The following is a 57,564-nucleotide window of genomic DNA, read 5'->3' on the forward strand; positions in this document are numbered from 1 at the left end:
TTGAGTGTATCTGCAAATACATATATTTGTTTAACTTTTTAAGGTATAGGGGGCAGCATTTTCAATTTGGATAAATACTCTGAAGTTTCTAAAACTGTTTGATTCATGTCTGTGAGTATAACAGATTTTATGTAGCAGGCAAAACCCTGAGGACTAACCGTTCAGTTTTTTTATGTCTCTGTCTGTTCACTGAGTTCTCATTGGCAAACGATATTTCTTATGAACTTGTTTTCAGTTCCTACCACTTCCACTGGATGTCATTCATTTGTGCAATGAAGTAGGGCCATCCTGGAACAGGGTAACGCTGTTGAGAGTTGACCAAGACTTGAAAAGTAGTGTTAGTTTCCTCTCATCCTCTATTGAAAACAGATAGACCCGTCTTCAATTTGATCGATTATTAACGTTTAAAAATACCTTAAGTTGTATTACAAAAGTAGTTTGAAATATTTTTGCCATAGTTTATAGGCAACTTTTGAAATATTTTGTAGTGACGTTGCGCCGAATTAATTGAACGAAAGGATCAATTGTGATGTTTATGGGACATATTGGAGTGCCAACAAAAGAAGCTCGTCAAAGGTACGGCATCTTTTATACTTTATTTCTGCTTTTTGTGTAGCACCTGCAGGGTTGAAATATGCTACCCTCTTTGTTTACTGTTGTGCTATCATCAGATAATATCTTCTTATGCTTTTGCCGAAAATATATTTTTTTAAATCTGACATATTGGCTGGATTCACAACGAGTGTAGCTTTAATTGAGTATCTTACATGTGTGATTTAATGAAAGTTTGATTTTGCGCTGCATTTTCCCTGTTTTTTGCCCAAGTGGAACGCAACCGTCCCCTATACCGTAAGAAGTTATACACACGCCACTAATAAATGGAACCCTCCGTTCAGGAGAAAAGTTATTAAAGTCATGAACCATGATCACACCGCGTATGACTGGTCTAATCCTTAGAGTATTTCAGTCGTGAGGTTAACTCCTCCGTGGATAACATAGCTATGAAGTAGACTTCTTCATACCTACCACCACTACAATAGTGGAAGACAGTGACTGGTAGTAAAACCAGTACAGACTCCCTCAACACCAATTCTGACTGACCTCCAGGCATTGAAAATTACGTGGCTACATCAGACTCATTCTGAACAAGTTGTAATCTGCCAGGATACTTGGTTTCCTTCCCTTGACACGTGTGCTTGCGTAATCATAAATGCACAATGGAACATCTAGGATTTATGCTAGGATCACTTAAGGGTTCGAGCAAAATACCAGCCTTAGTAAAGTTGAACATTTATTTTGAGGCCTTTGACTCTACAGCTACAGCACTCACCAGTTTTCAGAAAAAGCTATCAAATTAATAGTTTACCTTTGATGATCTTCGGATGTTTTCACTCACACAACAAATGTTCCGTTTGTTCCATAAAGATGATTTTTATATCCAAAATACCTCCGTTTGTTTGTCTCGTTATGTTCAGAAACATGTCAAACGTTTTTTCTAATCAATCCTCAGGTTGATTTTAAAATATATAATCCATAATATATCAACCGCAAATGTCTTTCACAGTAGGAGAGGGGAAAACAATGGCTGTCAAAATTCTGTTGCGCAAGCAAAACTCATGTGACCACTCTACGCAATGTTATCGTTCTGGCTCATTTTTCAAAATAAAAGCCTGTTGACACCTTGAGGAAGCAATAAGGAAAGGAATCTGGTTCATATCCCTTTAAATGGAGCAAAGGGAGGCTATGGAACATGGAGTTTTCAAAATAGAATTCACTTTCTGGTTTGATATTCCTCAGGGTTTCACCTGCAATATCAGTTCTGTTATACTCACAGACAATATTTTGACAGTTTTGGAAACTTTAGAGTGTTTTCTATCCAATACTAATAATAATATGCATATATTAGCAACTGAGACTGAGCAGCTGGTCGTTTACAATGGGCACCTTTTCATCCAAGCTACTCAATACTGCCCCTGCAGCCATATGAAGTTATTAGTTTGATTACCCTGACATAAAACGTGTAGTGTATTTGAGGTTGAAAAAGTCTTCTGAAGTTTGTAATTTCCACTTTGAAATTTCAGACTTGATTTTCCCTTACAAAAATGTATCAACACCTACGAAAATGTAAATTTATTACAATCCACATAATAATTCACATTTCCTGTTGCTGCAGGATTATTTTCCTGTCTCAAAGTAAGATCCCATACTGTAACTAACTGCAATGTTGTTTATCCATCCTCTGTTCTCAGTAGTCACAGTGTTAAATCCCAGCAACAAATAAATGTGTATTTGGGTTTATTTGGCTTTTCTATAACCAGCTAATTTTCTTGGGAACAGTCATATTTAGACAACATGATGCCAAGTGTGTTGTTTTTACATAAACAGCCACTCCTTTCCCTTTTTGCAATATATCACACCTGAAGATATTTTAACCACAAATCTTAATGTCCTTATTAGTCAGCTAAGTCTCTGTTCGAACCAGAATATCAGGGATTGTGTCCTGCACTCAGATATGAGGAAGGTCCAACTGAGATACAAACAAAGACACAGCCATGAGTACACTCAGACTAGCTTGGAACATTGAGTAGCTTTTTTTGTACCTCTTATCAGGGTGTTTGACAGTTTGTTGATAATTGTGAGACCTTTGTGAGAGGTTTTTCCTCCGCACACTGTTTCAGACTAGAAGGGCAGACAAAGGAACATAGACAGAAAGAAAAGAGAGAGAGACACACAAAGTAATAAACACACAGACATTCAGTGTTGGAAGACATGGGAGTTGAGGAGCAGAGGGCTGGGGAGTTTTACGTGGAGAGGGATGTTTTGAACGAGCTTTGCTTGGACGAGTTGGCCAGAAGACGGACTCACTCCACCAGACCTCTCCTGAAGGAGCGGGTGAAAGATTCCCTCAGGTAAGATAGTAACATCCCATTGGGCACAAACGGATTGAATCAATGTAGTTTCAATGTAATTTGTCAACGTATCGTGATGTGGAATTTAGTAAAATACATTGGATTTGCAAAAGTCATCAATGTAGACTGATTTAGAGGGTGAAATTTCAACAACGGGATTATGTCATGGTAACCAATTTTCAACATAGACAAACCTTGCATAAATGTCTCTCCAATTAAGAACTCAAGACATTCACTATAGCAATCAGTCATTTCAAAGGGTAGATTTAACAGAACAAATGAAAAGTAAATATACTTTATCAATCATATATCATCAATTATGCTTTTTAGGCCCATGTCTTCAAAAGCTATCATTTCATTTCAAACCAGGATTCAACAAGAAATTTGAAAATAGGCCTAGGGTTTAAAGCTTTGGTTGATTTCACATTAGTAATAGGTTGAATTCACATCTCTATTGCAACCAAACATCTAAGTTAAAGAATAAGCCTAAGTCATATCAAACTTTAAATAAAGTTTGATCTGATTTGGGGCTCGATTCAATCTGTATCGTGGAAGTTTATTATAATAGTGGGATTTGAATTAAAAACCAATGTTCGCAGAGACTGCATTCATGGTAAATGCTGCATATCTGGGCTCAATCAGAAATTACCTTTAAATTTCAATCGCGCTATAGCACTAAACTTCTGCAATATGGATTCAATCAAAATTGAATTGTATTGGTTGTATACACATATTTATCAGATGTTATTGCGGAAGTAACAAAATGCTAATGTTCCTAGCTCCAACAGAGAAGTAATATCAGACAATACACAACAATGCACACAAATCTTATTCCATGCCTTTACATTTGTGTGTATTAGGTAGTTGTTGTGGAATTGTTATATTACTGCACTGTCAGAACAGTGCAGTAAAAGAAAAAGTAAAATAATAGAATTAAGATATACATAAATATTAGGATTAGCAATGTTGGAGTCCGGAGTGTGTATATATATATACAGTGTATTCGGAAAGTTTAGAGACCCCTTGACTTTTTCCACATTATGTTACGTTACAGCCTTATTTTCCTCATCAATCTACACACAATACCCAATAATGACTAAATATATTTTGCAAATATTGCAAAATATATATCACATAAGTATTCTGACTCATTACTTAGTTGAAGCACCGTTGACAGCAATTACAGCCTTGGGTCTTCTCGGGTGTGACGCTACAAGCTTGGCACACCTGCATTTGTGGAGTTTCTCCCATTCTTCTCTGTAGATCCTCTAAATCTTGTCAGGTTGTATGGGGATCGTCGTTGCACAGCTATTGTTTGATCGGATTCAAATCCGGGCTCTGGCTGGGTCACTCAAGGACATTCAAGAGACTGGTCCAGAAGCCACTCCTGCATTGTCTTGTCTGTGTGCTTAGGGTTGTTGTCCTGTTGGACAGGACAGTCTGAGGTCCTGAGCGCTCTGGAGCAGATTTTCATCAAGGATCTCTCTGTACTTTCCTCAATTCATCTTTCCCTCGATACTGACTAGTCTCCCTGCCACTGAAAAACATCCCCACAGGCTGATGCTGCCACCACCATACTTAACTGTAGGGATGGTTGCAGGTTTCCTCCAGATGTGACACTTGGCATTCAGGCCAAAGATTTCAATCTTGGTTTCAGATAATCTTGTTTCTCATGGTCAGAGTACTTTAGGTGCCTTATGTCAAATAAATCAAGTGTTGTTGGTCCCGTACACATGGTTAGCAGATGTTAATGCGAGTGTAGTGAAATGCTTGTGCTTCTAGTTCCGACAGTGCAGTAATATCTAACAAGTAATCTAACAATTCCCCAAAAACTTTGAAATACTCACAAAGGGGTGAATGAGAATATGCATACACGTATATGGATGAGCGATGTCAGGAGAAGCATAGGCAAGGTGCAATAGATGGTATGAGGTAATGTAAGATATGTTAACATTTTTAAATTGGCGAGTGATCCATTTATTAAAGTGGCCAGTGATTTGAGTCTCTATCTAGGCAGCAGCCTCTGAGTTAATGATTGCTATTTAGCAGTCTGATGACCTTGAGATAGAAGCTGTTTTTCAATCTCTCGGTCCCAGTTTTCATGCACTTGTACTGTCCACACCTTCTGGATGGAAACAGGGTGAACAGGCAGTGGCTCATGGTGTTGTCCTTGATGATCTTTTTGGCCTTCCTGTGACATCGGGTGCTCTAGGTGTCCTGGAGGGCAGGTAGTTTGCCCCCGGTGATGCTTGTGCAGACCGCACCACCCTCTGGAGAGCCTTGCGGTTGAGGGAAGTGCAGTTGCCCTACCAGACGGTGATACAGCCTGACAGGATGCTCTCGATTGTGCATCTGTAAAAGTTTGTCAGGGTTTTAGGTGACAAGCCAAATTTCTTCAGCCTCCTGAAGAATGATGGAGGCTACTGTGTTCTTGGGGACCTTCAATACTGCAGACATTTTTTGGTACCCTTCCCTAGATCTGTGGCCTCGACACAATCCTATCTCGGAGTTCTACGGAAAATTGCTTCGACCTCATGGCTTGGTTTTTGCTCTGACATGCACTGTCAACTGTGGGACCTTATATAGACAGATGTATCCCTTTCCACATCATGTGCAATCTATTGAATTTACCACTCCAATAAAGTTGTACAAACATCTCAAGGATGATCAATGGAAACAGGATGTACCTGAGATGAATCTCATAGCAAAGGGTCTAAATACTTATGGAAGTAAATTAGAAACATTTCTAAAAACCCATTATCACTTTGTCATTATGCGGTATTGTGTGTAGATTGATGAGGAAAAATAAATATTTTAATACATTTTAGAAGAAGGCTGTGACACGTCAAGGGGTCTGAATACTTTTCCCGAATGCACTTCATATACTGAACAAAAATATAAATACAACATGCAAGAATTTCAAGATTTGAGTTACAGTTGAAATAAATAAATTAGGCCCTAATATATGGATTTCACATGATTGCGCTGGGGCGCAGCCATGGGTGTGCCTGGGAGGGCATAAGCCCACCCTCTTAGGAGCCAGACTCAGTCAATTAGATTGAGTTTTTCCCCTACAAAAGGTCTTTATTACATATAGAAAAACTCCTCAGTTTTATCAGCTGTCCTGGTGGCTGGTCTCAGACGATCCTTCAGGTAACAAAGCCGGATGTGGAGGTCCTGGGCTGGCATGGTTACATGTGGTCTGCGGTTTTTAGTCTGGTTGAGCGTCTTGCCAAATTCTCTAAAACGATGTTGGAGGCAGCTTATTGTCGAGAAATCAACATTAAATTATCTGGCAACAGCTCTGTTGGACATTCCTGCAGTCAACATGCCATTTACACGCTCCCTCATAACTTGAGACATCTGTGCAATTGTGATGTGTGACAAAACTGCACAATTTATAGTATCTTTGTATTGTCCCCAGCACAAGGTGCACCTGTGTAATGATCATGCTATTTATTCAGCCTCTTGAAATGCCACACCTGTCAGGTGGATAGGTTATCTTGGCAAAGGATACATTTCTCACTAACAGGGTTGTAAACAGATTCGTGCAAAACATTTGAGAGAAATAAGCTTTTATTGTTTATTTCAAATCATGAAACATGGGAACAACACTTTACATATTGAGTTAATATTTTTGTATGCAGTACCTGTCACGGCTTTCTTCCTGGGAAGGAGAAGCGGACCAAAACGCAGCGTGGTTGAAGTTCATGGTTCTTTAATAAGATACACTTAACATGAACAAACTACAAAACAATAAACGTGAAAACCGAAACAGTCCTATCTGGTGCATAAAACACAAAGACAGGAAACAATCACCCACAAAATACCCAAAGAATATGGCTGCCTAAATATGGTTCCCAATCAGAGACAACGATAAACACCTGCCTCTGATTGAAAACCACTCTAGGCAACCATAGACTTACCTAGACAACTAAACTGAACACAACCCCATTAATCTAATAAACCCCTAGACAAGACGAACACAAAAAATCACCCATGTCACACCCTGGCCTAACCAAAATAATAAAGAAAAAACAAAGATAACTAAGGCCAGGGCGTGACAGTACCAGTCAAAAGATTGAGTATGTTTATACAAAAATTCTTTATTTTTACATTGTAGAATAATAGTGAAGGCGTCAAAACTATGAAATAACACATATGGAATCATGTAGTAACCTAAAAAGTGATAAATATATTTAGGGTTAGGGATACTTGACAGCTTTTCACACTCATGGCATTCTCTCAACCAGATACCAACAACGCAGTTAAGAAAATATGAGGATCAGACCCTTTTTTTCAATTTTCGCATAAAACGACATACCCAAATTTAACTGCCTGTAGCTCAGGACCTGAAGGATATGCCTATTCTTGATACACTTTGCATTTTGTGGAAATGTGAAATTAATTTAGGAGAATGCAACACATTAGATAAGAAAGAAAAAACATAAAATTCCCCCCATCATCTTTGAGATGCAAGAGAAAGGTCAATATTTTATTCCAGGTTAGACGCAATTTTGAGTTTGGCCACTAGATGGCAGCAGTGCATGTGCAAAGTTTTAGACTGATCCAATGTTGTATCAAGTCTGCCCAAGTGTGCCTAATTGGTTTACTGACACATTTTCAAGTTCATAACTGTGCACTCTCCAAACAATAGCATGGTATTCTTTCACTGTAATAGCTACTTTAAAATTGGGCAGTGCAGTTAGATTAACAATAATTTAAGCTTTCTGCCCATATCAGATATCTATGTCCTGGGAAATGTTCTTGTTACTTACAACCTCATGCTAATCACATTAGCTCAACCGTCCCACGGGGGTGACGCCGATCCTGTAGAGGTTAAAACTTAGATTGACAACCAAATACAATCCAATAAAGCTTTTACAATACAGTTAAATAGCCTAAAGTGAATGTGATCTTATGTCACTCCCTGGCCATAGAGAGGCTTTTTATTCTCTATTTTGGTTAGGCCAGGGTGTGATTAGGGTGGGCATTCTATGTTATTCTTTCTTTGTTTTTAGCCGGGTATGGTTCTCAATCAGGGACAGCTGTCTGTCGTTGTCTCTGATTGAGAACCATACTTCGGTAGCCTTTTCCCACCTGTGTTTTGTGGGTAATTATTTTCTGTGTGTGTTTGTGTGCACCTCAGTTGCTTCACGGTCTTTGCTGTTTACCTGTTTGTTTTTTGGTTATTTCGGTTTCACTTTCATTAAAAGATGTGGAATACATGCACGCTGCGCCTTGGTCGATTTATGAAAGGGAGTTTGAGGATAGCGAGCGTGAAATCTTACTATTGTAACAGTATTTATTCAACCTTAAAATTAGAAAGACATCCATGGACACATTTGTCTTGAAGTTTACTGTAACTATAAATGTCCTCCTATGTCATCTTAGAAAGCGTGCATGTTCAAGAGAGCATGCAAAGGTTGCAGGTCTGTGGTGATCACATTTGCTTTAAAATGGTTAAAAGCGCAGTGACACATTGGGAATTTATCAAACTTTTGGCTGTCTTTTTGAGTGGGTATTGAGCAAATTATAAACGCAACATGTAAGGTGTTTCATGAGCTGAAATAAAAGATCTCAGAAATGTTCCATAAGCACAAAAAAAATCTATTTCTCAAATTGTTTATATTGCTGTTAGTGAGCATTTGTCCAAAATAATCCATCCACCACGTGTGGCATATCAAGAAGCTGATTAGACAGCATGATCATCACACAGGTGCACCTTATGCTGGGGACAAAAAGGCCACTAAAATGTCCAGTTTTGTACCACAACACAACGTTTTGATGGAGCATGCAATTGGCATGTTGACTGCTGGAATTTCCACCAAAGCTGTTGCCAGAGATTTTAATTTCTCTACTATAAGCCACCACTATTGTCGTTTTAGAAAATATGGCTGTACATTCAACAGGCCTCACAGCTGCAGACCACATGTAACCATGCCAGCCCAGCACCTCCTAAACCGTCTTCTTTACCTGAAGGATCGTCTGAGACCAACCACCCAGACAGCTGATGAAACTCTGGGTTTGCATAACCAAAGAATTTCTGTACAAACTGTCAGAAACTGACTTCAGGAATTTCCACCAATGCTGTTGCCAGAGAATGAAATGTTCATTTCTCTACTACTGCATAAGCCACCTCCAATGTCGTTTTAGAGAATTTGTACATTCAACAGGTCTCACAACCACATCCAGGAAGTGCTATTATTTTGAAATGCCTGTTTTTCCATTGAAAGCCTATCCACCATACAAAGACTTATTTATTTTACCTTTATTTAACTAGGCAAGTCAGTTAAAAACACATTCTTAATGACGGCCTAGGAACAGTGGGTTAACTGCCTGTTCAGGGGCAGAACGACAGATTTGTACCTTCAGTTCGGGGGTATGAACTTGCAACCTTTCAGTTACTAGTCCAACACTCTAACCACTAGGCTACCCTTATGACCCAGTTCACGATCTCTATGGCTTCCACTACATGTGGCCAGTCTTTAGGCATTGTTTCAGGCTTTTACTCTGAAAAATGAGGGAGAAATACACTTTCAATGAGAAGACAGTAGAAATTTCCAGACATGAGTCCTGTGACCGGGAGCGTGCCTTTCTTGTTTTTCCTTTTCTATTGACGAAGCTATTGTCCGGTTGAAATATATGATCAATTATTTATGACAAAAACAACCTAAGGATTAATTATAAACATTGTTTGACATGTTTCTACGAACGTTTATGGTACTTTTTTGATTTTTCGTCTGTCTGTGACCGCACTTTGTTCAAATGGATTACTGAACAAAACACACATTTTTGAATATAAAGAGGGCGTTTATAGAACAAAACAAACATTTACCGTACTTTGTTCAAATGGATTACTGAACAAAACACACATTTTTGAATATAAAGAGGGCCTTTATAGAACAAAACAAACATTTATTGTGTAACATGGAGTCTTGTGAGTGCATCCAAATGAAGATCATGAAAGGTAAGTGATTATTTTATCGCTCTTTCTGACTTGTGTAACCCCTCTACATGGCTGGTAACTGTTTGTAATGATTTGTCTGCTGGGCGCTGTTCTCAGATAATCGCATGGTTTGCTTTTGCTGTAAAGCCTTTTTGAAATCTGACACCGTGGTTGGAATAACAAGAAGTTAATCTTTAAACCAATGTATAACACTTGTATGTTTCATGAATTTTTATAATGAGTATTTCTGTTTTTGAATTTGGCCCTCTGCAATTTCACTGGATGTTGGCCAGGTTGGACGGTAGCATCCCACACCCCCTAGAGATGTTATATTTTATCATACCTGAGGTTGTATTAGGACTGTTGTTTGAAATGTTTGGACCAAGTTTACAGGTAACGTATTAGATACTTTCTAGGCATTTGGGCGAGTTGAAACCGGTGTATTTCTGAGTCAAACGCGCAGATGGTTTGCTTTCGCCGTACACCCTTTTGAAATCTGACACAGCGGCTGCATTAAGAAGAAGTTAAGCTTTATTTTGATATATAAACACATATTTTCGCGCTCTGCAATTTCACAGGATGTTGGCCAGGTGGGACGCATCCGTCCGACCTGGCCATAAGAAGTTCAACTTTAATGGGAATACAATTATTTCACATTAAAGGTTTAATGTTATATTACTTCATTTCATAAATAGTTTAATCTTTACTCATTCATTTTATATAAGAATTAGATGCAAACCCCATAATTGAGAAATTTACATATTCAGAGATATGGTTGTGTGTTTCCTGTCCTCTCTGAGGTCACCAAATGAAACATACCCGTCCCTTAAGTATCCACGAACCATTCCCACCTTCTCACAAGGGGACATTTTGTATCAAATCCCCATTTGGGGATTTAGGAGTTCGCCATGTGAAATCCTTTGTTCTCGTTATGTGTCTCTTTCTGTGTGGCCAGGGGGAGAGAGTCTCCTCCAGGAATTTACGACCTGAGATAACAGAACCTGTGTGTAGGAGAGAGAGAGAGGTGGAAACTGTCTCTGGGAAGCTAATCTGCTTGCTCATCGTCCTCACCAGGGTCTTGACCGACTGTATTTCGGCGTCGCTACTGACTTTAGTGGGCAAAAGCTCTACTTCGATGGCCACTGACACACTGGATAAGTGTACTCAGCATGGATGGATCCCGGTTTGAACTGTACCGGGTAGATGGCAGACAGCATGTATGGCGTTGTGTGGGCGAGCGGTTTGCTGATTGTGAACAGAGTGCCGGTGGGGTTATGGTATGGGCAGGCATAAACTATGGACAATGTTCACAATAGCATTTTATTCATGTCAATTTGAATGCACAGAGATACCATGACATGATCCCGAGGCCCACTGGGTGGGGTAGCGAAGCAAACTTTATTTATAATAATAATAAGACTAAGATAGAAATCTAAAGTTGTGCTTTTCCTTCAGCAAGCACACCTAATAACATGAGTATGTATGAAATCTCGAGTGTTCTTGCCTGCCTTCAGCAAGCACACTTATAAAAACAGTTACATTAGTTTAAGATAGCAGTAACTTTGGGCTATTTACTGTCTTAAAAAAGTAATAGTCTCGTCTACCAGCCGGCTCTTCCTGTATCAAGACGTCTGGTTTTACAATGCCTCGGAACGGGACTTGACCAGGAGTCTATGGCAGAAGCGGCAAAAACAGTTGCTGGTTTTAAATGTGTCACATTCTGACCTTAGTTCCTTTGTTTTGTCTTTTGTTTTAGTATGGTCAGGGCGTGAGTTGGGTGGGTTGTCTATGATTTTCTATTTCTGTGTTTGGCCTGGTATGGTTCTCAATCAGAGGCAGCTGTCAATCGTTGTCCCTGATTAAGAACCATATTTAGGTAGCCTGTTTTCCATTGTGTTTTGTGGGTTGTTGTTTTCAGTCTTTGTGTGTCTACACCAGACAGAAATGTTCAGGTTGTTTTGTTATTCAGTGTTCAGTTTACTTTATTAAAAAGATGAACATGTAGAACGCTGCGCATTGGTCCTCACCTTCTTCCCACAACAGCCGTTACAAAATGGCTGATCTCTAAGTTCATCACCATGTAGCTCAACCGATAGAACACGTATCAACTAGACGGATGGTCGGGGGGCCGGAACATAATTACAAGTCAATTTGACCGCAAGAATCGCTAACAGATATAATATAAAGCATAATAATTTCAAAACTTCCTTGCATTTTTATACGATCATGTCACTCTATTATGAGTGGGAATACTTGAACAGATTTCAAAAATGTAAATCACTGGAGCTGATTTCCTGGTGTTTTTATAGTCTATTGACAGAAGACAAATAAAACCACTCGTGGGCCAAATTCAGCCAGTAGGCCGCCAGTTGGGGAACCCTGCCTTACAACCTCCCCCGTACATTGTGGACTTCAAACCGCGAGCAGCGCAAGTGATTTATACAAAATATGAGCGTACACATCTTAATAGTTTGATATGCTCAAACTCAGAATCAATTGTGCTTCCCCAAAATAATATGGTCAATGTGATAGAACATTTATTTTAATTGTAGAATTTCATTTTTTTTCAAAATCCTATGTAGGCTTACTCCCTTTCCCGCCTCGATTGTATCTACAGCCCTATGGCACGGTGTTAACAGGATCTATGTGCCACCAAAGGAGATGAAACCTGGTCCTGAATTGCCATCATGTGTGCTGGCTAATGTTCCAGCCTAGCTCTAAGACTCCTGGTTTAGTTTAATTAGAAGTGTAAGAGATGGAATGGAACAAAACCCTGCACTCACTGTGGCACTCAAGGAGCTGAGTTGCCTGCATGCCCTATTCAACACACAGCAGAAACACATCCGTTGTCACAAATGGATAACAAAAATGTATTATTCTTTTCTCCACCTCTCCAACTCTTCCCCCTGGTCGCAGGTGTTCAGTGCCCAAGCTGAAGCGTTCTGTGCTGAGCTTTATACCTATCCTGTCATGGCTGCCTCGTTACTCAGTGAGACAAGACGCACTGGGAGACCTCATATCTGGCATAAGCATTGGCATCATGCACCTGCCTATGGGTCTGTACCACCTCTAATGTTTGAGCACACATACAGGGCCCAATCCTAACTTGAAATCAACAACACATGGTGGGAAAAGTACTAAATAGTCTTACCTGACCAAAATGTATAGAAAATGACTCAAGTGAAAGTTAACCAGTAAAATACTACTTGAGTAAAAGTTTAAAACTATTTATTTTAACATGTACTTACTATAAGTACAATGGGGGAAAAAGTACCAATTGCCATACTTGAGTATAAGTAAAGTTAAATGCTATGAATCAAACTCCTTTTATTAAGCCAACCAGACAGCAGCATAAAACAAACTCCAACAATCTGACATAATTTACAAATGAAGCATTTGTGTTTAGTGAGTTTGCCAGATCTGAGGCAGTAGGGATGACCAGGGATGTTCTCTTTATAAGTGAATATATTCGACAGTTTTCATGTCCTGCTAAGCATTCAAAATGTAACCAGTACTTTTGGGTGTGAATGAAAATGTTTAAAAAATACATTATTTTCTTTAGGAATGTAGTTGAGTAAAAGTAATTTACGACAAAAAGTAAGTTGTGACAAATATAAATATTAAAGCACAGATAGGCCTAACCATATAAATTACTTAAATAGTATTTTAAGCCACTGCATGTAACCACCTGTAAATCTTTCATTGATACCCATGCTTGAGGTACGTGAAAGCCTCATTTACACAAGTTGATCTCAAGTTAGTGTTGCATCTCTTTGAGCTGAGAATACTATATGATAACTATCTATTTTGTGAAGTCTATGAAGACTGACATTTCTGTAATGTTTCCCCAGGTTTGGCCTATGCTCTGCTGGCCTCTGTGCCCCCAGTGTTTGGCCTCTACACTTCCTTCTACCCTGTACTCATGTACTGCATCTTTGGCACCTCCAGACACATCTCCGTAGGCAAGACAGAGTGTGGAAGGGGGGAAGGAGAAAGAGAGAGAATTTGAATGTTTTAATATAATTTGGTCAAAGGAATATGCTCATGATCTTGTGTGTGTTTTCTCAGGCGCATTTGCTGTGACCAGCATCATGATAGGCACCACGACAGAGAGGCTGGCCCCAAACAGTAACTTCATGATTCTAAATGGAACCAATGGGACTGAAGTTATAGATGTAGTAGCCCGCGATGCCGTCAGAGTACAGATAGCAGCCAGCACCACCTTACTGAGTGGGATCTTTCTGTTTCTGCTGGGCATGATTCGGTTTGGTTTTGCGGTGACGTTCCTGTCGGATCCCATGGTACGTGCTTACATGACAGGAGCAGGTATACATGTGGTACTTTCCCAACTCCCAAGCCTCTTTGGGATCCGCGTTGGACGCTTCTCCGGACCGCTGTCTCAGGTCTATGTGAGTGCACACAACACATCCACATACAAAAGTTGTAAATGTTTTCCAACTGCTGCATGTATGCAGAAACTCACTCTCTGTCTCTCTTTCTCCCTCTCTCTAGCTCCTAATAGATATCTGTAGACATCTGCCAGAGACTAACATTGCGGCCGTGGTGGTAACTCTTGTGGCCTTGGCGGTCCTCATAGCAGTCAAAGAACTCAACATTTACTATGAGAAGAAAATGCCTGTGCCCGTTCCAATAGAGCTCATAACGGTAAGTCCTCTACACCAGGGTTAACCAAACTCGGTTATTTGAATCAGCTGTGTAGTGCTAGGGAAACACCTCTCTGTGTCTCTCACCTCTCTCTTTTGCTCCTCATTCATCTCTCTCTCTTTTGGTCTAGTGAAAACCACTAGTGGGCAACCTGTCACAATAGCTGATGTCACCAAACCATTCCGGTTTAATGTTCCAGTTTTATATTCCGGTTTAATGTTCCGGTCTAATTGTCCAGTTTTATATTCCGGTTTAATGTTCCGGAGGAGTGTATGTATCGCACTGTGTGCATGTGCCCAGTTAGTCACATTGATCCAATAAAATATGGTAAAATGATTAGTTGTGTTAAATAATCGGCCTGTATTTGTGCATGGATTCCGAACCCAGCAAAGCTTCCGAACACAACACAACTTATGTGTGTCTATGTGTATGTTACAGATCATAGTAGCAACACTTATCTCTTACTACTGCAAACTGCACAGCCTATACAAAGTGGCCGTCATCGGACAGATCCCCAAAGGGTGAGTGTTTATGAGTGTGTGTGTGTGTTTTTGCGTTATTGTTTGTGGGTGGGTAGGGGAGTTCTAAGGTCAGTTGAGTCCACAGGAGAAGAGGAGAAGAGGAGAGGAAGAGGGAAGATAGGGGAAGGTGATATGGTGTAGTTCATTGGGAAAGAGTCATCCTATTCCCTTGTTCTGGAATGTCACAGTGATCATGGCAAGTTAGTTGCAATTGTGTTTCTATTTCTGATGCTGGCGCATGCAAAAGTGGTACTTTTAGTTGAGAGCTTGATAGTTTTACACTGACAGAACCGTACAAAATCCTAAAATTGGTCAACATGACAAGCATTATATGTTCAGTACGAGGCTGTCTCAACAATTGGATGAAGAGAAGGCAGTTTTTACAACAGCCTCAACGTATCCGAATGTTCCTGAGGAGCCCCAAATGACCTGTATCCACCTTCTAAAGATGCTGAGTCTTTGTGGCTCTGGACCAAAGCGATGGACTTGACAGACCAACTCCTGATAACACTGATGAAGCTGAAGCTCAACTTGCTGCAACAGTAGCTAGCAGAAAGGTTTGGTGTTTCCCAGAGTATTGTCAGTCGAGTGATTAGTTATTGGATTGACATGATGGAAAAGAGTACATTCTATGGCTGCCAAGGGTAACCATTCATGCTACAATGCACAATGTTTGAACAATCACTACCCAGGAACAACCTGCATTATTGACTGCTCAGAAACTGGTTTTTAGAAGTTAAAGAATCTGGATTCAAGGGGAGAGTCATTCCAGCCATTACTACGCCCAGAACAATATCAAGTACCTGGTGGCAATTGAAGTTCATCTCCTCAGCATATGGAGGTAGATGTAGCAACAAATATATAACATCAGATTCTGGGTTCCTGGAGTACCTCTGTCCAGGTGATGATGTCATGGCTGACCAGGGCTTCACAATCTGTGATCTGCTACATGAGAGTAAGATCAAATGAACAATTCCAGCCTACCTTCACTACCTTCACAAAAAGAGGCACACAACTGTCAGAAGAGGACACCACATGTACAAGATGGATAGCTAACGTGAGGGTTCATGTGGAAAATGTAATTCAAAGGCTAAAACGGTTTAGATTAATCTCAGACAGTGTCAATCAACCTCTCATCTAATGTGGACAAAATACATTGCTGCCCTGTGTAACCTGCGTGGTGAGATCATTCATGAAGATGCTGAATGAACGGACCAGGACCAGTCAAATGGCATTCACAGGGTCGATATCTGAATATGAATTAAAGTGGTGTCAAAAGTTACGTTAAATACATATCAATTAATTCTATTACATACTCATTAATTTTACAAAAGAATAAAGCCATTAAATCTATTTCCACAATACTGTGACTGTTGATGCATTAAGCCAGGCTTTTTAATTGAAAAACTATTTGTTAATAGTAACTGCAAACAGTAGAGACATGACTACATACTTATACAGAGCTAAATATATTTGTCACTGACAATCTGCCTACCTGATGCTCCTCAACAATAAATAGCAGCATGTGTGAAAAGTAGAATGCCTTCAACCTCAGGAAAGCCTCTGTGTAACATAGGGGACAGGGATGACAACTTGCTGTGAGTCCAGATGAACACCTTACTTTCTCTCAGTCCTATGCAAAACATACCACTTTGCACCTGCATATAGTAGACAGGTGGCCCGTGTGGTTGCAGTTGGGGTGTGCCCTCCACCACCTTCACATCACAGGCTGTCCCATTGAAGACATCATCCAGAGAATCACTGCCATTCCCCTTGACTTCAACAGTTCCTTGGAGTTCAGCACTCTGTCACTTCTCATCAGTCCAGGCTATGCCAGTTAGCCCATTGGGCACCTGTGATAGAATGTTTGTTACAACAAAAGACATTCAGAGAAAATCCCATTATTAACAATCGTGTGACTGAGGACTATGTGATCAACTTAATCCAACCACATGTAAGTTTAATCATAAACTTACCTTGCGATTGTTCCCAATGAGATGACCACTTATACTTACCGTACTTTAGGCATTACCCCCAACCACAAGGATATGTTACAAACAATAACACTAAAGAAATACATGTGATGCTGACATGTCTAAATTAATGTTATACCCTACTCACCTGGATAAACCTCACCTCCATAATCCTACCTTGCTTCACCAACATGAGATTTGACAGGATACTTACAGATTCCCCACATTAATACAGCAGTTCTGTTGATCCACAAATACATGTTAACATTACCAATAAATCATGATATTTTCAATTCAGACATCTCTACTGATCTGTTGTTGGATACAAGTACCCAAGCAGAGTGGTAAGAGCTGCTTGATTGGCTGGGCTGAACATCGGCCTTCTGCAAATACCAATCCTTTTCCCTCCTCCTGGTGAAGAACAACTCGGCCCACCTTACCACTGTGGAGGTAGTGATAGGCCTCTGTACTCTTGTAATGTTTCATAGTGGAACCATCCACTCCCAAGGTGAGCATGAAGTAATGAAAAATGTCCCCATACGTCATCCACCCAATTATCACTCATGGACGGATGGGGTACGGTGATACCATCCAACCTCCGAAGAGCCATTTGTGTGTGTTCCCAAATGTGAGCCATGTTTTGTTTTTTTTACTTGTTTATCTTGGAACTACCCATCCCGGATCCGTGGGAATTGTCATAGCGCAACGGTCAAAAAATATTACAAAAAAATATTCATGAAATCACAAGTGAAATATAGTGAAACACAGCTTAGCCTTTTGTTAATCACCCTGTCATCTCAGATTTTTAAATTATGCTTTACAGCCAAAGCAAGACAAGCGTTTGTGTAAGTTTATCGATAACTTATCATAGCATTATGTCCAGCTAGCAGCAGGAAGCTTGGTCACGAAAATCAGAAAAGCAATCAAATTAACCGTTTACCCGTTATTTTTATACCCAAAATTCCTCCGTTTGCTTGTCACGATATGTTCAGAAATCCACCGGAAATAGCGGTCACGACAACGCCGAAAAAAAAATCTAATTATATCCATAATATCGACAAACATGGCAAATGTTTTTTTATAATCAATCCTCAAGATGTTTTTCAAATATCTATTCGATAATATATCAACCGGGACAGTTGGCTTTTCAGTAGGAGCGAGAGGAAAAATGACTACCTCTGAGAGCCCTCAGCTGGCCACTGACGCAATGTTGTCGTTTAAGCTCAATCTTCAAAATAAAGGCTGTAGACACCTTAGGGAAGCCACAGAAAAGGGATTCTGGTTGATATCCCCTTTCAATGGGAAAAAGGGATGCATAGAAAGACAGGGGTTTCAAAATAAGAGTCACTTCCTGATTGGATTTTTCTCAGGATTTTGCCTGCAATATCAGTTTTGTTATACTCACAGACAATATTGTTACAGTTTTGGAAAGTTTAGAATGTTTTCTATCCTAAGCAGTCAATTATATGCATATTCTAGCATCTGGTCCTAAGAAATAGGAAGTTTACTTTGGGAACATTATTTTTCCAAAATTAAAAATAGTGCCCCCTAGTTTCAAGAGGTTAATTAAGATGTTTTTTAATTATTAGCTGGCTACCACTCTGAGGTAATTCGCTAGCGTTGACAGAAGTTGTGAATGGAAACACAATCGCGTTCGAATGGAACTGGGTCGAGTGGGCCGGGCGAATAGATAAAAATGTCAAAGTCAAATAAGGAAACACAGATACAGTGAGCAGAGACGAATGTGTTGTCAGTGAAACAATTATCAACAGCCAGTAAATGTCAACCTGTTTCATCAAGATTTGCTGAGGCAGTTTTGGACATGTGTTTTAGCTGATTCTGCATGGTCTTCAAATTGCAGGACTGCCAAAGACAAAAGTTACAATATGAAGTGACTACTGCTACTGCTCAACATCAGCTGTTGCAGGCAGCTTATCTGAATGGAGGAGATAGTATTCATAGGCTTGATCATTGTCACTGGTGTAAATTGATCATTTCATTCTTTCAGGTATCAAATCATTTTCTTCATAACATGGCTTTACCTTAGGTAGCCTACAGGTCGTTTATCATTTAGGTTACTTTGAGCAATCATAACTTAGCCTGTGCATTGATACACAGTTAAACACCAACATCCTTATTTGTTTGTGTACATGTTTCAACACTTGTTACCAGCAGCAAGAGTCAAGGGGATGTGTTGGGGAAGGAGGAGGGGTCTGGATGAAGCAGTAATCAATGAGATACATATTGACAGTGTCTTTGAACCACATAATTCTCCTCTATCCCGTCCTCCCCATGTCCACTTTAATCTCTCCCTCTCTTCCTCTCCCTTTCTCTCCACTACTGTTGTCTCCCCATCTCCCTTTCCTCTTTATCCTTAGACTAAAGGCTCCCAGGTCACCTGATGTTAGTATGTGGGGTTCGGTAGTTGGTGATGCATTCGTAGTAGGCATAGTGGGATATGCCCTTAACATCTCCTTGGGAAAAATCTTTGGCCAAAAACACGGCTACAATGTGGACAGCAACCAGGTGGGACATGCACGTACAAACACACACAAACACACACACTGGCAGACCAACAGGGGCATGTGCTTGGGGTTGCTTTGCTCTGAAGGAGTGAGACAGGAAGGGAACACACAGTGTTTGATCCAGCTCTTTGATCCTGAATGTTTAATGGCCGACACATTCGAATAAGCACAAGGAGTTATTTACTGGGGGTGGCCACAAGTAAATAAACCCCAATTTAATTGAGCCTCTCCATTCTTCTAATCTCCCCCCACTCTTTCTCTCTCTTTCTAGGAGATGGTGGCTATTGGTCTCTGTAACATAGTGGGAGGATTCTTTCAATGCCACGCTATTGCTGCTTCTCCGTCGCGTACCCTCCTCCAGGATAGCACTGGGGGCAAGACACAGGTAACACACAAAGACCTACACTCATGCATGCACATACACGTATCTCCACTTGCTAATATTTACGCACACGTGCACACTAACTAATGTGTTTGTACATTTTGTCAGGTTGTGGGGCTGATTTCTTCAGTACTTGTGCTGATCTTCATTCTGCAACTGGGGTCACTATTTGAGGAGCTACCCAAGGTATCTATGTCTCCATCACCTCCACACCATACAAACACAGACAACACCATTGATCTGATGAGTGTTTGTGTGTCCCCTAGGCTGTCCTGGCCTGTATAGTGCTTGTGAACCTGAAAGGCCTTTTTATGCAGTTTAAAGACATTCCTGCACTCTGGAAGAGCAATAAGGTCGACCTGGTGAGAGCTTTTTTTATTTGACCTATATTTAACTAGACAAGTCAGTAACATCAAAATCTTATTTACAATGACGGCTTACCCTGGCGCCGTGTGTCGCCCTATGGACTCCCAATCCCAGCCAGATGTGATTCAGCCTGGATTCCTACCAGGGACTCTAGTGACGCCTTTTGCACTGAAATGCAGTGCCTTAGACCACTGCGCCACTCGGGAGTCCGAGGGGCGAGTTACACATTTATACACATAGTTATTTCCTAAAACATGCATCCTAACTTGAGATTGACGTATATGACTCAAATGGGGTTTGGGAAACCCTGATTCCTGGGTATTCCCCATACTGACTACCTGTGTCTCTGCTGTCCCCTAGCTCGTGTGGTTGGTAACGCTGGTGTGTACTATCTTACTGAACCTGGACATCGGCCTAGGTGCATCCATCGGCTTCTCTATGCTCACTGTCATCTTCAAAACACAACTGTGAGTCTGAGTGTATTTTATTTGTATTTATTATGGATCCCCAAGGCAGCAGGTACTCATTTTGGGGTCCAGCAAAAGGAAGGCAGATTATACAATTTTAAAAAGTGTGTTTGCATGAGTGTGTGTGCATGAGCACACGTGTTTGCTTGTTAGAGAGAGTAAGATAGATTAATCCTTCTAAAACAGTGGTATTCAAACTTTTTCAGAGGGGGCCCCATTTTTTTCACAATCATTTCTCACAACCCCACCCCAAATAAGATGATACAACCTTAAAATCGTTACATTTACATTTTTGCATCAACAAATAACCTTCATTACGTTTAAATTTCTTACAGAAATTAAAAGAAACCAGTAAATATCTTTCTCAAAAATGTTTGTATATTGTCCCATACAAAAATCTGTACACGTATTATTATAATTTTTTGGGCAATCCCACTGGTCGCGACTTTGAATACCATTGTTCTAAAGTGAATGTATTGTGTTTCTCTTCTTCTTAAAGAAGATAACATCTGTTCTCTCTCTCTCGCGTGCGTGCTCTCTCTCCCAGGCCGAGGTACTATATCCTGGGGCATGTTCCTGGGACTGAGCTCTACTTGGATACAGACACATATGAGGAGGTGAGACGGAGCTGTTTACAGTTTTTTTTGTATCGCTTTAGTGCAATTTTCATGTGGTACATTTTCACAACTTTTAGTCCAGATCATCAAAAAGGTAGTTCTTTCAAAACTCTAAGTACATTTAACTGACCAACTACAACAATTTCATACAGTCCTTTTTTCACCAAACTTAATCAGTGTTTCATCTAGAAATATATGTTTCACATTGCAACACATGTTCATATAAAGTATTTTCCTTTTACAATGCAGAGTTCACACTGCTTTACTAAAATTGCATTGGCCAATACAGTACTGTAATATATGCCATTTATGTAGCAGACACTTTCATCCAAAGTCACAACATTTTTTGGTATGTGACCACAGAACTCTGGTGTTGCTAGTGCCAGGCTCTTACAAACTGAGCCATGTACAGGACTACTACATTCATGTAAAATACAACACATCATTACAATACAGGTGGAAGATTTATGATTGCCATCCCCATGAGCACACCACCTAATGGATGAGTCATGCAACGATTTCAGTGGTTCTGTGGTGAACAAACAAAATTAATGCACAAGGAAAGGTTTTGAATGCAAGACTGTCCATGTTACAAGTGTTACCAGTTGACTTTTGGAAATTCATCACATACTTTTAAAAATAAGACCAAAGCAATAAAACAAAACTGTAATATGTAATTAGGGGGGTGTCAGTGGGTTATTCAACAGTGGGTTTTAAAACAGTTTTTAGATTACCATCTATTGAAGTCCCCTGTTTGTGTGTTGGTTTGTCCCACAGGCTAAAGAGATACCAGGTATCACCATCTTCCGTTCCTCCACCACAATGTACTATACCAACGCTCAGCTATACCTGGACGCACTGCAGGAGAAGGTAGTGTGATAATTTTATGACCGGTATATGCCCACACCATTCCAACACAGAAAATCTGCTTTTTAAAAAACAATTCTTAAGGAAAAGGATTTCACTCATATTGTAATTAATTATAGGTCATATCTCATTGTAATCTGTAAACACTGGGCAGTTGCTTTAAATACACACATGATTAGTACAATTGGCCAATTGGAAACTTGCTTGACGACAAGGGCAATATTGGTCACACCTTTTTTACAGTTGTTATTACTCATCGCCTATGCTATTTAATTAATAAACTGTAATTTCAATCCACAATGGACCCCTACAACTGAAGAACTATATCTCAGTTTTGGAACATTTTGGTGATATGGAAAAGTTGATAAAATCAAATCAAACTTTGTCACATGCGCCGCATGCAAGTGTAACCTTACCGTGAAATGCTTACTTTACAAGCCCTTAACCAACAGTGCAGTTCAAGAAGAGTTAATAAAATATTTACCAAATAAACTAAAGTAAAAAATAATAAAAAGTAACACAATAACATAACATTAACGAAGCTATATACAGGGGGTACCAGTACCAAGTCAGTGTGCAGAGGTACAGGTTAGAGGTCATTTATACATGTAGGTAGGGGCGAAGTGACGGCATAGATAATAAACAGCGAGTAGCAGCAGTGTACAAAACAAATGGAGGGGGGGAGTCAATGTAATTTTCCGGTGGCCATTTGATTAATTGTTCAGCAGTCTTATGGCTTGGGATAGAAGCTCTTTAATATCCCATTGGTAAGATAATCGTAAACGTAGGTCAGCAATTAGAATTGATGGCAGTGGGAGTTTACTCGCTCGCCTACAGATTCTCAAAAGTCAGCCCGATCTGCGTCCTCTTTTCCTCCGTCTTTTCTTCATGCAAATGACGGGGATCTGAGCCTGTTCCCGGGAGAGCAGTATATCTTTCTCATCGGACTCGTTAAAGGAGAAATCATTCTTCCAGTTCTGATGTTCAGAAGTGAATCATTCAGAGTCTTGATATTACATACAGACTATAAGCAAGTAGCCTAGCGCTTAGGAGCGTTAGACGAGTAATCAAAAGTTTGCTGGTTCGAATCCCCGATCAAACTTGGTAAAAAAAAATCTGACAATGTGCTCATGAGCAAGGCATGGAACCCTAATTGATCCTGTAAGTCACTCTGGATAAGAATGACTGCTAAATTAGTTAAATGCAATTTAAGACAAAGGAGATGATTGTGGACTACAGGAAAAAGAGGACCGAGCACACCCCCATTTTCATTGACGGGGCTGCAGTGGAGCAGGTTGAAAACTTCAAGTTCCTTGGTGTCCACATCACCAACAAACTAACATGGTGTGAAGCAGGCATGACAAATCCTATTCCCCCTCAAGAGACTCAAAAGAGCATCCTGACGTGTTGCATCACCACCTGGTATGGCAACTGCTCAGCCTCCGACCTCAAAGCATGACAGAGGGTAGTGCTAATGGCCCAGCCCATTCCTTCACTGAGGCCAATCTTCTTGCCATCCTAGACCTCTATACCAGGCGGTGTCAGAGGTAGGCCCTAAAAATTGTTAATGACTCCTGCCACCCTAGTCATAGACTGTTCTCCCTGCGACCACACGGCAAGCGCTGTCTAGGTCCAAGAGACTTCTGAATAGCTTCTACCCCCAAGCCATAAGACTCCTGAATATCTAGTCAAATAGCTACCCAGACGATTCGCATTCAGTATAATGGTAGAGAGAATTATTTATTTCAGCTTCTATTTCTTTCATCACATTCCCAGTGGGTCAGAAGTTTACATTCACTCAATTAGTATTTGGTAGCATTTCTTTTAAATTGTTTAACTTGCGTCAAACGTTTTTTGTAGCCTTCCACAAGCTTCCCACAATAAGTTGGGTGAATATTGGACCATTCCTCCTGACAGAGCTGGTGTAACTGAGTCAGGATTTTAGGCCTCCTTGCCCGCACACACTTTTTCAGTTCTGCTCACCAATTTTCAATAGGATTGAGTTTATAATTTTTGTATTTCACCTTTATTTAACCAGGTAGGCTAGTTGAGAACAAGTTCTCATTTACAACTGCGACCTGGCCAAGATAAAGCAAAGCAATGCGACACAAACAACAACATTGGAGATGTTTAATATGAGTCTGGAAGGAGAGTTTACAGTCTAACCAGACACCTTGTCCACATTTTCTAAGTCAGAACTGTCCAGAGTAGTGATCCTAGTCGGCCAGGTGGGTGCGGGCAGCGAACGGTTGAAAAGCATGCATTTAGTTTTACTAGCATTTAAGAGCAGTTGGAGATCACGGAAGGAGTGTTGTATGGCATTGAAGCTCGTTTGGAGGTTTGTCAACACAGTGTCCAGAGAAGGGCTAGATGTATACAGAATGGTGTCGTCTGAGTAGAAGTGGAGAATCACCCGCAGCGACATCGTTGATATATACCGAGAAAAGTTTGAGTCTAGAGTGTCACCCCCTTTGAAGAGGGGGGATGACCGCGGCAGCTTTCCAATTTTTAGGGATCTCGGACAATATGAAAGAGACGTTGAACAGACTGGTAATAGGGGTTGCAACAATGGCGGCGGATAATTTTAGAAAGAGAGGGTCCAAATTGACTAGCCTAGCTGACTTGTACTGGTCCAGGTTTTGCAGATCTTTCAGAACATCTGCTATCTGGATTTGGGTGAAGGAGAAGCTGTGTAGGCTTGGGCAAGTAACCCGGGGGGTGGGGGGGTGCCGAGCTGTTGGCAGGTGTTGGGGTAGCCAGGAGGAAAGCATTGCCAGCAGTGGAGAAATGTTATTCTAATTCTTGATTATTGTGGATTTATTGGTTTTGACAATGTTACCTAGCCTCAGTGCAGTGGGCAGCTGGGAGGAGGTGCTCTTGTTCTCCATGGACTTTACAGTGTCCCAGAACTTTTTGGAGTTAGAGCTAGAGGATGCAAATTTCTGCTTGAAAAAGCTAGCCTTTGCTTTCCTGACTGACTGCGTATATTGGTTCCCGACTTCACCGAACAGTTGCATATCCCAGGGACTATTCGATGCTATTGCAGTCCGCCACAGGATGTTTTTGTGCTGGTCGAGGGCAGTCAGGTCTGGAGTGAACCAAGGGGTATATCTGTTCTTAGTTCTACATTTTTTTAAAGGGGCATGCTTATTTAAGATAGTGAGGAAGTTACTTTTAAAGGACGACCAGGCATCCTCGACTGACGGGATGAGGTCAATGTCCTTCCAGGATCCCCAGGCCAGGTCAAATTGAAAGGCCTGCTCGGAGAAGTGTTTTATGGAGCGTTTGACAATGATGAAGGGTGGTCGTTTGACCGCGGACCCATAGCGGATGCAGGCAATGAGGCAGTGACCGCTGAGATCCTTTTTGAAGAAAGCAGAGGTGTATTTGGAGGGCAAGATGGTCAGGATAATATCTATGAGGGTGCCCATGTTTATGGATTTAGGGTTGTACCTGGTGGGTTCCATGATGATTTGTGTGAGATTGAGGACATCTAACTTAGATTGTAGGACTTCCGGGGTGTTAAGCATATCCCAGTTTAAGTCACCGAACAGAACGAACCTCCCCCTTTCTCCTCCAAACATAGCGATGGTCATTATGGCCAAACAGTTCTATTTTTTTTTCATCAGACCAGAGGACACTTCCCCAAAAAGGACTCGTTTTACTGTGGATATAGATACTTTTGTACCTGTTTCCTCCAGCATCTTCACAAGGTCCTTTGCTATTGTTTTGGGATTGATTTGAACTTTTCACAACCACAGTACGTTCATCTCTAGGAGACAGAACACGTCTCCTTCCTGAGCGGTATGACAGCTGCGTGGACCCATGGTGTTTATACTTGCATACGATTGTTTGTACAGATGAACATGGTACCTTCAGACTTTTGGAAATTTCTCCCAAGGATGAACCAGACTTGTGGAGGTCAACCATTTTTTTCTGAGGTTTTGGCTGATTTCTTTTGATTCTCCCATGATGTCAAGCAAAGGGGCACTGAGTTTGAAGGTAGGCATTGAAATACATCCACAGGTTCACCTCCAATTGACTCAAATGATGTCAATTAGTCTATCAGAAGCTTCTAAAGCCATGACATCATTTTCCGGAATTTCCAAGCTGTTTAACGAACTATAGTTTTGGCAAGTCAGTTAGGACATCTTCTTTGTGCATGGCAAGTAATATTTCCAACAATTGTTTACAGACAGATTCATTCACTAATAATTCACTGTATCACAATTCCAGTGGGTCAGAAGTTTACATAGACTAAGTTGACTGTGCCTTTAACAAGAAATTAGTGGAGTGGTTGAAAAACAAGATTTAATGACTCCAACCTAAGTGTATGTAAAATTCCGACTTCAACTGTATATTGTTATTTTTTTCTGCTGCTCTTTAATGACTTTTATATTTTATTCTGATCCGTATTTTTTTTAACCGCACTGTCGTTTAGGGGCTCATAAGTAAGCATGTCACTGTAAGTTCTGCGCATGTGACTAATAAAATGTTATTTGATTTGATTGAAATGAACAATATTAATGTCAGTTGAGAACTCTGAACATTCCAGTAATAATAAGATGCAAAATCAGTACTCATCAGAAAAAAACTGCGCATAGGGTTCTTTGGTTTAAGGGTATTCTAGGAATATTCAGAGTTGATGACAACTTGAGACAACGGCATGCCATATTAGGCTGGCTTCACTTGCTTGTGGGAAGTTGTCAGTCTGACGTGGATGTATTCATGTGCTTTAGAACTCTGAACAATTCTTCAACCAATAAGATTTTAGATAGCTTGATAAGCTTGCTAATAATGAAGTTAGCTATCTTGCTTAACATTGGCACTATGGTCAGACTAGCTTCATTATTCATATTGATAAGGAATTTGTCGTCATCTTTTGGTAAAAGGTCAGTGGTGAAATGTCACAACTCGGCAACTCGGGTAACAACATTTTCTCAGTTTCCCACTTGTCATTCTGACTTGGATTCGGGGTCATTCAATTTAAATTTCCAACTGGGAACTAGGAGCTTCTGATAACTCCAATAGGACGTGGACACGGCCTTAGGCCATGAAACACGTTGATTGGCCAGTGAGTGGCCATGCCCTCGTCACACCTACAATGTATTTATTAAAACAGTCGTTTTGTGCCACTTCCACCTATTGCGCTCATCATTTCCACTGTGAAAATAGCACATTTTTGTGCTATGACACACCCCTGTGGTTGAAAATGTGTTATTAGGAATTGTGGTTGGGTGCAGGTGAACAAACAGCTGACCCACGTATGACTAGTGTTTGTGTGTCATTCTCTCAATAGCCCTCTCTCAGAATTGCTTTCTGTCTCATTCACTCTCTTTATCTCAAGCCCTCCATTTCATTTTCTTACACAGAGTGGAATTGACATTGGAATGCTGCTGATGAAAAAGAAGAAAAGAGACACTGAAGAAAAGAGAAAAGACGAAAAAGAAAAAAAAAAAGCCAAAAAAGAGGCAAAAAAGGTGTAATACATGTCCAACACATATCAGCTGATGTACGAAGGGATATATAAATACATTTATCGTAACACCACCATTCAAAAGTTTGGGATCACTTACTTCTACACCTGCATTGCTTTCTGTTTGGGGTTTTAGGCTGGGTTTCTGTACAGCACTTTGACATATCAGCTGATTACGAAGGGCTATATAAATACATTTGATTTGACTTAGAAATGTCCTTGTTTTTGAAAGAAGAGGACAAGTGTCTAGTTTGAGAAACAGACACCTCACAAGTCCTCAACTGGCAGCTTCATTAAATAGTACACGCAAAACACAGGTCTCAACGTCAACAGTGAAGAGGCGACTCCGGGATGCTATGGTTGTTTATATAGACAGGGTTTTGATATCTAGGCAGAGTTGCAAAGAAAAATCCATATCTCAGACTGGCCAATAAAAATAAAAGATTAAGATGGGCAAAAGAACACTGACACTGGACAGAGGAACTCTACCTAGAAGGTCAGCATCCCGGAGTCGCCTCTTCACTGTTGACGTTGAGACCGGTGTTTTGAGGTACTATTTAATGAAGTTAGTTTCTAGGCTGTTTCTCGCATGGAATAGCCTTCATTTCTCAGAACAGGAATAGACTGACGAGTTTCATAAGATAAGTCTGTTTCTGGCCATTTTGAGCCTGTAATCAAACTCACAAATGCTGATGCTCCAGATACTCAACTAGTCTAAAGGCCAGTTTTATTGCTTCTTTAATCAGGACAAACAGTTTTCAGCTGTGTTAACATAATTATAAAAGGGTTTTCTAATAATCAATTATCCTTTTAAAATGATAAACTTGGATTAGCTAACACAACGTGCCATTGGAACACAGGAGTGATGGTTGCTGATACATGTAGATATTCAATAAAAAAATCTGTTGTTTACAGCTACAATAGTGATTTACAACGTTAACAATGCCTACACTGTATTTTTGATCATTTGATGTTATTTTTATGGTCCAAAAATGTGCTTTTCTAAGTGACCCCAAACTTTTGAACGGTAGTGGAGGACTAAGAACCACACACACAAAAATTGTTAGTGACCTTATTTCTCTTCCCTTCCCAGAATGGTGTGAATGGATGCCGACCCAACAATACAGTCCATCCAGATGACAAGAGGGATGAAGAGAAATGTTCCCCAGATCTGGAATTGAACCAGACAGCCATTGCCCTAGTTGACCGACCCGACAACGGACAGGTGTGTAGTGTGATGTACTACAGTATAGTGAGGCATTTAAGCAAAACAATTGTGTAGATGTATGGAGCCTCCCAAGATTTGGCCCGTGGGGCGTGGCAGCCATTTTTCAAAATGGCAGCATATGGCAACAATATTTTAAATGGATTGTTTTGAGATAATCACACCAAATCTGGCACAGAGGTAGATTTATGTAGCCTGAAAATATTTACATCTGGAGCCACCACACATTTGGCACCTGGGGTCCTAGATGGCCATCTTACAAAATGGCCACTGTCGGTAATAAAATGTTACAATTCTGAGGGCCTTTTTTAGATACACACACCACATTTGACACAGAGGTAGATGAATGTGTCCTGGAAAGAATTAGAGATTGAGACATCATATATAAAAAAACAGAGCTAGATTTATGAACCCTGAAAAGACTTTGATATGGATCCAACACAGTTGGCCCCTGGGGTCGTGGCATGTTACACAATGTTAAAGGGCTTTTTTTAGATAAACTTATAAAAGGGGGCATGCAGGTGGGGCAACCCAGCTATATTGTGTGCAAGTAATGAGAGCTCTACATTATTATTATGAGATTCATTCTATGGAGGCTGTGCTGTGTCTGTGTATACGTATGAATATTTGTGTATTTTGATGTTTCATCATTGTTTCTAAACCTTTCCCTTGGGAATTTATAAAAACAGATGGGAAAGAGTTAAATTATTGACAAACTGGCTGTGCAGTCTCGCTGTTCTACTGGTCACTCTTGTGGCAATGGATGGGATTGTCGGCCCGGGTGGCTTGGGCTGGTGGCATGTGTCTTTGACCCTCCTATTCCTGACCAGTGTCATATGGTTGGACCCATTCTGGTATGTGTGTGCATGGGGGTGTGTGTGGGCATGGGTACACATGTACGCACGCATAAACATGGATTGAGTATGCTCGAGGGTAATGCCTGCCATTGGTTGATATACAGCTGAATACAGGGATTTAGGTCAGGTCCAAGGCCAGGAGTTCATTTTGCTTAGAAGCCACTAGTAAATTAGCTGGGTAATGTCAGGGCTTTTGATGCTGTACTCATCTCTTTCTATTCGGTGTATGGCTCCACTGACCCAGTAAGTATTTTTTGAATGATGATTTTAGAGGTCCCTGAGGGTGCATGGAATGCTGTCTCAAATCAACGTCAGACTAAACTCTGTTATAGACTTTAATTTATAACAATATTTGTCCATTATAATCCGCTGGAATTAGAAAAACTGGTTGAAATTAAAATATTTAGCTTGACAGGCACATATCTGACAGAAACACAACCTGAGATAATAGTTCACAGCAATTGTGAACTATTCCACCAGAATGGCTGGGATATTTTCCAAAGTAGCTTTAGTGGCCATTTGTTAAATGCTCATGTGGTAGGACGTGAACTCCGGTCTCACGCTCCGGGACAGTCTGTGATTGATTCTGTGATTGGCTGTATTTATTCTACAATTTGGCCTACTGTAATATACTGTGTTACTGTTACAGTTTTTGGTTTTCAGGTGATCCAGAGCAAGAAGTATAGACCAAAAATATATCAATAAATCAAAGTAGTATAGGCAATAACTTTTTGTAGATTAAAGGTTTGTAAAGTAGTGGTACAGTGTGCAACCTTTTAGTAAAATGTATGTCACGATCCAGGGTCCAAATCTATGATAGGACTATTTCTAAATATTTTCAGGGTACATGCATCTTCCTCTGTGCCAAATTTGGTATGTTTATCTAACGTTGTTTTACTGACAGTGGCCTTTTTGTAAGATGGCCCCCACAGCCCCCAGGGTCCCATCAATCAAATGTATTTATAGAGCCCTTCTTACATCAGCTGATGTCACAAAGTGCTGTACAGAAACCCAGCCTAAAACCCCAAACAGCAAGCAATGCAGGTGTAGAAGCACGGTGGATAAGGAAAAACTCCCTAGAATGGCCTCAACCTAGGAAGAAACCTAGAGAGGAACCAGGCTATGAGGGGTGGCCAGTGGTCTTCTGTCTGTGCCGGGTGGAGATTATAACAGAACATGGCCAAGATGTTCAAATGTTCATAGATGACCAGCAGGGTCAAATAATAATAATCACAGAAGGTGCAACAGGTCAGCGCCTCAGGAGTAAATGTCAGTTGGATTTTCATAGCCGATCATTCAGAGCATCTCTACCGCTCTTGCTGTCTCTAGAGTTGAAAACAGCAGGTCTGGGACAAGGTAGCACGTCTGCTGAAGAGGCCAGGGTTCAATAGCCGCAGGCAGAACAGTTGAAACTGGAACAGCAGCACGACCAGGTGGACTGGTGACAGCAAGGAGTCATCAGGCCAGGTAGTCCTGAGGCATGGTCCTAGGGCTCAGGTCATCATCATCAGAAAGAAAGAAAGAAAGGATAGAGAATTAGAGAGAGCATAGTTAAATTCACACAGGACACCGGATAAGACAGGAGAAATACTCCAGATATAACAGACTGACCCTTGCCCCCCGACACAAACTTTTGCAGCATAAATACTGGAGGCTGAGACCGGAGGGGTCGGGAGACACTGTGGCCCCGTCTGATGATACCCCCGGACAGGGCCAAACAAACAGGATATAACCTCACCCACTTTGCCAAAGCACAGCCCCTACACCACTAGAGGGATATCTTCAACCACCAACTTACTATCCTGAGACAAGACTGAGTATAGCCCACGAAGATCTCCCCCTCGGCACGAACCCAAGAAGGGGGCGCCAACCTGGACAGGAAGGTCACGTCACTGACTCAACTCACTCAAGTGACGCACCCCTCCTAGGGATGGCATGGAAGAGCACCAGTATGCCAGTGACTCAGCCCCTGTAATAGGGTTTGAGACAGAGAATCCCAGTGGAGAGAGTGGAACCGGCCAAGCAGAGACAGCAAGGGCGGTTTTTGCTGTAGTGCCTTTCCGTTCACCTTCACACTCCTTTGACAAACTATACCCAATCATAAGACCTACTGAAGAAATTAGTCTTAAATAAAGACCAAAAGATCGAGATCGAGTCTGCTTCTCTCACATGGATGATAGGCAGACCCTTCCTTAAAAATGGAGCTCTATAGGAGAAAGCCCTGCCTCCAACTGTTTGCTTGGAAATTCTAGGGACAGTAAGGAGGCCTGCGTCTTGTGACCTTAGCGTACGTGTAGGTATGTACAGCAGGACCAAATCATAGAGATAGGTATGAGCAAGCCCAGGTATTGCTTTGTAGGTTAGCAGTAAAACCTTGAAATCAGCCCTAACCTTAACAGGAAGCCAGTCTAGAGAGGCTAGCACTGGGGTAATATATGATAAACATATTTTGGGTTCTAGTCTAGATTATTGCAGGCGTTTTAGCACTAACTGAAGTTTATTTAGTGCTTTATCCGGGTAGCCGGAAAGTAGAGCATTGCAGTAGTCTAACCTTGAAGTGACAAAAGCATGGATTCATTTTCCTGCAATGTCACGTAGTCTAAATCTGTGGTGGCTCCATATGTAAATATTTTCATGATAGATATGTGTGTTTTTCTCAAAATAGACCTTCTGAATGGTAAAATAGTGTTATCGTATACCGCTATAAAAAAATGCTGCCATGTTCCCCCAGGGGCCAAATCTCAGGCGGCTCCATATTGAAATCTTTTTAGTTTACATAAATCTATCGCTGTGCTAAATTTGGTGCTTCAGTAAAACCTCCAGGTGCACCTAGGCTAGCCCATAATGCTTTTGAAATGTGTATTTTATCAGAGGAGAGTAAAGATTGAAACTCTGTCTCTCTGTCAATCTAAGGTGAACTGGGGTTTTGAGCAGCAAGGTAACGGGTTCGACCAGGACTCTAAAACTGATATTCATGGCGATGATCACATAACCCAGATGTCCAGTACCGGAAGAGAAGGGGAGATGGGGAGGAGCTCCGTCAACGACACACACACCATCATCCTGGACCTATCCACAGCCAACTTTGCTGACACGGCCACTGTGAAGACACTGAAAAACGTATGAGTGTGTGGGGTTTGAGCGCAAAGGGGATAGAGAGGAGAAAAGGAAAGAGAGAAAGAGGTTAGGTTCACAGATGTTTTCAGAAATGTGTTATTGTTAGTTTCTTTGTATCCAGTCTTCTTATGTAACATTGTTTGCAGTCGCTCAAAACAAACAAAAGGTCTTGTTTTCTGTGAGTTGGCAGGCCTAAATTATATTTTTATATACCCTATGTACCCTATGTACATAAGAGGCACAGATAGAAAGAGGTGGAAATGAAGAGGGATGGAAGAGAAAAACAAGATAAATCCAAACTGGTGTAACAAAAACAGTCCGAGAGAAACATGGACTTCTTATTTGACCTTCTCTGTCTCTCACTTTCTCTTTTTTTGCAGATATTCCTAAACTACAGAAAGATTGACATTGACATTTATTTAACTGGATGCCAAGGTGAGTATGTGTCAGTGGAGGCACCTCAGAGGAGGAAGGGGAGGACCATACTCTTCATTGAAATTCTGAAAAAAAACAAGTCAAACATATATGTAACATAAACTATACTAAACATTTCCATAGACTTACACAGTAATTATAACTTCCGGAGGACATCCTCCAACCTATCAGAGTTCTTGCCGTATGAACTGACATGTTGTCCAGAGAATGAACGTAGTACTGAAAGCATAAGCTACAGCTAGCTAGCAGTGCATAAAATGTGGTGAGTAGTTGACTCAAAGAGCGAGAAAGACAATAGTTGTGCAGTTTTGAACAAATTAATTAACAAGTGAAGGAGAAGCAAGAAATAGAGAGAGATTTAGATTTTTTTTAATTATTTACTTTCACTTTCTTAGCTAGCTAGTTTAGCCTACTCAAACAGAGAGGGATGCTATGTTAGCTAGCTGGCTATCCAACACTGAAACTCTTCCAAGTCAAGGTAAGCTTCTGGTTTTATTAATTTATTCCTACCAGGGTCCACCGGTGTAACTGCTCAACTGCACACTATACTGCATAATTGTAGTGGGTTTACTAATGCGTTAGCTCTAGTAGCTATGTTGAATAGGACGTTAATATGGTGACAACAATGTAGGCTGTGTGTAGAGGTTAGCGGTTATTATATTAAGGTTTGGCTTGGAAAAGTTTTTTCGCCTGGTCAAAGACAGCTGATATGTTGTTACTGAAGTCCACAAGCGAAGGGAAAAGGTGAGGAGGAAAGCGCGTAGATGCTAGAAGGAATTATAGGTGGCTGATATGAAAGTTAAATGTGTTTGCTTTTGATCAGGGGTTGTATTCATTCCACCGATTCTATTGAAAAATGTTTATTTAACGCTAGCAAATGGAGTGAAACAGGGATAAACATGTAATTTATTTTACCAGCTAAGTTGACTGAGAACACATTCTCATTTACAGCAACGACCTGGGGAATAGTTAGAGACGAGGGGGGATGAATGAGACAATTGTAAACATACCTGAATTTGTCCAATAAAAACTATAATTTGCAACTGTTGGACTAATAATTACACTCTAGATCAGCTAGATGCTGGCAAGAGTGTGCAAGGCAGTATTGAATGTGTCAATATCTGTCACCTTAATTACTAAAATGTACCTTAACCTGTGTACCTACATGGTAAACCTTAATTCATATGCTAGGTTGTAGCAACCTCATGATGGATATTGGAAACATTTGAGTATCATGTAGTAGCCTAAACCTATCATTGTTACGTTGAGCTGGGTGAATGGAAATGGAATGACAGTCATCCAATATGCTGTAATAGAAACACAGTAAGGCCATGCTCATAAAAAAGTATTGTCATCCCTCATCTTAAAATGGCACCGACCGCCACCGGTATGTGTGGTAATTCAGGATCCAGCGCTCTGGCCGTAGCTTGTGTTGTCTGTGTGTGTGTGTTTGGGGTTCACGTGTGTATTGTCTAACCTGGTTTGTCTCTCCTCCAGTCTGTGTGGTGGAGCAGTTATCGAGTGCAGGCTTCTTCTCTGAGTCCGTCCCTAAAAGCTGTCTGTTCACTACGATCCACGACGCGGTGCTACACAGCCTTCGACTGCATGGGGCCTCAGACATGCCCATCATCTACGAGTATGCTCTGGTGAGTGGAGCAGACTTTGAGCTACTTTCATGTTATTATTTCTTAGGCTACCTAGAAATGCATTAGTTCATATAGTCACAGATTCATATATTATGTTCTGACCCTATCTCCTCTTCTGTTAGGACTTGACCTGCACTACCAAGATGTAACCAACAGGGGTCACTTTGGTCCTCTTCCACTCCACCTTCATCTGCCTGGCTTCCCATTGGTTCCCCTCACCTCTTTCCTCTCTGTGAAAGAGAATGCACCACCGTGTGTGTTTTGCCGGTTGGACCAAGGCAGTTCCCCCTTCATGTTAAATAACTGAACACAAAATACCTCCCCGAAATAAAACTCCCCAATATATTTGTCAGCCACCTAAGATGTGTCGTCTAGTCAGCAGTTCACTTCACCTCCCCATCCCCCTCCCTCTCCCTATTTAATCCATTCCTCCTAGGGCCAGTGTGTCCTGCACCTCAGGGGCCTTCTCCCATATATATATACACATATATACACATATATACACACACACACATAAATATACACACAGTACCAGTCAACAGTATGGACACACTCATTCAAGGCTTTTTCTTAATATCTACTATTTTCTACATTGTAGAATAATAGTTAAGACATAAAAACTATGGAATCGTGTAGTAACCAAAAACGTGTTAAATCAAAATATGTTTAACATTTGAATACTTCAAAGTAGCCACCCTTTGCCTTCATGGCACACTCTTGGCATTCTCTCAACCAGCTTCATGAGGCAGGCACCTAGAATGCATTTCAATTAACAGTTGTGCCTTGTTAAAAGTTAATTTATTTCATTCTTCATACATTTGAGCCAATCAGTTGTGTTTTAAAAAATAAAGAAAAACCCTTGAATGAGTAAGTGTCCAAACTTTAGACTGGTACTGTATATATATAAATATAACACCCTTGCCTTTCATGAACAAACACTCACACTTACCTTTTTTTCTCTTTTTGCACTGACTTTGCTGATAGCTACTTTGAGGAAAAATGTACTTACTCTCACTGAGATGTGGGTTGTCCCACCTAGCTATCTTAAGATGAATGCACTACCGGTCAGTTGCTCTGTATAACGTTGTCTGCTAAATTACTAAAATGTTCATGTAAATTATAATTGCTTTAATAACATTGGCTCTAGCTAACTCCTCTGTCTCTCATAAGCTAGGGTTATACGGTTTCAATGCCAAGGGGAAACATACAATGGGTAATTTCATAAGCCTCACTGCTGATGATGTAATCATAATTATGTTGTAAATCATCCTAAGACAGAATCATGGTAGTTCAATATCCAATGAATGAGTATGAATAGCAGCTATTCACTCTGTGTTTCTATCATATCAACTTTAGCATTTTAGCTAATTAGCAACTGCATGTTAGCTACTTTGCAACAACATAGCATCCTTCCCCTAACCCAGCTAACGTTTGCAACATATCATACAGTCCAGGTTGGCATCACGTAGCCTTGAGCCACATCTATACATTGTGTATTTCAGGGTCAAATCAATGCCAAAGGGAGTATAGTTCTTCCCTAGTTTGAACACTGTTATAGAGCTAATCTCTTTGTATCTTCCTAAAGAGGATGTGAATAATTCATGTTAATGTGCATTTTGAACATTTTACTAAATTGTTCATTTCCTGATCTAAGTTAATCTACGAGTTGTAATTTTCTAGCATTGATCGAACACACACTCCAATATCTTAAAGTAAAAATTATTGTTTGAGTACATGGCTAAATAAACGTCAGTAAAATGAGCAGATCTGTTGTGTAAGTTATTGTGTTTATCTGTTTCATATTCAGCACTTGTATGATTGAATACACTTCTGAAGCATAGCTGCACTCTTTATTCTCTCCAAAATAATATCCTACACATTTCATCATTAGTTACACATTGCAAACTATGTGAAACGTGTAGTGTCCTTGAGCGAGGCACTTTGCCCAAATTGCTCCTGCAGTTGCGTCTGCTAAATGACTCAAATGTACATGTAAATGTTTTAGCCTGGTCCCAGATCTTATCTGTATGTGCTTTAAACATATCTCCTGACTAATCATGACATGTAGTTGGTTCAAGACCAGGCTTTGTGTGACTCTCTGATAGTAACCTTCAGTGATTGAGATTTGAGTGTATCTGCAAATACATATATTTGTTTCACCTCTTAAGGTATAGGGGGCAGCATTTTCAATTTGGATAAATAGCGTGCCCAATTTCAACTTCCTGCTACTCATGCCAAGAATATAAGATATGCATATCATTAGTAGATTTGGATAGAAAATACTCTGAAGTTTCTAAAACTGTTTGAATCATGTCTGTGAGTATAACAGATTTTATGTAGCAGGCAAAACCCCGAGGACTAACTGTTCACAATTTTTTTTTTATGTCTCTGTCTGTTCACTGAGCTCTCATTGGCAAACAATATTTCTTAGGAACTTGTTTTCAGTTCCTACCACTTCCACTGGATGTCACCAGTCTTTGGAATTTGGTTGAGGTTATTCATTTGTGCAATGAAGAAGTAGGGCCATCCTGGAAAAGGGTAACGCTGTTGAGAGTTGGCCAAGACTTGAAAAGTAGTGTTAGTGGACTTGTCCACCTCCAAAACAAATGGCAACAATAATCATTCCTTACCATGTGTAGTAGCCACTACAAGACAATTAGTAAAACGCTCTAATCATGTATTCCTGTAGGATAACATTTCAGAATAAATCAGTAGGACAACTGGTCCCCTTGAGTAACAGTACCAATACCACAGTCAGTCCAGCAACACTCAGTAAGAGGATTAGTAACCTCACAAGTTAAAATGCTATTGATAATAGCGACATAGGAGTCACTCAGAGTGCAACACAGGGAAGGAAATCTCCATTGCACTCTTCCAATGGTTAACGCACGCCACTAATAAATAGAACCCTCCGTTCAGGAGAAAAGTTATTAGAAGTGATGAACCATGATCACACCGCGTATGACTGGTCTAATCCTTAGAGTATTTCAGTCGTGAGGTTAACTCCTCCGTGGATAACATAGCTATGAAGTAGACTTCTTCATACCTACCACCACTACAATAGTGGAAGACAATGACTGGTAGTAAAACCAGTACAGACTCCCTCGACACCAATTCTGACTGACCTCCAGGCATTGACCTGAAAATTATGTGACTACATCAGACTCATTCTGAACAAGTTGTAATCTGCCAGGATACTTGGTTTCCTTCCCTTGACATGTGTGCTTGCGTAAGCATAAACACACATGCACAACAGAACATCTAGGATTTATGCAAGGATCACGGGTTCGAGCAAAATACCAGCCTTAGTAAAGTTTAACATTTATTTTGAGGCCTTTAACTCTACAGCTACTGCACTCACTAGTTTTCTTCTCAGAAGTCCATAGGTCATCTCTGTAGACTGAGATCCCACTCCGGACATCCGCTGCCCAGCCTTGGGTCGGACTTCTTCATTTGGAGACACCCTAACTGGGTCGACAATGATGGTCCACAACCAGGACAACCACGGTCATTTTTATGTTGGTTTGCAACATGCAGGTTAAAACCTCTTGAAACTAGCAATCCCGGATCCGGGATCGTAGCCTCAAACGAGTTAGCATAACGCAGCGGACATAAATACCCCTAGAAAATCGCAAATGAAATGAATGAAATATATTCAAACACAAGCTTAGCCTTTTGTTAACAACACTGTCATCTCAGATTTTCAAAATATGCGTTACAGCCAACGCTAGACAAGCATTTGTGTAAGTTTATCATGGCATAATGCTATGCTATGCTCTGCTGGCACCAGGCAACATTTTCACGAAAATAAGAAAAGCAACCAAATTAAATAATTTACCTTTAAAGAACTTCAGATGCTTTCACTCAGGAGACTCCCAGTTAGATAGCAAATGTTCCTTTTTTCCAAAAATATTATTTTTGTCAGCGAAATAGCTCCCGTTTGTTCATCATGCTTGGCTGAGAAATCGACCGGAAAATGCTACCACTACAACGCCAAACTTTTTTCAAAATTAGCTCCATAATATCGACAGAAACACGGCAAACGTTGCTTAGGATCCATCCTCAAGGTGTTTTTAACATATATATTCGATAATATATCCGTCGAGGCAATTGGTTTCTCATAAGAAGCGATTGGAAAAATGGCTACCTCAGTATTTTACGCAAGATTTTCTGCGGGAGACACCATGTGACCACTTGCTATATATGGTCCCTTACGGCTATTCTTCAATGGAAATGCGTAAAAAGACGTCACAATGCTGTAGACACCTTGGGGAAAACGTAAGCTCATTCAAAGCCATATAAGGAATCATTGGCATGAGGCGGTTTCAAAAAATCCGGCACTTCCTGGTTGGATTTTTATATGGGTTTCGCCTGTATCATAAGTTCTGTTGCACTCACAGACAATATCTTTGCACTTTTGGAAACGTCAGAGTGTTTTCTATCCAACGCTGTCAATTATATGCGTAGTCGAGCATCTTTTCGTGACAAAATATCTTGTTTAAAACAGGAACGTTTTTCATCCAAATCTTTTTATAGCGCCCCCTAATGCTTAACTGGTTAATTAATCGCAAGACTGAACCCAACATGGGGGGACTGTCAAGACGTTGACCTGTGGGTAGGTTTTATGACCTCCCCTCCATAAATACCTTTCTCCCTTCCCTCTCTCTTGACTCTACAGAGGGACTCTTGAATAGCCTTATAGTAGAGTCTGGGAACATCAAACAAGTGGAGGGAAAGGAACTATAATTTGGTAATAGAACCAGTTGAAAATATGCGTTGGTACTTAACCGTTATTAGTTTGATGACATAAAATGTGTAATGTATTTGAGGTTGAAAAAGTCTTCTGAAGTTTGTAATTTTCCCTTACAAAAAATTTATCAATTTATTACAATCCACATAATAATTCACATTTCCTGTTGCTGCAGGATTATTTTCCTGTCTCAAAGATCCCATACTGTAACTAACTGCAATGTTGTTTATCCATCCTCTGTTCTCAGTAGTCACAGTGTTAAATCCCAGCAACAAATAAATGTGTATTTGGGTTTATTTGGCTTTTCTATAACCAGCTAATTTTCTTGGGAACAGTCATATTTAGACAACATGATGCCAAGTGTGTTGTTTTTACATAAACAGCCACTCCTTTCCCTTTTTGCAATATATCACACCTGAAGATATTTTAACCACAAATCTTAATGTCCTTATTAGTCAGCTAAGTCTCTGTTCGAACCAGAATATCAGGGATTGTGTCCTGCACTCAGATACGAGGAAGGTCCAACTGAGATACAAACAAAGACACAGCCATGAGTACACTCAGACTAGCTTGGAACATTGAGTAGCTTTTTTGAACCTCTTATCGGGGTGTTTGACAGTTTGTTGATAATTGTGAGACCTTTGTGAGAGGTACTTCCTCCGCACACTGTTTCAGACTAGAAGGAGAGACACACAAAGCAATAAACACACAGACATTCAGTGTTGGAAGACAGGAGTTGAGGAGCAGAGGGACTCACTCCACCAGACCTCTCCTGAAGGAATGGGTGAAAGATTCCCTCAGGTAAGATAGTAACATCCCATTGGGCACAAACGGATTAAATCAACGTTGTTTCAATGCAATTTATCAACGTATTGTGATGTGGAATTTAGTAAAATACATTGGATTTGCAAAAGTCATCAATGTAGACTGATTTAGAGGGTGAAATTTCAACAACGGGATTATGTCATGGTAACCAATTTTCAACATAGACAAACCTTGCATAAAATGTCTCTCCAATAAAGAACTCAAGACATTCACTATTGCAATCAAAGTCATTTCAAAGGGTAGATTTAACAGAGCAAATGAAAAGTAAATATACTTTATCAATTATATATCATCAATTATGCTTTTTAGGCCCATGTCTTCAAAAGCTATCATTTCATTTCAACCCAGGATTCAACAAGAAAATTGAAAATAGGCCTAGCGTTTCAAGCTTTGGTTGATTTCACATTAGTAATAGGTTGAATTCACATCTCTATTGCAACCAAACATCTAAGTTAAAGAATAAGCCTAAATCAAATCAAACTTTGAATCGAGCCCCAAATCAGATCAAACTTTATTTAATCTGTATCGTGGAAGTTTAGTATAATAGTGGGATTTAAATTAAAAACCAATGTTCGCAGAGACTGCATTCATGGTAAATGCTGCATATCTGGGCTCAATCAGAAATTACCTTTAAATTTCAATCGCGCTATAGCACTAAACTTCTGCAATATGGATTCAATCAAAATTGAATTGTATTGGTTGTATACACATATTTATCAAATGTTATTGCGGAAGTAACAAAATGCTAATGTTCCTAGCTCCAACAGAGAAGTAATATCAGACAATACACAATAATGCACACAAATCTTATTACATCCCTTTACATCCCTTTACATTTGTGTGTATTAGGTAGTTGTTGTGGAATTGTTAGATTACTTGTTTGATATTACTGCACTATCAGAACACTGTCAGAACAGTGTTAGTCTAGTTGATAGGTAATCGACTAGCCAGACTGTTCCCCGGACTCCATGTGTAGGGATTTGTACAATGCACAAACAAGGCTATTGAACCTGACATTGGTGTCTGTCTTTATTCCTTTATCCAACATATCATACTGAAACATGGTATCATAAGTGGTTCGGAAAACACACGTTGTTATTTTTGTAGCTAAGTACAGTATAGGCGCAGTTACGTTCCATATGCGAACATACGCCGTTTCCTACTCACAACACTGATCAACTCGTTGTTAGCTGGCTAGCTAGCATCACTACCTACTTCAATGACTGAAGGCAAAGAAATCTCATATTCCATTGCTATGGCAGTGAACATTCCGCCACCAAATCCCATGGTGCTCACAGGGGACTGGAATACTAATTGGGACAACTTCAGATATGAATTCGAGGACTATGCGCTGGCGACTGGTCTACATGAGAAACCCAACGAGGTACAAGCTGCAACTCTGAGGAGTTTAATGGGCAGCGAATGCAGGCATATCTACCGGCACAATCTCACCCTCACAGCACAACAACAGTGTGATGCAAAGGCTATATTCGGTGCATTGGAGAATTACTTCAAACCCGCCAGAAACGTAATTTACGAGCGGTTCGTTTTTGGAAGCTGCAAACAGGAAGAGGGTGAGTCAGTAAACAAATGTGTAACCCGTTTGAGAGAGAAATCCGCCACTTGTGAATACGGGGGATTGAAAGATGAATTGATTTGTGGCAAAATAGTGCTGGGAATTGCAAATGAGGATACACGCCGGCGTCTACTGAGAGAGACTTAACATTATTAACTGCCATCGAAATGTGCCGCACTGCTGAAGTCACTGACATGAGAATGAGAGCAATGGAAATAGAAACCCCACGCTCCGACGTTGATACTGTCCACGCTGTTGCTAGGCAGACATTCAGACTAAACCAATCGAGGCAGAGCAATTCACCACGAACGGTGAACACAGAGAGCCCCGTAGCATGTAAATACTGTGGGAATACACACACATGTGGCAAAGAGCACTGCCCTGCCTACGGAAAACCATGCAGAGCTTGTGGAACTAATAATCATTTTGCAAAAGTGTGTATCAAAAGCAAAAGAAGGGTGAGTGAGGGCAAGATTCACTGTGTTGATGATGTCACTCAATGTTCAGAGCTGAACAGTGAAAGTGACATGCATGAATCCATTGGGGCTGTACCCTCAAGAGGGAAGAAATGGTTTGTGACACTACGATTACACAACAAGCAACAACAATATCAACTGGATTCTGGTGCTACATGCAACGTAATGAGCTACAAAGAGAAAATCAATCTGGCACCTAACACACATCTATTGCCCAGCGATACTAGACTAAAGCTGTACTCAGGAGAGCTAATGAGCTCTATGGGCACCTTTGAGACCGAATGTGTTATTCGGGGACGCAAACACAATCTGGAGTTTGAGATTGTAAAAACCAGTCAACATCCTCTCCTCTCAGGCTCTACATACGAACGCCTGGGACTTATGCAGTTCACTGTACCAAATGACCTGCACATTGTGGATAATGTCCAGCATGGACCCCTGTCCAAAGAACAACTACTCAGGCAGATATGACGATGTATTCACCATGCCCGTTGAATCTGTGCCTGGGGAGGTACACTTTGAAGTGGATGAGAGCATCACTCCAGTCCAGTGTGCCCATTGCAATGAAAGTGGCTGTGAAGGCCCAGCTGGACAAGTATGAGGCCGATGGCCACATGACACCTGTGATTGAACCAACTGACTAGATCAGCAATATGGTCATAGTGAAAAAACCAGAGGGTCTGCATCGACCCAAAGCATCTGAACCAAGCACTGAAACGATCCCACTACATCATGCCGACACTAGAGGATGTCCTCTATAAGCTTCCCAAGGCCAGGATTTTCACCTTGGTGGATGCCCGAGATGCATTCCTTCAATGCAAGCTGGATGAAGAAAGCAGCTTCATGACTACCTTCTGGACCCCCTGGGGTCGGAAACGCTGGCCCAAGCTCCCGTTTGGTGTCTCAGTGGTACCTGAGATATACCAACGTAAGCAGCACGAGTTACTGGCTGGGCTCAAGGGCATTGAACCCATCGCCGATGATGTCCTGATCGTAGGCTGTGGTGACACAGACGAAGAACGCGACCACGATGTGAAGCTCCTGGCACTGATGGAGCGCCTCCGATCAGTTAAGCTTTGCCTTGACCTGAAGAAGCTGCAGTTCAAGGTGAAAGACGTCCACTTCCATGCCCACATTCTCTCGGCAAAAGGCCTGAAGCCGGACCCAGACAAGGTCAGAGCGATCCTTGACATGCCAAACCCGTCTGATGCAAAAGGAGTACAGCGTCTCATTGGCTTTGCAAACGATCTTGCAAAGTTCATGCCACACCTATCAGCAGTCTGTGAGCCGGTTGCTGGACAAAGACACACCATGGCACTGGCTACCCAAGCACGAGGCCGCAGTGCAGGAGATGAAATCTCTGGCTTCATCCATGCCAGTGTTGCGCTACTACGACGTCATGAAGCCTGTCGCAATCCAGAGCGACTCCAGCCAAAGGGGACTTGGATGCTGCCTAATGCAGGAAGGCCAGCCCGTTGTGTTAGCCTCGAGAGCGCTCAGCCCCACCGAACAAAACTATGCACAAATTGAGAAAGAGTGCCTCAGCATCGTCATGGACTTATTCAGCCACAGACAAAAGGACTATCTTCTCATCGTTGATCACTACTCTGACTTTTGGGAAATTGAACTGCTCCCTGACTTGTCTGCAGAGACGGTCATAAAGCGCTGCAAGGTGCAGTTTGCAGGGCAATCACGGACAATGACCCACAATTCACTGCACAGTTCAAGCGTTTCGCCTCAGAATAGGAGTTTGACCACGTGACCTCCTCTCCAAGACATCCAAAAGCAAATGGCAAGGCAGAATCAGCTGTCAAGATTGCAAAAAAACTGTTAAGCAGGGCCTTGCGCGACAGCAACGACCCATGGAAAGCGATCTTACAGTGGAGGAACACACCCACCGAAAACATGGACAGCAGCCCAGCACAACGCCTTCTGTCCAGACGTCTGAAGACTACCATCCCCATAGCTAACAAGCTACTTGAGCCCTGCGTCATGGTTGGCGTCACGGACAAACTGCGTCACAGAAAGCAGCTCGCTAAGTGCTTCTACGACCGGACAGCTCGAGACCTACCAGAGCTAGAGGTGGGTGAAACTATAAGGATGAAACCGCTGCCGGGAGACCACACAGGACTTTGGAGGCTGGGCACATGCCTGCAGAGAGTTGCACCACGTTCTTACCTGGTGGATGTTGGTGGCTCCCTCTATCGTCGCAATCGGGTGGATCTGCGCGTAGCAGAGCAGACAAACCAGAACACGCCATACACTCACCTAGATGAGCTGGATCACAGTCCAGGCCTAAGGGTAAGGGGCGCAGAATTGAGACATGGGCCAACTGAAGGTGAGGCTTCTACCCCACCAAGCTCTCCAGCTCGTGCCCCTAATCCTACCCCTGTCAGAGCCAATACTTACTCACGGGTGGGTCGGCTGTGCAAGCCACCGGACAGGCTTACTCTGTAAGCGAGGGACTGTTAACTTGCCCTCGGTTAATTAAAATATATATATTTTCTTAAATAATTAAATAAAATTAAAAAAGGAAGATGACAACTGAAGTAAAAAGAAAATGTAATTCTATGCCTTTATGTTTGCACTTTCTATTGAAAAGGATGATGTTAGCAAACTTCAGACGGGCCTGGACATTGTTACGGAGTCTAGTTGATAGGTAATCGACTAGCCGGACTGTTCCCCGGACTCCATGTGTAGGGATTTGTACAATGCACAAACAAGGCTATTGAACCTGACATTGGTGTCTGTCTTTATTCCTTTATCCAACATATCATACTGAAACAGACATGTACTGGCTTAAGCAGGGGGACACGTCTAGCACTGCAGGATTTGAGTCCCTGGCGGCGTAGTGTGTTACTGATGGTAGGCTTTGTTACTTTGGTCCCAGCTCTCTGCAGGTCATTCTCTAGGTCCCCCTGTGTGGTTCTGGGATTTTTGCTCACCGTTCTTGTGATCATTTTGACCCAATAGGGTGAGATCTTGCGTGGAGCCCCAGATCAAGGGAGATTATCAGTGGTCTTGTATGTCTTCCATTTCCTAATACTTGCTCCCACAGTTGATTTCTTCAAACCAAGCTGCTTACCTATTGCAGATTCAGTCTTCCCAGCCTGGTACAGGTCTACAATTTTGTTTCTGGTGTCCTTTGACAGCTCTTTGGTCTTGGCCATAGTGGAGTTTGGAGTGTGACTGTTTGAGGTTGTGGACAGGTGTCTTTTATACTGATAACAAGTTCAAACAGGTGCCATTAATACAGGTAACGAGTGGAGGACAGAGGAGCCTCTTAAATAAGACGTTACAGGTCTGTGAGAGCCAGAAATCTTGCTTGTTTGTAGGTGACCAAATACTTATTTTCCACCATTATTTGCAAATAAATTCATTAAAAATCCTACAATGTGATTTTCTGGATTTATTTTTCTCATTTTGTCTGTCATAGTTGAAGTGTACCTATGATGAAAATTACAGGCCTCTCTAATCTTTTAAAGTGGGAGAACTTGCACAATTGGTGGCTGACTAAATACTTTTTTGCCCCACTGTAGGTACGCACAACTGTAAGCAATTCTGTTCTCAAGTGTCTGTTTAATGTGAGAAACAAAATGAAAAACACCTGTTAGACCATTACAATATAGCTGCACAATTCTAAATCTCAGCTCTGGGAAGTCTGTATGAGTAATAAAGGACACAGGTCCTCGAAATGAAAACAAGTATAAGAGAGTATAAGTATACTCAAGTATAAGGTCCTTTAACATGCAGGAGAGCTTCTCCACTACAGCCGCCACCATGCCCACGGCCTTCCCGCTTATTAGGATTGGGTGCTCTGAATGGCCTTCCTCTGGCTGAAGCCACTGGGCCAGGAGGAGCCTGGGCACCACCTCCACCACCGGCTGAGCAGGTTGCTACGGGACTCATTGGACTGGTCGCCCAGAATGCTCCTCAAGCTCTCTCCACGATACTGTGGACTTTAGGATCGCTGAAATCAACAAACAGGAGAAGACAAAGCTAAACGATGTGCAATGTGCTCACAGAGAACATTGTCTTAGTCTGTTTCTGCGTAGTTCCAGATGTGTAGATAAATGGATCAAGTCATATGCAGGGCAGTACATGGAACTCACATGTCAGCTGGCGAGGTGGAGTGCATGGAGCTTGCAGAAAGCCTTGTGCTCTATGTCCATCATTTTTAGGCAAGTGTTTACTTCCCAGGCCTGCAGTATGAAAAAGGAAGTCCCATTAGTATAATTTCATAACAGATCTATCTCGTTGCTGAAAGGCTAGTAAAGAGTTCATTAACTTGTAGTATGTCGCTCATTCTCTTACCAGCCGAGCGAGTTTGTTTCCCTCCTCCAGGGTTTCCTTCCACACCCTTCAAATAAATCACAGAGCAATTCAACTTTCCTGGCTTCTGATCTTTCTGTTGTTTATTTTACCTACACCTCCTGGAGTGCTGCTGGTGGCAGGAAATGGCAGTGAAGGTGAGTGCTGACGTGGTACTCACCTCTCACTAAGGGATTTTTTGCACTGAGACACCAGCCAGTTGCTCATGGGGCGGGACCTGACCTTGACTCTGGAGCAGCAGATAGTGGACCATTCTTCTGCAAGATGAGGTAAGGTGTGAGACCGTGCCACGAAATACCATATCATGTGCTTTCAGAAGGGCCTCTCGCAACATTTCACAACTGCTCATGCCTGACAATTTGCAAGTGATATTATGACCACCTTCTCTAAACTGTCTTGAAAACAACTCTTTCTGTTGTTTTTGTGGGATGAATCTTACCTGTTTATTGTAATATATTTCCTCCCTCCAGGCCTGCAGAGTCTGAAAATAATTATGCTTTGTTTTGCACAGGCATTTACAGTACGCTAAACTGAATTTATCCTAAGATTACCTTTGTGGGACCATAAGTGAACTCCGAAATGCACCAAACCCTATCCATGGTAAGATGGGGAAGAAATGCAGGATGCTCTAGAGATAACAGGAATGACTTAACTTTTTTGGGATACCTCCCCCTTCTCTCAATTTCCACCTGAAGACATACCCAAATCTAACTGTCTGTAGCTCAGGCCCTGAAGCAAGGCTATAAATATTCTTGGTATCATTTGAAAGGAAACACTCTGAAGTTTGTGGAAATGTGAATTGAATGTAGGAGAATATAATATCATAGAACTGGTAGAAGAAAATACAAGGAAATAAACATATGTTTGATTTTTATTGTTGTTGCATCATCTTTCAACTGAACAAGAACAGCCAAACATTCAGATATGATGCTGGGGATAATTTCGATGCAGAACATAAGTATTTAAGTATAAGCAACAGTATTTTTAAAAAGTTTCAGGAATGAGTGAGCAACATGACATTGAGCATGTATTCACCAAGGTGTCTCACACAAGTTGCCCAATTGGTACAGTGATACATTGAAGTAAAATGCTATTCTAACACACCCCCCGAAAAAAAATAATAACAAGGGTAACTATTTACACACATTCAATGTATAATGTACAATATTTTGCCTCTGATGCCATGCCCAATAGCAGTCTCTTTCTGCTGTAAAGCAGGGGGTTACTGAACAAGTGGCGCGGGTGATGGGGCATTTCCTGTGACAAAGCACACATCGATGCCTCCCCACTGTGCCCTTTTTGCCCTGAGGCACATTCATGCCTGCAGAGATTAATCTGGGCAGGTGAACACCACTGGTTGGTGTAGAGGGGACAGAAGGTGCTGCAGTGGACTTGCTGTAGCTAGCAAGCTCCTGGATGAACCGCTCTTGGAAGGCTAGCTGTGAGATGGGGGGCTGTCCACAGCTCTTAGCCATTTCCTTCTGGAGGATGAAGGAATTCACCACAGCAATGTCAATGAAATTATAGAAAAATGTATTGTGGAGAATATTGTAGTAGCCAATCAGTGCATCTGACAGGGCCACACCTCCCATGCCCTTGTTGGAGTCCTTGGTAGCTGCAGGAATGGGGACATTTGTGGTGGTCCATGCCCCAGTAGTGCCCTTCACACGCCTGACGACTTGATCGCCACTGAAGGACTTGTGGATACTGGAACACATGACCACCTCTCTGGTATCCATCCACTTCACAAAGAGCAGGCCATCTTGGCGAATCCATCTCATGGTACCCCGCTCAGCCCGCCATTCACCTGTGTTTTCAGAAAGCCCACTCTGTTGGTCCGAATGGCGTTGTGTAGAAGTTGTCCACAAAAAGTTTGTAGGCCTTCCCCAGCAGTTGTTGTCCCTTACCGGTCGCAAAACTGCTCTTCTCCTCATAAAGAAAAAGATTGCACGTGTATGCACACACAGAATGAGCCAAAACAAACAGTTTGTAACCCCATTTAGTTGGTTTAATAGGCATGTATTTTTTTAGGCCAGTTCTGGCCTTTGAGGCTCAAATCAAATCATCAAATCAAATCAAATTTTATTTGTCACATACACATGGTTAGCAGATGTTAATGCGAGCGTAGCGAAATGCTTGTGCTTCTAGTTCCGACAATGCAGTAATAACGAACAAGTAATCTAACTAACAATTCCAAAAAAAAACTACTGTCTTATACACAGTGTAAGGGGATAAAGAATATGTACATAAGGATATATGAATGAGTGATGGTACAGAGCAGCATAGGCAAGATACAGTAGATGATATCGAGTACAGTATATACATATGAGATGAGTATGTAAACCAAGTGGCATAGTTAAAGTGGCTAGTGATACATGTATTACATAAGGATGCAGTCGATGATATAGAGTACAGTATCTACGTATGCATATGAGATGAATAATTTAGGGTAAGTAACATTATATAAGGTAGCATTGTTTAAAGTGGCTAGTGATATATTTACATCATTTCCCATCAATTCCCATGATTAAAGTGGCTGGAGTAGAGTCAGTGTCATTGACAGTGTGTTGGCAGTAGCCACTCAATGTTAGTGGTGGCTGTTTAACAGTCTGATGGCCTTGAGATAGAAGCTGTTTTTCAGTCTCTCGGTCCCAGCTTTGATGCACCTGTACTGACCTCGCCTTCTGGATGACAGCGGGGTGAACAGGCAGTGGCTCGGTGGTTGATGTCCTTGATGATCTTTATGGCCTTCCTGTAGCATCGGGTGGTGTAGGTGTCCTGGAGGGCAGGTAGTTTGCCCCCGGTGATGCGTTGTGCAGACCTCACTACCCTCTGGAGAGCCTTACGGTTGAGGGCGGTGCAGTTGCCATACCAGGCGGTGATACAGCCCGCCAGGATGCTCTCGATTGTGCATCTGTAGAAGTTTGTGAGTGCTTTTGGTGACAAGCCAAATTTCTTCAGCCTCCTGAGGTTGAAGAGGCGTTGCTGCGCCTTCCTCACGATGCTGTCTGTGTGAGTGGACCAATTCAGTTTGTCTGTGATATGTATGCCGAGGAACTTAAAACTTGCTACCCTCTCCACTACTGTTCCATCGATGTGGATGGGGGGGTGTTCCCTCTGCTGTTTCCTGAAGTCCACAATCATCTCCTTAGTTTTGTTGACGTTGAGTGTGAGGTTATTTTCCTGACACCACACTCCGAGGGCCCTCACCTCCTCCCTGTAGGCCGTCTCGTCGTTGTTGGTAATCAAGCCTACCACTGTTGTGTCGTCCGCAAACTTGATGATTGAGTTGGAGGCGTGCGTGGCCACGCAGTCGTGGGTGAACAGGGAGTACAGGAGAGGGCTCAGAACGCACCCTTGTGGGGCCCCAGTGTTGAGGATCAGCGGGGAGGAGATGTTGTTGCCTACCCTCACCACCTGGGGCGGCCCGTCAGGAAGTCCAGTACCCAGTTGCACAGGGCGGGGTCGAGACCCAGGGTCTCGAGCTTGATGACGAGCTTGGAGGGTACTATGGTGTTGAATGCCGAGCTGTAGTCGATGAACAGCATTCTCACATAGGTATTCCTCTTGTCCAGATGGGTTAGGGCAGTGTGCAGTGTGGTTGAGATTGCATCGTCTGTGGACCTATTTGGGCGGTAAGCAAATTGGAGTGGGTCAAGGGTGTCAGGTAGGGTGGAGGTGATATGGTCCTTGACTAGTCTCTCAAAGCACTTCATGATGACGGATGTGAGTGCTACGGGGCGGTAGTCGTTTAGCTCAGTTACCTTAGCTTTCTTGGGAACAGGAACAATGGTGGCCCTCTTGAAGCATGTGGGAACAGCAGACTGGTATAGGGATTGGTTGAATATGTCCGTAAACACACCGGCCAGCTGGTCTGCGCATGCTCTGAGGGCGCGGCTGGGGATGCCATCTGGGCCTGCAGCCTTGCGAGGGTTAACACGTTTAAATGTCTTACTCACTTCGGCTGCAGTGAAGGAGAGACCGCATGTTTTCTTTGCAGGCCGTGTCAGTGGCACTGTATTGTCCTCAAAGTGGGCAAAAAAAGTTATTTAGTCTGCCTGGGAGCAAGACATCCTGGTCCGTGACTGGGCTGGGTTTCTTCCTGTAGTCCGTGATTGACTGTAGACCCTGCCACATGCCTCTTGTGTCTGAGCCGTTGAATTGAGATTCTACTTTGTCTCTGTACTGGCGCTTAGCTTGTTTGATAGCCTTGCGGAGGGAATAGCTGCACTGTTTGTATTCAGTCATGTTACCAGACACCTTGCCCTGATTAAAAGCAGTGGTTCGCGCCTTCAGTTCCACACGAATGCTGCCATCAATCCACGGTTTCTGGTTAGGGAATGTTTTAATCGTTGCTATGGGAACGACATCTTCAACGCACGTTCTAATGAACTCGCACACCGAATCAGCGTATTCGTCAATGTTGTTGTCTGACGTCAATACGAAACATCTCCCAGTCCACGTGATGGAAGCAGTCTTGGAGTGTGGAGTCAGCTTGGTCGGACCAGCGTTGGACAGACCTCAGCGTGGGAGCTTCTTGTTTTAGTTTCTGTCTGTAGGCAGGGATCAACAAAATGGAGTCGTGGTCAGCTTTTCCGAAAGGGGCGGGGCAGGGCCTTATATGCGTCAAGTTAGAGTAACAATGATCCAGGGTCTTTCCACCCCTGGTTGCGCAATCGATATGCTGATAAAATTTAGGGAGTCTTGTTTTCAGATTAGCCTTGTTAAAATCCCCAGCTACAATGAATGCAGCCTCCGGATAAATCGTTTCCAGTTTGCAGAGAGTTAAATAAAGTTCGTTCAGAGCCATCGATGTGTCTGCTTGGGGGATATATGCGGCTGTGATTATAATCGAAGAGAATTCTCTTGTTAGATAATGCGGTCTACATTTGATTGTGAGGAATTCTAAATCAGGTGAACAGAAGGATTTGAGTTCCTGTATGTTTCTTTCATCACACCATGTCACGTTGGCCATAAGGCATACGCCCCCGCCCCTCTTCTTACCAGAAAGATGTTTGTTTCTGTCGGCGCGATGCGTGGAGAAACCCGCTGGCTGCACCGCTTCGGATTGCGTCTCTCCAGTTAGCCATGTTTCCGTGAAGCAGAGAACGTTACAGTCTCTGATGTCCCTCTGGAATGCTACCCTTGCTCGGATTTCATCAACCTTGTTGTCAAGAGACTGGACATTGGCAAGAAGAATGCTAGGGAGTGGTGCACGATGTGCCCGTCTCCGGAGTCTGACCAGAAGACCGCTTCGTTTCCCTCTTTTTTTTGTTTTTTTGGGTCGCTGCATGGGAACCATTCCGTGGCACTGGTTGTAAGGCAGAACACAGGATCCACATCGCGAAAAACATATTCTTGGTCGTACTGATGGTGAGTTGACGCTGATCTTATATTCAGTAGTTCTTCTCGGCTGTATGTAATGAAACCTAAGATGACCTGGGGTACTAGTGTAAGAAATAACACGTAAAAAAACAAAAAACTGCATAGTTTCCTAGGAACGCGAAGCGAGGCGGCCATCTCTGTCGGCGCCGGAAGCTACCATCCTCTCATTGATGGAAATGTTCTGGGTAGGCTGATAATAGGTCTTGCAGGCCTCAACGATGCCGGGGTAGAGAGGTTTTATTTTGCAGAGCCTATCAAACCTTGCTGTGCCTCTCATCTTCTCGGTCACTGTTATGAAGCGCCTGTGAGATTGTCAGAAACCTTTTGCATGACATGACAGTGGAGGGAAAAGGCAGTTGATAGAGGGGAGCAGTTTTCCAGTAGTCTTTCAGGGTTTTCATCTTCACAAGACCCATGTAAAAGATCTGACATGGAAATGGGCTTCCATCCCTCTTTCATTCCTGCCTGCTTCTTAGCACCATACGTATTAGTGTTCAACAACAGATGAGGTGAAAAACAGCTGAAAAAGTTACGACCCTCCTCTCTGATTGCAGGTTTCTCTTCCCCGCTTCTTTGTCACAGACTTCACACCTGGCAGGGCGGGGGTAGGTGTGGAGCTGGAGACAGCAGGGGTCCGGCTAGATGAACCAGCTCCAGTGGGGGATGGGCACCTTGGCAGTGTGGTCTCCCAATCAGAATCGGAGGGATTGTGAAATAAAGACGCAGACACACAGATTCTATATAGAGTAGGGAACCTCAATCACTATGGTGAAGTGTTGTTCCATTACACAAACGCTCAAAAACTGGAAGAAATTGCATATACTGCATCCATAATTTGTAGCACAGATTGTTGGATGAAATACAAACTAACCTTGCTTACTTATTTCAAAGCGAGGGCACATATTTCAGCCAATGGGAAAAAAGGGACAAAGAGTTGACAAAAAGCTTACAGCACCTGGCATTCCCAGGTGGTCTCCCATCCAAGTACTAACCAGGCCCGACCCTGCTTAGCTTCCGAGATCAGACGAGATCAGGCGTACTCAGGTCGGTGTGGTTGTAAGCGAGAAAGTCAAAGTGAGTCTGATTAACAGCTGTTGCATTTTCACCATTTAGATAAGCATATTTGTGTCACTCAAAAAGTGGAAGAAATTGCATATACTGCAGCCATAATTTGGCTGAAATACAAACTAACCTTGCTTACATACATAAGGGAACATTTTGACATTTCGACCATGTTGCAAATGTACGGTCCCTGTACTTTAGACGTCCGAAAATTTGGCGTTTGCATTTCGGGCCAGAGGGCAGGGCCGGACCTACCGGAAAGTCATCAAATGAACTTTGTCGGACATTCGGTTTCCGTTTTAAAATAATCAGATTTTGGTCATTTTTCCGCTGTCCTGGAAAATCCCACAGAGGGCATAAGCAATCATATTGCTATTGGACAAAACATCACGAATCACGACGGGGCCTTATCTCGAAAACGGAAAATATTTTGAAGCCGAAACTTGGTGAGCGTAGGTTTGGCATAATGGGCAGTTGGCCCCGAACAAGATGGCGTCTAGGCCTCAACGGTTTTTGAGTTATGGCCATTTTTCTGGGATTAAAGGTCCAAAATGAAAATAGAGAAATTATTTTTCCACTTCACGTCAAAGTCAAGGAGCCTCCGGTGTCAATAAAAAAAGAACCAGCCATTTATCTATCGTCATTTAAGAGAAATCGTACAATGACAGATTGGTGATGTTCAAAGATAGGTGTATTTTTTTTCAACGGTTACAGATCCAGTTGCAGGATGTTCATACGAATCTTTTTAAAGTGTGCTGCGGAGCTCTGCGAGATTTCTGTGATTTTTGATTTTCTGAAATAACACACACTCACTAAACCCTCTGTAAATAACTCAGTTCTTAACGTAGACTTCTGTTCTGTAAGGCATACCCCAATCAGGATAATCAAGACATGTTTACTTATAGCTTCCTGTGCCAACCGGAAGTGCCATAATTGGGTCTCACTGGCTGTTTTGAAGGGTTAAAAAAGTCTGATCTTTCCAAAACTTCATATGTGTGATTAGGTAACCCTCCTGAACTGTAAATCAGTCATTTCTCCCAGGAGATGTCAAAGAAAAGCTCTCACACACACACACAGCAAGGATGGAGTGAAAAAGTGCGGTGCCTTAAAGACACAGAGAGCAGGCAATGGCATTACCATAATCTCTAGGCTGTGCCGAGTTCAACCAGATTTCCCGCTTGACCGTAGCTCGCTCGGTCTGAGCGCAGCGACCATTAGAAAAGTAGGCCCAAAATGAAGCTGCCCACAACATCATTAGCTTTTGGGTGACAGCGGTGGAAACCGTTAGGTTTAGAAGGAAAATTCAACCACAGGAATGTTCCTAAGGTCCTTCCGATCTTTGCAAGCCTAACCTTGACCGTGTGGCATTAACCCTTAACAGTAAAACAGGTGTTTTTTGATCAAACAGTTTGCATTGACTTCTCTCCCCATAGGAATACATTGCCTGCACCCCTAATTCAACCTCAGCCTATGTGGGTTATGAATGCCGTATGAACCTGTCTTCGATAACAGTCCATCAAGCCACTATGAGGTCTACCTGTGTCGATTCTAAGCTTCCTGGAGCAACCGGAAGTGGTTAAAATCACCCTAAAAGTGTATATCCATACCCTGCCTGCAGTTTGATAGACATAGTGCATTCAACCCTGTTTAAAACCTCTTAAGCCTACACCCTACTTTTTCGAACATTCTGTTAAAAATCGCGCAACATTTTGGCGTCCTGCTACTCATGCCAGGAATATAGTATATGCATATGATTAGTATGTGTGGATAGAAAACACTCAGACGTTTCTAAAACTGTTTAAATCACGGCTGTGACTATAACAGAACGTCTGTTTCATCGAAAAGCGCAGGAAAATCTGATCACTGGAGATGGAAAAAAATATCCATGCGCCACTTCAACCCATTGTTAAAGGTGAACCGTATTAAATGAGGCCGAGGTTGCAGTACCTACAGCTTCCACAGGATGTATAGAGTCTTCTCATTTGATTCTGATTTGATTCTTGGTAGATCCGACCAAAGGGAACCGATTCCCTCCGACCACCAACTTGATGCATGGTCTCGGTGTTTTTCCGGACATTTTTTCCAGACGACCAGCTATCGAATTTACATCGCCTCCTGATGATTTTTATAGCTTATTAACGTGTAGTAATACCTAAAGTTGCATTAGAAAGGTATTTCGAAGTGTTTTGTGAAAGTTTATCGTCGACTTTTTAACTTTTAAAAAATGACGTTACGTTATGAAACGCTATTTTTTTCCGTTTATCACACAGTCTTCATAGATCGATATCTAGGCTATATATGGACCGATTTAATCGGAAAAAAGACCCAGTATTGATTATGGGACATCAAGGAGTGCCAAGAAAGAAGATGGTCAAAGGTAATGAATGTTTTATATTTTATTGTGCGGTTTGTGTAGCGCCGACTATGCTAATTCTTTTGTTTACATCCCCTACGGGTCTTTTGGGGTGTTACATGCTATCAGATAATAGCTTCTCATGCTTTCGCCGAAAAGCATTTTAAAAATCTGACTCGGTGCCTGGATTCACAACGAGTGTAGCTTTATTTCAATACCAAGCATGTGTATTTTAATGAACGTTTGCATTTTAACTAATACTATTAGCGTTTAGCGTAGCGCATTTGCATTTCCAGAGCTCTAGGTGGGACGTCTGCGTCTCAAGTAGGAGCAAGAGGTTAAATCAGTCAGTTCTTAACGTAAGGACTTAAAACTCAGGATTCTGTAAAAGCATACCCCAATGATGATATGTGTTGACTTATAGCTTCCTGTGCCAACCGGAAGTGCCATAATTGGTGTCTCAGGGGCTGTTTTGAGGGGTTAAAAAAGTCAGATCTTTCCAAAACTTCATATATGTGATTAGGCAACCCCATGAACTGTAAATCAGTCATTTTTCCCATAAAATTTCAAAGGAAAAATAAATCACACTAAAACACAACTTGGATGGAGGGACGTATTGGGTTGCGTAAAGACAGACAGTGATTGCAATAGTTAGCTTTGTTCGAGCTAAAAGAACCGTCAGACCTAGAGTTCCGAAACTTTAGAATCCTGTTCTAGACCTCCGGTCGATAATGCGTGGTGAGTTACGTGGCTCTAGAAGGTTCTCGGACCGAGAAACATCCTCGTACATTTGCAATGACTTCAATTCATTTTGACCATTACGAAAATGACGACATTTAGAAAAGTCTCATAGACACAAGACTAGGTGCATTGCGACTGTCTCGGCCCATAGAGACGGACCCCAACGTTTCTGTCCGATAGCTCATTCAAGGACCCCGTAGCAAGTCATGGAAAAAAGTGGATTTTCAGCACCAATTAGGGTTTTGCTCGGACACCAAATGACCGATCGAGCCGAAACTTGGGATTCGGGGTCGCCTCAGCTAGGCCTACACATAACATAAGAAATGGACCCGCAGCTAGAACGTAACTACGTGTTTTATGTTTTTTTATGGTTTGAACCGAAGGCGTTGTGAATTTTGGGCCAGCTCTGAAGTATGTGATAGTTGGCTACTAAATGAGTTGGAAAAAGTGGGTTTGGTGTCAGTTTGTATCAGTTTGGTGTCAGAATGATATCTAATTGACTAATGGACAGTGACTTGCTGGTGACTCTTGTCCATTTGCAATATGTTTAAACAGTGAGGTACCATCACCAAAGTGACATTCTGAAATCAACCCTAACGAGCGATTGAGATGAACCAGAATCATTGCCACTGCCAGCCATCCCGAGTTCATCGGGCCAATCAATTTCACATTCCTGCAGGATTTTTATAGCATGACAAATTTGTGATGGTACCTGCCCATTGAACCATATTGCAAATGCACAGTGACTTTGCAAAAGTAAGAAAACATAAACAAATGGACATAATGAAATCACCATATTTTTATTTTTGGGTTACCAGTTGCACAACAATAGACGTGCATTTGCAATATGATTCTACAGTGAAAAACATCACCAAATGGACAAGATGAAATCAACACAACGAGTGATGGAAAGGAACAAATATCACTGCCCAGCCATCCCGAGTTCATCGGGCCAGTCAATTTCACATTCCTGCAGGATTTTTATAGCATGACAAATTCGTGATGGTACCTGCCCATTGAACCATATTGCAAATGCACAGTGACTTTGCAAAAGTAAGAAAACATAA

At 41.8% G+C, this 57,564-nt stretch overlaps 1 protein-coding gene and 1 non-coding gene across 2 annotated transcripts; one reads left to right on the plus strand and one right to left on the minus strand.

The window, feature by feature from the left end:
* The first annotated feature begins 2,439 nt into the window (after positions 1-2,439).
* On the plus strand, positions 2,440-35,332 carry LOC112246256 (solute carrier family 26 member 6-like). The gene is made up of 19 exons (XM_024414553.2): positions 2,440-2,909; positions 12,775-12,914; positions 13,710-13,820; positions 13,927-14,267; positions 14,371-14,523; positions 14,962-15,044; positions 19,396-19,543; positions 19,814-19,927; positions 20,033-20,110; positions 20,191-20,286; positions 20,651-20,757; positions 21,305-21,374; positions 22,152-22,244; positions 27,614-27,721; positions 28,811-28,942; positions 32,713-32,919; positions 33,297-33,351; positions 34,849-34,997; positions 35,120-35,332. The coding sequence occupies exons 1-19, from the start codon at positions 2,770-2,772 to the stop codon at positions 35,144-35,146; spliced, it is 2,352 nt and encodes a 783-aa protein (XP_024270321.2). The 5' UTR covers positions 2,440-2,769; the 3' UTR covers positions 35,147-35,332.
* Positions 35,333-53,284: 17,952 nt separating this feature from the next.
* On the minus strand, positions 53,285-53,403 carry LOC121841236. Its single transcript, XR_006080263.1, has one exon. It is a non-coding gene; the product is annotated as a 5S ribosomal RNA (ribosomal RNA).
* Positions 53,404-57,564: the final 4,161 nt, after the last annotated feature.

The sequence above is a fragment of the Oncorhynchus tshawytscha genome, linkage group LG28, assembly GCF_018296145.1.
Source record: "Oncorhynchus tshawytscha isolate Ot180627B linkage group LG28, Otsh_v2.0, whole genome shotgun sequence".
Lineage (NCBI taxonomy): Eukaryota > Metazoa > Chordata > Actinopteri > Salmoniformes > Salmonidae > Oncorhynchus > Oncorhynchus tshawytscha.

Excerpts from the sequence above, each read along its gene's own strand:
- LOC112246256 (XM_024414553.2), top strand. The coding sequence starts at position 2,770 with ATGGGAGTTGAGGAGCAGAGGGCTGGGGAGTTTTACGTGGAGAGGGAT. Across the intron at positions 12,915-13,709 it reads CATCATGCACCTGCCTATGG|GTTTGGCCTATGCTCTGCTG; the intron begins GTCTGTACCACC and ends ATGTTTCCCCAG. Across the intron at positions 14,268-14,370 it reads GACCGCTGTCTCAGGTCTAT|CTCCTAATAGATATCTGTAG; the intron begins GTGAGTGCACAC and ends CCCTCTCTCTAG.